The 72,089-nt window shown below is 40.0% G+C and overlaps 4 protein-coding genes across 4 annotated transcripts in view; 1 reads left to right on the top strand and 3 right to left on the bottom strand.

Annotated features, from left to right (window-relative positions):
* LOC107569100 (NACHT, LRR and PYD domains-containing protein 12-like) overlaps nt 1-16,475 on the bottom strand; it is a 319,086-nt gene extending 302,611 nt beyond the window's left edge. Inside the window, exons 1-5 of the mRNA XM_016255095.1 lie at nt 16,217-16,475; nt 13,777-15,544; nt 13,429-13,602; nt 5,524-5,697; nt 5,253-5,426 (exon numbers count right to left, since the gene is read on the bottom strand). Of these exons, the coding sequence (XP_016110581.1) occupies nt 5,253-5,426; nt 5,524-5,697; nt 13,429-13,602; nt 13,777-15,544; nt 16,217-16,475 (2,549 nt within the window). The remainder of the gene's footprint in view (nt 1-5,252; nt 5,427-5,523; nt 5,698-13,428; nt 13,603-13,776; nt 15,545-16,216) is intronic.
* Nucleotides 16,476-30,053: 13,578 nt separating this feature from the next.
* On the bottom strand, nt 30,054-43,853 carry LOC107569101 (gastrula zinc finger protein XlCGF57.1). The gene is made up of 3 exons (XM_016255097.1): nt 43,815-43,853; nt 38,931-39,150; nt 30,054-32,223 (listed from the first exon to the last, which is right to left on the bottom strand). The coding sequence occupies exons 2-3, from the start codon at nt 39,091-39,093 to the stop codon at nt 30,971-30,973; spliced, it is 1,416 nt and encodes a 471-aa protein (XP_016110583.1). The 5' UTR covers nt 39,094-39,150; nt 43,815-43,853; the 3' UTR covers nt 30,054-30,970.
* A 3,805-nt stretch (nt 43,854-47,658) lies between these two features.
* On the bottom strand, nt 47,659-50,708 carry LOC107569104 (gastrula zinc finger protein XlCGF8.2DB-like). Its single transcript, XM_016255101.1, has 4 exons — nt 50,655-50,708; nt 49,410-49,598; nt 49,147-49,175; nt 47,659-48,873 (listed from the first exon to the last, which is right to left on the bottom strand). The coding sequence occupies exons 2-4, from the start codon at nt 49,591-49,593 to the stop codon at nt 48,118-48,120; spliced, it is 969 nt and encodes a 322-aa protein (XP_016110587.1). The 5' UTR covers nt 49,594-49,598; nt 50,655-50,708; the 3' UTR covers nt 47,659-48,117.
* A 5,089-nt stretch (nt 50,709-55,797) lies between these two features.
* Nucleotides 55,798-64,226, top strand: LOC107569097 (gastrula zinc finger protein XlCGF8.2DB-like). Its single transcript, XM_016255091.1, has 2 exons — nt 55,798-55,954; nt 63,130-64,226. Exons 1-2 carry the CDS (start codon nt 55,798-55,800, stop codon nt 63,867-63,869), a joined length of 897 nt encoding a protein of 298 aa, XP_016110577.1. The 3' UTR covers nt 63,870-64,226.
* The last annotated feature ends 7,863 nt before the right edge of the window (nt 64,227-72,089 follow it).

Genomic DNA, 72,089 nt, shown 5'->3' with positions numbered 1-72,089 from the left:
GTTAATACAAACAATACTTTAAGATATCTGAAAAAGCAATTATACGAAATTACAGAAATTACTTTTATTTAGCAAGGATGCTTTAAACTGATGATAAAGACATTTATAATGTTACAAAAGATTCTATTTCAGATGAATGCTGTTCTTCTGAACTTTCTATTCATCCAAGAAACCTGAAAAAACCTACTCAGCTGTTTTCAACATCATAATAATAATACATGTTTTTTGAGCAGCAAATCAATATATTACAATGATTTCTGAAGGAAATGTGACTGGAGTAATGATGCTAAAATGCTCAAAAAAATTCAGCTTTGAAATCTCAGGAATAAATTAAATTTTAAAATATATTTAGTTTTTGCTGTACTTTGAATCAAATAAATGCAGGCTTGGTGAGCAGAAGAGACTTCTTTATAAAAACATTAAAAATCTTACTGTTCAACTTTTGACTAGCCGTGTATATGATTCAGATGATGGGATTAAGAGTTATATTTGTATGGGTACTAGCTCATGTGAGAGTAAAACGAGATAGGAGTGCAAATAAATATACATAGTAAAGAGATGTAGAAAAAATGTGAAATATAGGAAGACTGAATCACAGAGTATAATTAAACAACAAATGAGGAGCAGAACCAATAGGAGGAGGATAGAACTAGTAGGTGGATTTATGGCATTCAAAGAAACATATAGTTAAGGTAGAGGGACAAGAATAAATAGAAGAGAAGAGACCTTAATCTTTAGATTTAGTCATTGATTGTGATGCTGCTGCTCTTGATTCAGAATAACCTCTAGACTTTAATGAATTGTTAATTTAGGGGGTTGTGGAGGGAGACCTCGTTCTACTGCAAAGGTTGTGGCGTCCCCTTACATCCTGAGAAATGTTACTCTGTGTACCACTCAAAAGCTAATTACAGTGCCTAAATTTAATTTATTTTACATTTATTTTTTATTATTCTTGAAGGTTGTATATATGAAGGAAACGACATCTGAATGTATTCTGCTTGAAAATGCACTCCTTTAATAAAAAAGTTTTTTTTTTCTCTCAGCCTTTTGTCTAGAATGTTGGTGATAAAATAAGAACAAATGAAGATAAAATAAAATGTTTGTTTGTTTTTAAAACAGAGGCCCAGTTCTTTATTTTGATATATAGTGTTTTCATATAATTACAGAAAATATTCTGTGGGTCATCAAATTTTAGCGAAAATCGTCAAAAACCCTGGGGGGGGGGGATGGCAATTTAAAAAAAAAAAACGTTGGTGGGGAAAGAGTTAATAGTACACTGCACAGAATAAGTGTGACAACTATTCAGTGAAATAGCAATAACTGAAAGTTAACAGTAAAGGAATAACTGTTTCAGGCCATTTTACCGTTATAATCTTGATGCAATCCACTTAAAAAAAATAATAATAATAACATCCCTGCAATGTTGTTTTTTTTGTCATCTGCTCCGGCATTCCACTTAGAACAGATTATACATTTTTTGACAATTTGTAACGGTCATTTATTGTAATAGATTTTGTTAGTTGTTTTATGGAAAACCATTTACCTCAGTGTCTCCAGCTGACAGTTTGGGCTCTTCAGTCCATCAGAAAGCAGCTTCACTCCTGAATCCTGCAGGTCATTGTTACTCAGGTCCAGCTCTCTCAGGACAGAGTTTGAGGATTGTAAAACTGATGACAAACTGTCACAAGAGTGAGCAGTGAGATTACATAAGGACAATCTGAACAAGAAAAAACACAAAGTAAATGGATACAGATTAAATCTTAGTATAATTTTTAGCAACAAATAAAAACCCAGTGAAGTATCTGAACTCAAACCTCAGTGTCTCCAGCTGACAGTTTGGACTCCTCAGTCCATCAGAAAGCAGCTTCACTCCTGAATCCTGCAGGTCATTGTTACTCAGATCCAGCTCTCTCAGGACAGAGTTTGATGACTGAAGAGCTGAAGACAAACTCTCACAAGACTGAGCAGTGAGATTACACCCACATAGCCTGTGTATAGAATAAAATAAACAGCAAAATTTATGTGTTTATCAGGTTTACTCTTCAGTGCACCACAGCAAAATTGCTGTTGTTAAATTAACACTGTGTTCATGTGTCCACACTACAGAGTGCTAAAAGTAACACGGCAGCCGTGTTGCAGTTAATGAAATTCTGTCATGACAACTCTCGTAGTGTTTAGCATGCTAATATACATGACAATATTAATGTGTTTGGACTTGCTGGAATAGATCTGCTATGCTGCTACTGCCAATACATCCACAAACATGCTGCTGTGAGCATGAAAAAAATACTGCTACTGCACATTTAGATTACCAGTGTGGTCTGCAATTTTCTTCCAGTACAACTGAATTTTGTGACAAGACCAGATACAATGAATATAATTACCAAGTGATGTTTTGCATTAAGCGCAATAAGGGGAAAGTTTTGGGTTCATCTTATTATGGTTTATTAATAAGGGTGAATGGTATATTAATAAACCATATAATTCATAATAATGAGCCTTTAATTGTTTATAGCCTATTATCACATTCGTTGGCAGGATACAAAGCACACAACGAAGGTTTATTCCAAATACACAGTTTTTAATAATAATACTCAGGAGAACAAACAGAAAATCCAAACAGGTAAGGCTAGGCAATCCAACGAAGTGTAAATCAATGCAACAGAGACAAAAGTAATAACATTAATAACCAGCAACTCAGAGAACTAAAGGAATGGAATTTATACAAACGGAAGAGAGGAACTAATGACTAAATTAACTAGACACAGGTGAACTAACTAAGGCAATTAAGGGGAAACAGAAACTAGGTCAATGAACACAACAGGCAACCAAAGTAAAAACAGGTTGATGATGTGTGCAAAAATGAAAAGGGTAAGGAGACTGCGGTGAGATGGTGACAAGGGATGGCAAATGGGCTGGCAGATAATTCTGTTGGAGGTTCAGGAGGAGGACGGACCACCAGGAGGTGGACGACAGACAGAGCCCAGGGTGGAGATGAAGGAGGGAGGAGCCCATAATGGAATCAGGAGGAACCACGGCGGATCGGATGGAGGGAGGAGCCAGGGTGGCGAAGATCGAGGGAAGAGCCAGGGAGAAGACAAGAGGGAATTGGAGCAGGAGGAGCCAGGCAGGACTCAGGCCGCAGCCATGAAGGCAACCCACAGTGAAGCCGACGGAGGGAGGAACCATTGTGGAGGAAGGGCTGACAACTCCAGGGGGTCGACCGACGGCGGCGGAGCAGGTGGTGGTGGATCCCGAGGTGGAGAGCCAATGAGCCAGGGAGGATCTGGAGGGCCAAGGCGGAGCCGGAGCGACAGAGGACCAAGGTGGAGCCGGAGGGAAGGAGGAGCCTGACAGAGCCGGGCACACCCGGAGGAGTGGAGTACTGAGGCGGCGAATAGTCGAATACTGACCAAGGTGGAGCCGGAAGGACGAGGGAGCTGGTGAACTGTCATGCCACGGTGGAGATGAGGGAGCTAGGAGCCATGCTGGAGCCACTGGGTCGATGGGCCGAGGCGGACTCCAGGACTCAGAGGCTGGAGGCGGAGACAAGGAATCCACCGCACAGATGGTGGGCTGAGGGTGAGCTGAGGGGCTGACAGGAGACAGCAGTGGCGGAGCTGTAGCAGCAGGGAAGACAGGAGGAGGCAGGAGAGTGAGGGTAGGTGGGAATTTGTGAGCATCAGGGCTTTCTGGGATGGTGTGTGCTGCCCACCCACACCAGATCGCAACTCCCAACACCAGGAGTGCAGCAGACAGGGGAATGACCTCCATGGTCAAGATGGGACAGACAGACAGTTCGATATGGGCAGACAGTTCAAGACAGGCTGACAGTTCAGGACAGACAGGGAGTTCATAAATGGTCTCCATGGCCGTAACAGGACAGGCAGATGATGACAGAAGACTGGGTACATTAGAATAAAAGTCTATCAAGTCCTCAAGAGTCCTGCCTCAGCTCACCCTCAGTGCCACGGTGGAGATGAGGGAGCTAGGAGCCATGCTGGAGCCACTGGGTCGATGGGCCGAGGCGGACTCCAGGACTCAGAGGCTGGAGGCGGAGACAAGGAATCCACCGCACAGATGGTGGGCTGAGGGTGAGCTGAGGGGCTGACAGGAGACAGCAGTGGCGGAGCTGTAGCAGCAGGGAAGACAGGAGGAGGCAGGAGAGTGAGGGTAGGTGGGAATTTGTGAGCATCAGGGCTTTCTGGGATGGTGTGTGCTGCCCACCCACACCAGATCGCAACTCCCAACACCAGGAGTGCAGCAGACAGGGGAATGACCTCCATGGTCAAGATGGGACAGACAGACAGTTCGATATGGGCAGACAGTTCAAGACAGGCTGACAGATCAGGACAGACAGGGAGTTCATAAATGGTCTCCATGGCCGTAACAGGACAGGCAGATGATGACAGAAGACTGGGTACATTAGAATAAAAGTCTATCAAGTCCTCAAGAGTCCTGCCTCAGCTCACCCTCAGCGGTAGTACAGTTTTATAAAACATTAAATGGCATCGTGCGACATTTAGATGCAATGAAATGAAACCTACTTCATAATGTTTCACTTGATTATACATGTAGTCAGGAATGGAAAAAATCAAAGTAAAATGTGTAGGGGAGCGCGGGGCACAACCTAACACTTTTTGAATTTTTCAGTTTGTGTAAATCCACGTGATGTTCAGAGTATCATTTTTTATCCACATTAATTTCACACTTGTCTAGTACAATGTGACAACAAGCCCCATAGGTGGGGTACATTGTAACATCTGTGTAATATTCAGTGACATCTTCAAAAGGCTTTTGAATTTTGACGCACTTTTTTATAGTGTTGATATGGCAACTAGTAAATACAGTAAATTTGGTTATGCTAGCATGTGTGAAAATATTTAAACCAACAATCTGTGTGACATCGCCAATGTGGATTTTTTTTTTCTGCGACTAAGGGACTAATAAAATTTTGGTTGACCAAGCCTATCGACTAGTCAACTATTAGGGGGCAGCCCTATACAATACAATAGTGGATTTAACATAAAATTTAAAGTCTAACCTTAAAATGCATGCCTTTTATGTACCATTCTCACTTTAAATACTTTGGTGAGTTAATAAGAATATTGGTAACACTTTAGTCTCCAATTCTCACTATTAACTAGTTGGTTATTAGCATGAATATTACTGGGATATTGGCTGTTTATAAGGCCTATAACGGTCATTTATTGTAATAGATTTTGTTAGTTGTTTTATGGAAAACCATTTACCTCAGTGTCTCCAGCTGACAGTTTGGGCTCTTCAGTCCATCAGAAAGCAGCTTCACTCCTGAATCCTGCAGGTCATTGTTACTCAGGTCCAGCTCTCTCAGGACAGAGTTTGAGGATTGTAAAACTGATGACAAACTGTCACAAGAGTGAGCAGTGAGATTACATAAGGACAATCTGAACAAGAAAAAACACAAAGTAAATGGATACAGATTAAATCTTAGTATAATTTTTAGCAACAAATAAAAACCCAGTGAAGTATCTGAACTCAAACCTCAGTGTCTCCAGCTGACAGTTTGGACTCCTCAGTCCATCAGAAAGCAGCTTCACTCCTGAATCCTGCAGGTCATTGTTACTCAGATCCAGCTCTCTCAGGACAGAGTTTGATGACTGAAGAGCTGAAGACAAACTCTCACAAGACTGAGCAGTGAGATTACACCCACATAGCCTGTGTATAGAATAAAATAAACAGCAAAATTTATGTGTTTATCAGGTTTACTCTTCAGTGCACCACAGCAAAATTGCTGTTGTTAAATTAACACTGTGTTCATGTGTCCACACTACAGAGTGCTAAAAGTAACACGGCAGCCGTGTTGCAGTTAATGAAATTCTGTCATGACAACTCTCGTAGTGTTTAGCATGCTAATATACATGACAATATTAATGTGTTTGGACTTGCTGGAATAGATCTGCTATGCTGCTACTGCCAATACATCCACAAACATGCTGCTGTGAGCATGAAAAAAATACTGCTACTGCACATTTAGATTACCAGTGTGGTCTGCAATTTTCTTCCAGTACAACTGAATTTTGTGACAAGACCAGATACAATGAATATAATTACCAAGTGATGTTTTGCATTAAGCGCAATAAGGGGAAAGTTTTGGGTTCATCTTATTATGGTTTATTAATAAGGGTGAATGGTATATTAATAAACCATATAATTCATAATAATGAGCCTTTAATTGTTTATAGCCTATTATCACATTCGTTGGCAGGATACAAAGCACACAACGAAGGTTTATTCCAAATACACAGTTTTTAATAATAATACTCAGGAGAACAAACAGAAAATCCAAACAGGTAAGGCTAGGCAATCCAACGAAGTGTAAATCAATGCAACAGAGACAAAAGTAATAACATTAATAACCAGCAACTCAGAGAACTAAAGGAATGGAATTTATACAAACGGAAGAGAGGAACTAATGACTAAATTAACTAGACACAGGTGAACTAACTAAGGCAATTAAGGGGAAACAGAAACTAGGTCAATGAACACAACAGGCAACCAAAGTAAAAACAGGTTGATGATGTGTGCAAAAATGAAAAGGGTAAGGAGACTGCGGTGAGATGGTGACAAGGGATGGCAAATGGGCTGGCAGATAATTCTGTTGGAGGTTCAGGAGGAGGACGGACCACCAGGAGGTGGACGACAGACAGAGCCCAGGGTGGAGATGAAGGAGGGAGGAGCCCATAATGGAATCAGGAGGAACCACGGCGGATCGGATGGAGGGAGGAGCCAGGGTGGCGAAGATCGAGGGAAGAGCCAGGGAGAAGACAAGAGGGAATTGGAGCAGGAGGAGCCAGGCAGGACTCAGGCCGCAGCCATGAAGGCAACCCACAGTGAAGCCGACGGAGGGAGGAACCATTGTGGAGGAAGGGCTGACAACTCCAGGGGGTCGACCGACGGCGGCGGAGCAGGTGGTGGTGGATCCCGAGGTGGAGAGCCAATGAGCCAGGGAGGATCTGGAGGGCCAAGGCGGAGCCGGAGCGACAGAGGACCAAGGTGGAGCCGGAGGGAAGGAGGAGCCTGACAGAGCCGCCCGGAGGAGTGGAGTACTGAGGCGGCGAATAGTCGAATACTGACCAAGGTGGAGCCGGAAGGACGAGGGAGCTGGTGAACTGTCATGCCACGGTGGAGATGAGGGAGCTAGGAGCCATGCTGGAGCCACTGGGTCGATGGGCCGAGGCGGACTCCAGGACTCAGAGGCTGGAGGCGGAGACAAGGAATCCACCGCACAGATGGTGGGCTGAGGGTGAGCTGAGGGGCTGACAGGAGACAGCAGTGGCGGAGCTGTAGCAGCAGGGAAGACAGGAGGAGGCAGGAGAGTGAGGGTAGGTGGGAATTTGTGAGCATCAGGGCTTTCTGGGATGGTGTGTGCTGCCCACCCACACCAGATCGCAACTCCCAACACCAGGAGTGCAGCAGACAGGGGAATGACCTCCATGGTCAAGATGGGACAGACAGACAGTTCGATATGGGCAGACAGTTCAAGACAGGCTGACAGTTCAGGACAGACAGGGAGTTCATAAATGGTCTCCATGGCCGTAACAGGACAGGCAGATGATGACAGAAGACTGGGTACATTAGAATAAAAGTCTATCAAGTCCTCAAGAGTCCTGCCTCAGCTCACCCTCAGTGGTAGTACAGTTTTATAAAACATTAAATGGCATCGTGCGACATTTAGATGCAATGAAATGAAACCTACTTCATAATGTTTCACTTGATTAGTCAGGAAGTCAGGAATGGAAAAAATCAAAGTAAAATGTGTAGGGGAGCGCGGGGCACAACCTAACACTTTTTGAATTTGTGTAAATCTGTAAATCCACGTGATGTTCAGAGTATCATTTTTTATCCACATTAATTTCACACTTGTCTAGTACAATGTGACAACAAGCCCCATAGGTGGGGTACATTGTAACATCTGTGTAATATTCAGTGACATCTTCAAAAGGCTTTTGAATTTTGACGCACTTTTTTATAGTGTTGATATGGCAACTAGTAAATACAGTAAATTTGGTTATGCTAGCATGTGTGAAAATATTTAAACCAACAATCTGTGTGACATCGCCAATGTGGATTTTTTTTTTCTGCGACTAAGGGACTAATAAAATTTTGGTTGACCAAGCCTATCGACTAGTCAACTATTAGGGGGCAGCCCTATACAATACAATAGTGGATTTAACATAAAATTTAAAGTCTAACCTTAAAATGCATGCCTTTTATGTACCATTCTCACTTTAAATACTTTGGTGAGTTAATAAGAATATTGGTAACACTTTAGTTTCCAATTCTCACTATTAACTAGTTGGTTATTAGCATGAATATTACTGGGATATTGGCTGTTTATAAGGCCTATTACTTAAAAAAAGCACATATTAATGTCTTATTCTGCAAGAACTTATTCTAAATCCTTAACCCTACCCAATTATTAAAGTTAACAACTACTTTACTAAGTATTAATAAGCAGTAATTAGGAGTATATTAAGGCAAAAGTCATAGCTAATAGTTAGTTATTAGTGAGAATTGAACTCTGTGACGAGTGGGGGCGGGGCCAAGAGCCGTGGGAACGGAGCGAGGCCGGTGGAGTAATTGATAATGAGCGACACCTGCACCACTCACCGGTCTCGAGTCTCACGGAGGAGCTCCGGAAGGATAAAAGGGAGGAGTGACGACCGTGTTGGACGAGAGAGGACCAGGCCTGGATTTTATTTTGTGTTTGTGTGCGGCAGTTGTCCGTGAGGGGCTTCCGCCTTACTTTCATTTTGTGTTTGTTTATTTTATTAAAGTATTTAAATGTTCGCCGGTTCCCGCCTCCTTCTTCCCGTGACTACGAACGTTGTTACATTGGTGCCGAAACCCGGGAGGAAGGAGGGACATGCTGTCAGAGAGCCCTCGCTGCTGAGGGGGATCGCAGTGCTGAGGAGATCGGGCAGCAGGAACAAGCAGAGAGACCGGAGTAATTTAGGGGTTATCAGAAAAAAATGGCACAAAATACACCAGCACGTTTGTCGACCCCAGAGGGTTAAAATATATAAACATTAAATTACTACAAGCATAAATTAATGACGACCTTGAATAGTGTTTTTCATGCCCTCACATCTCTATTTACCGCCTGTCGCAGGATTGAGCTTGCGCTCCGATCATAGCTTTCATGGACACATTTTTTAACCAGCCAATGTGTGATCTCTCCTTAGTACTCGTGGCCAGTACTGCTAGTGTAAAGTAGTTTTACTTTTCTGTAATATTTCAGTGGCTCTCGGTCATACCATTGACATAGCCTGAACAGTTGAAGGCTGCGCATTTATTGCATTGGCAGGGCCAAAACAATGTAAGTGTCTAAAAGCATATGCACAGTTCCATTGAATGTTAAATGACTTTTAACTTAATGTTGTTAAGCCGAATGTATGAAGGAAACTGTTAAAATAACCACAGCATTAACAACAACCTTGAAATAAGGTAAGCACAGCGTTTATCTGTCATTTAGATGCCTGAAAGTTGCGTTCATTATTATAGAAAAGAGTATAAATCGGGAGCAGTTTCTTTCAGAATTATCATTCGCTGATAGAAAGGAAAAGTTAAATACTGTAGCATTTTATTTTATGAAAATAAGACAAAGAAACTCATATAATGCAAAGGTGTGACATAAAATGTTACCCTATAGCCTACATTCCGAGAATGCTACACAGTTGTCACGGTCACTCAGGGAGGAAGGAACGAGGAGACGCAGGAGAACACTTCAACTAGAATTTAATTCAAATAAAAAAAGGGATACAAAACACTGAAACTTCAGGCATGACATTTAACAGCAGATGGAAAACACTGGGAAACACAGGGTTTAACTTAACTGGGGATTTTGAGCCCTCCCTGGGCATAACTGGGGTTCTGGAGCCCTTCCTGGGCTCAACAGGGGATCAGGAGCTCTCCCTGGACTCAACAGGGGATCAGGAATCCACACTGGGCTAGACTGGGGAACTGGGAAGCTCTTACGAGGAGCTGGCACTGGAGGAGCAGGCACAGCAAGGTGCTTTTGAGGAACTGGCACTGGAGCAAACTCAGGGGCTGGAGCCGACACTGGAGCGAGCTCTGGGGCTAGGATGAAGGCAGAGAACAGTCCTTTTCTCTTCATCCTCCTCCTTGGGTTACGGGGGAACTGGGCAGGCGGCCATGGTGGAGCAGGCAGACTAGGAGGCCATGGTGGAGCAGGCAGACTAGGCAATGGTGGAACAGGCAGACTCAGAGGACATGGCGGAGCAGGCAGACTAGGAGGCCATGGCGGAGCAGACAGACTAGGCAATGGTGGAGCAGGCAGACTAGGAGGCCATGGCGGAGCAGGGAACTCAGACGGCCATGGCGGATCAGGGGACTCGGGGAGCCATGGCAGATCTGGCAGCCTAGGAGGCCACGGTGGAGCAGGTACTTCAGAAGGCCATGGCAAAGCAGCCTCCGGGGCCGCTTTGTCAGAAAGAATGACGGAGGCTTGCAGCTGTGCATCAACTACTGTGCTCTCAACTCTCAAACTGTCAGGTTTTGTTATTCCCTACCTCTGCTCCCTGCTGTGCTGGAACAAATACAGAGAGCTCACATCTTCACCATGCTGGACCTGTGGAGCACTTATAACCTCACCCGGTTTCATGGAAATGATGAACGGAAGATTGCCTTCATAAAACCTGGCTGAACATCGCCACCATGTGACACAGGTTTTCCAGAAGCTCATGGAATACTATATGTACCTGAAGCTGGTAAAGTGTGAGTTTCACCGCAAGATCATTCACTTCCTCAGGTATGTCATCAGTGAGCATGGAATCCAGATGGACCAGAGAAAGGGTACAAGCCATCCGAGACTGGCCACAACCCAACTCAGTCAAGGATTTACAACATTTCTTGGGCTTTGCCAACTTCTACAGAGAATTCATTGCCAGTTGCAGTCAGATCTGTGCTCTACTCACCAAGTTACTCACAAACCGGCCCAAGTCTCTGTCCTGGAACCACAACCAAAGCTTACCAACATCTGAAGGCAGCCTTTTGCACAGCTCCTATCCTTGTCCATCCCAATTCTGAAGTTTGTGTATAGATTTAGAAGGGAGTGAATAAAACAAGGAATTGCAGTAATCAAGTTGTAATGTTACTCAAGCATGTACAAGAATAGCAGCACTCTTTGTTGAGAGCACAGGACGAAGACGATTAACATTTCGTATATGGAAAAACGCAGTACGAGTAATGTTGTTAATATGAGCTTCAAACGATAAAGTACTGTCCAAGATGACACCCAAAAACAGTAGTAGGTTTAGAAGACAGATAAAGTTGGGTGTCATCAGCATAACAATGAAATTGAACCCCATATTTCCTAAAAAATAAAACCAATTGGTAAAAGATAAATAATAAACAAGAGAGGTCCCAGAAAAGAGCCCTGCGCCTCAAAACGTGCGTAGAAGTCATTCAGCGCATCTGGGAGGGAGGCATCACTGTTACAGGAAAGTGGTGTTGGCCTGTAGTTGGTGATGGTTTGGATGCCTTGCCACATACGCTGAGTGTCGTTGCTGTCCCTGAACTGGCTGTGGATTCTCTGGGAGTGTGCATGCTTTGCTTCTCTGATGGCCCGAGACAGTTTGGCCCTTGCTGTTCTTAGTGCTGCCTTATCACCCGTTCTTAAGGCAGAGTCACGGGACTTCAGCAGTGCACGCACATCTGCAGTCATCCACGGCTTCTAGTTGGAGCGTGTAGTGATTGCCTTGGAGTCTGTGACTTCATCAATGCACTTGCTGATGTAGCTGGTCACCGATGCTGCATATTCCTCCAAGTGTATGGAGTTGCTAGTTGTTGAAGCCTCTCGGAATATGTGCCAGTCAGTCTGCTCAAAACAGTCCTGGAGTCAGAACCTGCTGGCCAGGTTCTGACCTCCTTCAGAACCGGTCTGTCGCGTCTGACGAGCGGTCTGTATGCTGGAATCAGCATAACATAGATGAATGAATGAATGAGGCATTTATATAGCGCTTTTATTGTGTATTGAAATATGAAATCTCACGCGAAATTAAACAGTCCTTCATGTTGTGTGTTTTGCAGTTCACTGATAGCCCCATACAATTCACAATTCAGTGCCTTGTTAGCTTTAGCATTAGTGCTAGGAGGAATGTACACTCCGACTACAAACACTGTGGTGAAATCCTGTGGTAAATAAAAAGGTCTGCATTTAACAGCCACAAACTCCACTAGCGATGAGCAGTATCTAGAGACCAGTATAGAGTTCATGCACCATTTTATGTTGATGTAAACACACAGTTAAATGTAGTCCAAATTATTGTCCAGGGAGCAGACATTGGAGAGCATGACAGACGGGACAGACGGCCAGCTAGGGTTTGTTTTTAGCCTAGCACGGACTCCTGCTCTCTTCCCACACTTATGCTTCCTCTAGCACCGCTTTCGGTGTCCCAGGCGATGCCGGAAACTGGGGGCCTGGTCTCTGTAGCAAACCGAGAGTGTGTAAGGATCCACCCACCAGCCCAAAAGTGAAGTCCAGCGGCCTGGTTGAAGGTTTAATGCGCATTTGGTCTTTTACTTGTGCATCTGAATTTATCAAGATTTAGTTTAAATTTTAGTCTAGCTCCGTGCTCAGTCTGACACCAATTTCAGGTGATCATTAAATTTAGACAACATTTCTAATTAAAAACTGATAACAAATATCAATTGTTTATTAATTTAGTTTTTTTTTTTTTTAAAGATTATTTTTGGCGTTTTATGCCTTTTATTTAGATAGGACAGTAGGTCTACAGGAACGGAAGTGAGTGAGAGGGGGGGTGAGATCGGGAAAGGTCCACAAGCTGGGACTCGAACTCGGGACGCCTAAAGCGCAAAGGCACAACATGTCAGCGTGCTGCCCACGAGGCCATCGGCACCGACTAGTGAAGACTCCATGACCTCAAATGTGAGTGTCAGATAAAATTGGGATTGGGAACCACTGCCTCAGGAAATCGATGTTGGAATCCCGCCGTCCAGATCGCTTCGGGCCACATTGATTTCCGGCGAACGCACACTGCAGTGTCCACCCCGAGGGCTTGCGGCCTGGCAGCGACAGCGTCCGCACATAGAAAATCGTTTTCAATCTTTTCCTGCCGGTGTTCCGATTCAGGGGATCGTAAATGATACTCGAAGGACACCCTTGTCTTGTTCCAGTGTCTTGTTCCCTTTCTCGGGGAACAAGGGTTACAGTCGTAACCCGAGATGTTTTCTCATTAGTTTTTTTATTTTTTATTTGCATAAGCATTGCCTGCCTTGATAAAACATCACTGATAGATTCATATTACAATATAGATAGGGGGAAATATCTGCTAGATATAGTTATAAAACACATGTTCATGCACATGTTTGAATATAGAGAATGAGTGAATGTGAAAGCCAAACCTCAGTATGTTCAGTTGACAGTTTGGACTCTTCACTCCAGCACAGAGCAGCTTCACTCCTGAATCTTGCAGGTGATTATTACTCAGGTTCAGCTCTCTCAAATGAGAGTTTGATGATTGGAGAGCTGAAGATATCGTTTCACAGCATGTTTCATTAAGACCACAGCTGTCAAATCTGCCAAAACACAATGTTTGCTCAGATTATTTTCTGATGTTCAGTGTTTCTGCAGTAATACATCGTACCCTCTATAAGCAGGTCAGCAAGATATTTCACACAGTGTTTTTACCTTTAATTGTTTGGTGATATAGAATAAAACATGTGATTGATACAGTGATCAGTGAAACTCACAGGGCTTTTCTGCAGCATCTCACAGCTGGAATGAGTCTCTTGTAATCTGAAGATGATGATGTAAACCTCTTTGGGTTGAACTCATCCAGGACCTTCTCTGATATCAGCAATACATAGGTCAGCACTGTGCACATTGAAGATGAAAGTCCTGGATGTTCATCTGAACTGAGGTGTCTCTGGATTTCCTCATATAATGAATGATCCTTGAGCTCTAGTAAGCAGTAGAACAGGTTGACTGAAGCTTCATCTGAGATATTCTTGTTTTGTACTTGTTTAATGTATTCGGTAGTTTGTCTGATGCTCTCTGTGGTGTCTTCAGTGTGTGTGAGCAGGCCTTGGAGCAAGTTTTGACTAGATTCTAGTGAGATGCCCATTAGAAACCGCAGGAACAGGTCCAGATGTCCTCTTTGACTCTCCATGGCTTTGTTAACAGCCTTCTGCAGTAGCTTCTGCAATGTGACATTTTCTTCTGGCTCATCAAAGAAAAAACAAAGCTCCTCTATTTTCTTCTTCAGGTAGCAGAGGAACACATGCACAGCAGCAAGAAACTCTTGAACACTTAGATGCACAAAGCAGAAGACCTTTGCTTCATGAAGTCCATGTTTCCTCTTAAAGATCTCAGCGATCATTCCTGTGAACTCAGTACTTTCACTCACATTAATTCCACATGCTTTCAGATCTTTCTCATAAAACACAACATTTTCCTGTTTCAGCTGTTCAAATGCTAGCTTGGCCAAATTCAAAATCATTTCTCTATTTGAATCTAATAGCTTTGTACATTCTCTTTCTTCTTGTTCATCATACTTCTGGTTCTTAATGTTCATCTGTATCAGCAGGAAGTGGATGTACATTTCCGTGAGTGTTGTGCTGATGCTCTCTGCATTGGTTCCAATGAGAATATCCAGAAATACTGTGGCTGTGATCCAGCAGAACACAGGAATGTGGCACATGATGTAGAGACTATGAGATGTCTTAATGTGTGAGATGATTCTGGAGGCTACAGTTTCATCTTTGATTGTCTTTCTAAAGAACTCCTCCTTTTGGTGTTCAGTGAATCCTCGCACTTCTGTGAACAAACCTACATAGCGAGGAGGGATCTGATTGGCTGCTGCTGGTCGTGAGGTCACCCAGACCAGAGCTAATGGAAGCAGATTCCCTTTGACCAGATTCGTGAACAGCACATCTACAGATGATCTTTTCTCAGCAATGTTTATTGATCTACTTTTAAAATTCAAAGGCAGGCGACTCTCATCAAGTCCATCAAAAATAAATGCTAGACTACATTTCGTATATAATTTTGATTTCTCCAGGTCCTTCAGTTCAGGATAAAATTCCAGCAGAAACTCGTGGAGACTGAAATCTTCATTTGTCATTAAGTTAATCTCTCGGAATGGAAGCAGGAACACACAGTCTATATCCTGATTGGCTTTTCCTTCTGCCCAATCCAGGATGAATTTGTGCACAGAGACAGTTTTTCCAATGCCAGCGATGCCCTTAGTCAGAACAGTCTTTTTAAAATGTTTTTTCCTCAGTTCAGTAAATATATCATTGCATTTTATTTGTATGTACTGTGTTTTTTTGTTCTTGAAAGCATCATCAATCTTCAGAATCTCATGTTCCTGATTGACATCTTTCATATCTCCCTCTGTGATGAACAGTTCTGTGTAAACAGCCTTGAGATGTGCTTCATTTTCTTTGTTGCCCTCAAAAATATGTTCTGCTTTCTCCTTCATGTTGGTTTTGTGAGTTTCCAAGAACTTTTGAAGCTCTGTAATAATAATAATAATAATAATAATAGCAACTTAAATTAGATTAGGAGAAAAGCATTAAACAAATTTGACAAATGTATTTTAAACATACTAGTCAGAACAGTCTTTTTAAAATGTTTTTTCCTCAGTTCAGTAAATATATCATTGCATTTTATTTGTATGTACTGTGTTTTTTTGTTCTTGAAAGCATCATCAATCTTCAGAATCTCATGTTCCTGATTGACATCTTTCATATCTCCCTCTGTGATGAACAGTTCTGTGTAAACAGCCTTGAGATGTGCTTCATTTTCTTTGTTGCCCTCAAAAATATGTTCTGCTTTCTCCTTCATGTTGGTTTTGTGAGTTTCCTCCAAGAACTTTTGAAGCTCTGTAATAATAATAATAATAATAATAGCAACTTAAATTAGATTAGGAGAAAAGCATTAAACAAATTTGACAAATGTATTTTAAACATAGTGAATATTATTTACCCCAGCTCTGTTTTAAATCAGCTCCAACAGGGGCAGATGTCTTCATATTGCCCTCAGCCTGAGCTTTGAGAGTGAGAGAAAGAGGATCACTCACTGAGAAACACAAATCACACAAACATCAGCAAAGAAAAGGGGAAAGTTTATGTCAAAACATCACACTTGTGAACAATTACGTCACAATTACAGGGAATTAAATGTTACCTTGGTTGTGTTTGTTCTCCAGCTGCTCAGCAAGTTCATTCTGCTTAATCTTTCTCAGGATTTCCACCATGATCTTCACAGCCTCTTCTGATCCAAAACATGTCACCATCTTATCCACTGTTTTTAACCTATCTGCATTTTCCATTTCAGAATTTGATATATCCTTACGATCATTCTTCAAGCGCCACTGAAACTCCTTCAGATCAGCTTCTACCAGTTCCTTCAGTGAGTCCACAAGCAGCTCTTTAACAGACAACATCGTTGTTCACTGATTCACAGCTGCTGGACAAGAAAAAGATCTGAATAAGGCTGTGATAAATTACATTTTATTTTCAATTTCAATTTTGGCTTTCAACAATTATGAAAATGTGATAATCGAGACAAAGCAATTATAATCCTGCATTTCTTTCCTTTAAAGTGGGGACATGTGTTAAGTACAAATGCTTCACTTTATGCAATTATCAAGCGAAAAACATGAATGGTAGCCAGTGGCTATGGGGTGTAGGTAGTGACATCTAAGCATTTAAAAAATATGCAGACTGTGTTTTTAAGCAGTTTCTGCTGGATTTCACATGAGGAAAATGTTGGAGACAGGAATTCAGGAGTAACACTGGAGGTACGACAGGAACTCTGGATAATACAGTCTTAATTCAAAATGAGACCAGACAACCAGGGTATCCGAGCTGTGTGTCTAAGTAATGAGGTGAATGGTGTCAGGTGTGGTTCAAGGCTGACTAAGTGCAGGTGTGGATCAAGGATCATGATTGGAACTGTAGTGCAGATGTGACTGAGCAACAGACCAGAGCTCAGGACAGCACTCCTACCTCCCGGAAGGTGTGTCCTCGCACTAAGAAGAGTACCACTGAGGAGGGTGGGTGCCTTGGACACATGGCTGGTACTGGGAAGTTAAGCAAGTCAGTGTCGGCAGACTAGGGCGTCTCCAGTGCAGCACCTGTAACTCAGGGAGCCAGGGTGGTGGCATGACCACTGAGTAAGTAGCACAGGATATCATTGCGGTTGTGTAGAGGGAACTTGGAACACAGGAGATACTGATGGCCTCCTTGGCTGAGATGCATAAGTCAGAAGGACAGGGAATCAGGATGGCCTCTTCGGCCACGCGGGTATATGGAGTGGACTCGGGGGCTGGAGCAGACCCAGGAACTGGAGCCAACACTGGAGCAGACTCAGGGGCTAGAGGGAATGGATGTGGCATGGATGGTCACTGCAGTCATCCAGATCCAGTCCAGATGGTGGATCAGCACCTAGAGACAACCTCTACAGCCCTGAATGTCAGTGAGACCATGTCAACTAGATGAGCCCCAGAGACAGATCCTCTGCGAAGACCTCGTCACCTCAACGACCATTGGCACAAGACCATGGGAACCAGATGAGACCTCTGTTTAATCTGACCTGTGTTGCAGCCTGGAATTAAACCATGTCATGCTGGTTTCGTCTGGCCAGAGGAGAACTGGCCCCCCGACTGAGCTTTTTTTTCTTCTCAAGTTCTATCACGGATGGTGTTTTGGTTCCTTGCAACTGTTGCCTTTCAATTCAATTCAATGCAAGTTTATTTGTATAGCGCTTTTCATAATACAAATCGTTGCAAAGCAGCTTTAAAGGAAATTTTAAGTTTCTACATTTTATTTAGGAGTAGGTTATTAGTGGTGACTATGGCAGAAATGTACAGTAAGAATCATGCAGTTAGTTACAAATTACATGTAATCAAACAGACGGTGAACACTATTAACTGCAATGATTATATGTTGCGATTAAACTTTGCGATTGTGATTAAACGTTGTGATTAAGCAACATTTGGTAGTTTTATATGTTGTTCCAGGGTTAGCATCATCTGAGGCCTTCTGGGGGGTTGGCATCATCTCTTCTCAGGTGTTCGGTCATCTCAGATCTTCGTAAGGGTTAGGGTTAGGATCCAGACTGAAGCTTGTGTAATTCCTTGTGTCGACGCACAATGAGTCTATCAGCTTTAGACAGGTCTGGGTCGGTTCAGTGTAGCACATTTACAAATTTTTGGACCCGTGTAGACCTCTAGTGTCAAGACATATGACAACATTTATAGAATGCATTGAGGAGGAGCCCAAACTACACTCATTCGTCCCAGTGATGCTGACATAGAATCTGTGCCAATATCATGGACCATAACTGTGTAATAACTCTTTGTGACTGTATAAAGGTCTCAAGTAGGAAATAACATTAGTTCCCACTTTAAATAAACCATAGTTTCCAGGATTTAAAATGATAATAAAGACAAGAAAAATGAGACATCAACACGACTATGACTGAAATGTAAAAGCGTTAAAACTAATTAATTAAAAATAATTTGGCACCTAATATCATTTCTTATAGGAGCCAATGGCTCCTTTATTTATTTGTTTGTCTGGAGCCCTGCTTAGTAAGGTAGTTGTTAAGTTTAAGAATTGGGTAGGATTAGGGATGTAGAATATGGCCATGCAGAATATGTGCTTTACATATACTAATAAGCAGCCAATATGTTAATAATAGGCATGTTCATAATCAACTACTTAATAGTGAGAATTGGTCCCTATACTTAGGTGTAACCAATAGTGCACTAAGACATAACAATAATGTTATTCCACCTCATTTATATGCATATTTATATATTTAAAGATTTGGTAAAATTACAATAAAGTTGACTGACTTTAAAACACAGTAAAATGAGAATAACATCTATGACAACAATATCTGAATGTGCAGCATTCCGTGATTAACTTAAAAAGAAAAATTGTATCTGTTTAACCCTGTTGCTGTCATGCATGACATAATGACATACCCAAAATAAAAAGGTTGCTGCTCATCAGTCTTTCTGACTAGATACATAATCAACATATGTTCACAAAGCTGACACTTCAAAGTTTACTGTTCAAGAATCAGAATTACTCAGACTGTTATGATAATAGAGATATATAAGCTCAAACATAAAAACAAAAATAAAAATATTAAAAACATATTATTTAAATGTATAAAAAAATATGTTGCTGTGGTAAATGCTTTTAGAAACACAATGCAGCTAAAGCCACAAGTCTACTAATGCTTCATTTCAAATTTCAGGACATAATCTCTAAAACTGTGAATTTTATGAAACATTTTGTAAGACCATGTCATGTGTGTTTTTAGAGAAGGCTAATAAAATTGATTTATGGCCCCTGTAAGCTCTCCTGCGTGCTGTTGCCTCATGTCTGGCTTGGCAAACTGCCCCATTCATGATATTGTTCTCACTCGACGAACCTTTCACACCTCCACCAGGTATGATACATAATCCTCATTATTCTTTTGTTTTATTCAGCCATTAGTAGCCTTTATTCTAGCATTACAAGGTTTACCAAGCCACATCGCTTCAATCCCAGTATACTATACATTTACCTAACTATTATCAAAAGTATTTCTAAAAGAATACAAAACATTTTATTACGACCTTACGTTAATTATGACAAAATACATTATGAAGAAGAACTGCACCTGTTCTGCAGCTGCATTAGAGCTAACATTATGAGATTATTAGTACACTTTTACTCAAAACTCACTTTAAACCACCATTGAGTGTTTTTAATAACTTCCTTTTACAATCACATGTGGAATTGGGTCGTTTACTTTTGTTAAAATATTCTATTTATAGCCTTTTGTATCGTGGCACAAATTAGCATTTCAGATGTACACATTCTTTATTGTTATGAAAAAACCCTAAATCTCAAGAAAATCACATACAAACCATATACTATCGTAATCATGTGTTTATTATCTTTATTCTTTGTGTGTAAAAGTAGGGTTGGGTATCGTTTGGGTTTTTTACGATACCGGTGAATCGATCGCTCTAGCATTTAAGTGGCACCGAAATGAGGCAGCGAAATCTGCGTTATGAATGGGTTCTAGTACATACCGGTTACTAGGTACACTGGGTTTCGTGTACCCAACCCTATGTAAAAGTGTTTATCTGGGTTTGTTACGGTCAGAAATGAACGCGGAAGAGCACGGGAAGTGCATCACAGGATGAGACGGGGCGGGATGTGATGCGCAATATGATTGACATTTCACCAGCAAATCGGCTTTCTCTGACTCATACTACGCCACGGAAGAGTATAACAAGTGCTAATGCTAATGAAATCGCCTAAATCAGTGTGATAATTCTGTCTGAAGAAATATGAAGTAAACATGCACCTGTTCTGCAGCTGCATTAGAGCTAACATTATGAGATTATTAGTACACTTTTACTCAAAACTCACTTTAAACCACCATTGAGTGTTTTTAATAACTTCCTTTTACAATCACATGTGGAATTGGGTCGTTTACTTTTGTTAAAATATTCTATTTATAGCCTTTTGTATCGTGGCACAAATTAGCATTTCAGATGTACACATTCTTTATTGTTATGAAAAAACCCTAAATCTCAAGAAAATCACATACAAACCATATACTATCGTAATCATGTGTTTATTATCTTTATTCTTTGTGTGTAAAAGTAGGGTTGGGTATCGTTTGGGTTTTTTACGATACCGGTGCCAAATCAATACTTTTAAAATGGTACCGGTGCCTGAACTGATACTTTAAAAAAAATTATCCAAAATAGGATGGAATGGCCATTATTGAGCGCTATAAACACATGTAATGTCTGTTTCATTCATACTGAACGCCAGAGGGCGCCCTCGCGCAGAAACTCCACATGTGCATCACAGAAGGAATAGGACTCAGGAAATCCCTAATATGGACAAAGGCATTGCTATCGCTGTAACTGAGTAAACAGAAGATATAAACTGTTACGGGGCTGACAAGACGTGAGACGTGCGGATCCATATGCAAGCTTTATTAACATCAGAGGAAGTCAGAAACACAGGCAGGGTCGAACGGTGGCAAACAGGTATATGGCGGGCAAGACACAAGAATAGTCCTAGGGCTAGCGTAGGTCAACGATTGGCGAACAGGATCACAAGGGCGAGACTAAAGGGATAAATCCAGGAAAACAGGCACAGATCAAAAACCGAGAAAACAGACAAGGCAAGAGTAGGCTGGGCTGGGCTGGACTAGGCTAGGCCAGGCTAGGCTAGGCTACTAAAGAGGGCTCTGTAGAGTAGCTAGCACTGTGGGCGATAAGCGCATACAATACTCGGCTGCCAGAACAGAGTGAGATTGGGTGTTAAATAGTGAATGAGTGATATGAAACAGCTGTGTGCAATCAGTGCTGTGTGTAATCAGGGCTGTGTGCAATCAGTGCAATGAATGATGGGATATGTAGTCCGGGGTGATGTGCAACAGTGTGTAGTGCGAGAGTCAATGAAAATGGAAAGGGTGACCTCTGACAGCTAGCAGACGGAAGTTCATGGACCGGATACGTAACATAAACGTTCTGAATGATAAAACAAAGACAATAAACACTCGACTGCGACAATGTATAGTTTATCTGTGTTATTCAAGCTATCTTTGGTATTTTCATCATAATTAAGTATATTTATAATCCATTGCTAATTGACATAGCCTTTTTAACATATGCTTTTTACAGTATAGAAGATATTTTCTGCCTCATTCTGTGACAAGAAGCCACATCAGATCACAAAAGGAAGCAGTTGTGGAGTAAAAACGTTATAGTGTTCTCTTTTGTTGGACAACAGGTTTAGAAACGCTTCTCATTGCAAGTCATTAAAAGGGAAGTTTAGCTTTAGGCATTTTAATTTAAGAATGTTTAGCTTAGCTAGCTAATGGTGTCTACCTGCTGCCATCAGAGCAAGTGTAATTACTGCATTCACGTGCTCCTCGGATGCTCTCATTTCCTAAGTTGTTCCTTTAAGTCAAAATGTGAAAACAACACGGACACTCGCGTTACTACAAAGATGTGTTGGATTTGTATTATTAGAGCTTTCCCACTTGCGTTTGTGAATTTTCTCAGTAGGGAAATTATTTTTCACGTGCGGTGCTGGTGATCCTTTACGTCCGTTTCGGAGAACCAGAGAATAAGTATTTCAATCGATCGCTCTAGCATTTAAGTGGCACCGAAATGAGGCAGCGAAATCTGCGTTATGAATGGGTTCTAGTACATACCGGTTACTAGGTACACTGGGTTTCGTGTACCCAACCCTATGTAAAAGTGTTTATCTGGGTTTGTTACGGTCAGAAATGAACACGGAAGAGCACGGGAAGTGCATCACAGGATGAGACGGGGCGGGATGTGATGCACAATATGATTGACATTTCACCAGCAAATTGGCTTTCTCTGACTCATACTACGCCACGGAAGAGTATAACAAGTGCTAATGCTAATGAAATCCCCTAAATCAGTGTGATAATTCTGTCTGAAGAAATATGAAGTAAACATGAGTAAATATATCTATATATCTCCATGCATATGCATCTTTGGACTATAAGCCCTTATTGACGCTGTTCAGTGAAGCTATGGGAACACAAATAAACCGCTGCAGACGTGACTGAATATGAATGCGTGATGAATTTCTATTCCAAAATATGACACATACGGATTTATTATTTTGCACTCCTGACATAAAGCATTGTTGCAGTGACAGTAGTTTAGTAATTTATCAAAACAGTGGTCAAATATCGTAGCTAGAGTCTTTAATCTTTCTACTGGTGCAGTTTGTCCAGAGTGTGATGTCGAAGTGAAACAACAGTAATCGGAGGCCGTCGCCGATCTTTGACAGTTAAGAGGTTAAATAAAATAATCAAAATGACTTCAGCACAGCATTAAAGTCTCAGAAAAACAAAGTGACCAATGACACATCATTAAATGACACTCGTGCATGAAAACAACTAAAGAAAAATTAAACACTCACTAAAAGTCTTGTAGCTGAACTTTAAAGCGGACTCAACCCTCTTTTTATTTGTGATCATCTGTCTCAGTCTAAATTACACTCACACTGCTGATTGAGAAGCCAAACAAATTAGAATATAATAACAACAATGACAGTAATAGCCTGATATTGTAAAATAAATGCACTGTAAAATAAATGAAAATGAATATTTAATAGGTTTATTATTTTTGCTTTACACTACAGTAGGAAAAATACAATACTTCTTTCCTAATTTCTACACTTGAAAGAGATATTTTGAATTTGGACAGCATTTAAACCACTAGCGGTCAGAGATTCTTACTGCACTTTAACGCAGTTAAACTGACAGAAACTCCAGCTTCAGTGAAAACAGGATTACAAAAACACGTCTCACTACAAATCTAGTGAAACGCTGTCATCATCTGCCGTGAAAATAAAGCCTAACTGGTGTCCGCTGCGTTCCCAAACGTGCGCTAAACTCTCAGCAGGTGAAATAAAGGAGTTGACTGCATTCATTCAGTGTGAACGAGTCGTTCTGAGACGTGGAAAACACCGGATCACGAGCCGATCGCATGAACGACGCTTTGAGACGCGCAGTGCAAACATGCGTGCTTTTAGTTTGAGTTTGTTTGACAGATACTGTGCCAAAGCATAATGGCCTAAAACACAATGCTGGCAGTGTGACACTTTCATTTGAGCAGAATATCTCAATGGAGACCACTGTACTCCGACTTTCAGTGTTTTCAGATAATCAGTGCTTCTCCCGCAGTGTAGAGACAGCATTTCACACAAAATCTTTCAGTGATTCAAACTCTTGGTATAGCAAACACAAGCATGAATGCTTGTGGAGGTCTTGTTAAACTTTGAGTCTTTTAAAGTTATATTTCAGTCATGTGGATGTAGTCCATTATTGTTGAATGACATTGGTGTGGCCTGTTCGTTGTTAAGTACAAAAGGCAGTCATTATTTTTTTATTCAAAGTAACACTAATAGGAATGGGGACACACAATTACACTGACCCCTCTCCAATTATATCAGAAGGACTGAAAATGTGAAAAGGTCTTGGGTCACAAAAGAACATAAAATAAAAACAGGATTATGGTGGGATATATAGCCAGGTCCCCTTTCGACCCTTCAAACTGTAATTGGCCCAAAGGGCATTGGTTCCTATTTATCTTTAACTGGACATTGTAACGTTCTCACAACCAAAACAGAATGTTTGGAAAACCTTCTTAGAACAAAACAATGTTAGCTGGGAATACACAGCAATGCCACTTTGTTTCTGTGAGCCGAGTCCTTTAGCTTGTCAGAAGCTTCTTGGTTCTTGGCCGGAGTCTGTAATGGCCTGCAGAGCTCTTCCATTTCAGGGTCACCAGACATTAACAGACTTTCAGCTGTAATATTTTTGGAACATCATGCACTAATAATCCTATAAAGACCCCCACACACCCAAAAAAGACCCAAAAAAGTTGTGCCGGAGTCTGTAATGGCCTGCAGAGCTCTTCCATTTCAGGGTCACCAGACATCATGTCTTTGGTTAAAATGGACTGAGAGTTCTCCAGAGACATGTCGATCTTGTCCAGTCTCATAAAGATGGCCCTCACATATGCTGGTGTGCAAGAGTCATCTGAAATATACAAAGTACATCTGAGCAATCGTCCTATGGTCCATGTTGACCACAAGAACTCACAAAGAGATGCGGGTAGGGGTGTGCGATATCACAGTTTTATATCACGGAAGATTAAAAAGTCTGAATACAAAAGCTGCTTCTGAAGAAATACTGTAGTATTGCGCTATAGTGGACATTCTATCAGTTGCACTTCTGGCACCTCCGTCATAGCATACTCTACAACATGACATTATTCACATTTAGTAGTGTGCAATGTTGAAGTTTATTATTCGCCTGCATTTTAAAGATGCACAAGTGAAGCGTTTTATTCCCACAGTGTTCTGACATGAGCTTTTAAAAGTGTGCATACCCTGTCAAACAGTAAATAGTTCTGTGTATTCACATCTTATTGCACTTAAACTGTCCTCTAGACACAGGGTTTACATACACAGTCAGCTCTTCTCTGTATTACCAATTTAAACTTTATTCTAGTACAGATGATCTGAATTATATAGATAGGGGTGTGATCGTTTCAGTAGGGTTTTTTGTGTGTGTGGTGATTTCAAATATCAAGTGTCTCTTAGAAACTGCTTACAGAACCTTTAATGACACAAAGTAGCAGCAGCCTAATGAACATGACCAGATTTACGCATGTGCAGTATAATACAAACACACATCTGATGTTTGCATACTTTATCACAGATAAGGTGAATTCAATGCAATATTTGTCAAACACACAGATGTTCCAGAGACGTTTTTATTAAACACTTTATGCACTGCCTCTGTTTGCACTAGAATAAAGTTTAACATAAGCTTATACTATTGAATTACCAAGTGGGGTCTACGGTTTGTTTATCATTTTTAAGTGAATAAACATAACATTATGGCTACAATACAGATTTGTGAGCATTAGCGAAGAAATAAACACAAAACACACGATTGTTAGTCAGCCAGCGGACTGCTCTCGGATCGCTCATGTGCTACTTTGATGCCATGACACAGTGCCACAGTCTCAATTCAGACAAAGTTTCTAACCAACATGCACTACTTCTAGTCAGCTGCCGATCAGACTAGCTGAACAAGCCCTATGCAACACAGGCAGCGTCGGCGCCACGGGAGGCCTGAGGGGGCCCGGCCCGGCCCGGCCACCTCGGTCACTGTGCCCCCTCACCTCTGGTGCCGTCTCCGTAGTGGGCGCCCTGATTTTAGTCGGTGAGGCAGGGTACTGCCCCGGGAAGGTCTCACAGGCTGTTAAATACACAGTTTAAAAGCGAAATGTTTTCATTTCGGTTCATCCTTAGCAAAAAATAATAATTTTTACGTTCAGGTCATGCAGCAAACGAAAATATGCGATTAATCTGTTAAAATGTGTTACTGTGGGTTAACAAATTTACATTAGTAGGCTATTCTTATGCTTGGCTTCACAGATAGCAACAGAGTCTGGGCCAAATCTGGTTTACATTCACTTCTGGCTTTTTTCAGTCTTGTTTTTTTTGTGTACGATGGATAATTAAAACAAAAATCAGGCGTGTGTATTTATAGCATTGATTACTAGGCCTACATTCTTTTTTTCAGAAATGGAAGTAACTTAAAATGTTATTGTGTGTTTGTAATTGTAATATTTTATCTATTGGCCTATACAGCAAAACTGCAGAGCTACCAGTAGGTTATTTTACGGAGCTGTAAACACGGGAATCTCCGACCGCATGCAATCTTTGACGAACACCCAATTCATATATCAAACTAAGCTATGTACATAGGCTATATATCAGATTATTTTATTTACAAGTTTCATGTTTGCGTTTATCCATTTTTTCCCCCTCGTTGCATCTGAAAATTACTTTCAGAAACATTTTTTTTTTTCAAAGCAGCCCCCCCCCCCAAAAAACAGGGCGGCCCCCCAATAAATTGTGCCTGCCCCCTCACTTTGTGCACCGACCCTGAGCACAGGCACCTCCTCCATCATGAGTGGATACAATCCTTACTGCTGATAAAAGTTTGCTCAATAAAACTTAGCTAAAAATGTGTTTTGGTTCAATCTGAACCTTTAATGTTCAACAAACAACAAAAGACCAAGAGAAAATTCACTTTACTGTTCCTGACGTAACTAGCTTTAATAAGAATCAGTGTATAATTTAGCATTTTACATTTATTCAATTTCTAACTTGAATGGTACTGTTAAATACACCTACTGTAGCTGAAAAAAATGTAAGCACTATTTATTTCATTTGTATTTTTTATTGTATTTGTCCTATTGTTTGCAATTTACATCTCAAAACCAAAATAATAAAGAATCGATAAACTACCGAATTGTGATCTTTAAAAATAAATAAATAAAAAAATGTTGATACTATTTTTCTGCAATATCGGCCAACTTTTGTTGCAGGTACTATTTGGTGGAATTTGGTAACACAGGGATTCTGACCGCTATCTTTCTTAGGTGTTTTGGAAGGTTGCCAAGAGCATTTTACGAAATATTAGACTATACCTCATTATATTTACTTTAACTGTTAGTGATGTCTTAACTATTAAATGTATATGGTTAAATAAATATTTTATGAAACAAGTTATGACTGTAAATTATAATATTGCAAATATATCAAATATTATATTGCAAATAGAAATCGTATAATTTAGAAGTTAATTTAAAAACAATTTAAATGTTTGCATACAAAAAAAAGAAAAGGTTTTTCCTTCTGCTTTACCAAAACCACACCAAATTGTGACGTCAAAACCTAGGTATGTACCAAACTGTCAAGTTTGTGTACTGTTACACCCCTAATATATATATAAAGAAATAGGACTGCTAGTGTAGTGTACTTGTACACTACATACTGCATCACTGTTGTATTCAGAGTGCTGGTGATGGAGGGACATACATTTGTGCAAAAACACAAAAGTAAAGACATGTAAAAGTAGATCATGTCACCATAAGCAAGTTGTCATGGCAAAAGCTTCCCAATAAAAAAAGAAACCAGTTACAGGTGTAATCATGGTTGTAAGGGTTATGTACTACAAGGATATTAGATGGCATCCTCTACAACAGTGGTTCCCAAACCTGCTCAAAATGTGTGTGTGGTTAGTGTCAAAAATACATTCAATGGAATACATCACCTAATGCTGTTTGAAACTCATAAGAAAGTAGTTTGCCTTCAAAACACAACTATTTTTAATGAAATCTGAAATATTTTTGTCCCTTCATGGAAAGTCTGTTCACTCAAAATACAAATGCATCATAACATGCAAAAAGAGATGGTAAAATACATCCATATGAATGGAGCAGATTAATCCAAGGCTTGTATAGACACACAGTAGCATTCTATGATTAACTTATGCTTTTATTCAATCTGTTCATCATATAAAGCCATTGTGTCTCTCCACAAGACTTGGATTTAAGCACTCCATTCATATGGATTTATTTGATCATCTCTAAATGAAAGTTTTGAGCCATCAGAGAACAGACTTTTAATGGAGGCACAGAAACCTCTCAGATTTCATCAAAAACATCTTCAATTACGTTCAGATGCTCCTAAAGGAATTCATACCTCGATAAGCCACACGCAGCCGTAGCCTATAGCCTACATTAAATGAATAGGAACTTTACAAATGATTAATTAATACAAAATTAATTACAAATAAACACAACCTCTTGTGCGCATAACGTATCACCGATTTAATTAATTCGCGTTTACTTAGTTTGCTGAAAAAATCATCTACAGCAAATGAATCAATCAATCAATTTTTAATTTCTTCCTTTCTTTTCTTTTTTTCCCCAAGCGGAATCAAAATCATCCAAAAGTGAGAGTGAGCTGAAATACTGCTCATTTGGCTGTATGACATTGTTTGGTACTTAACTACCGTATCGGCCCGAATATAAGACGACCCTGATTATAAGACGACCCCCCTTTTTCCAGATGTACCTTTTGGAAAAAGGCTTTTTAAAAAACAAATCTTGTTTTTTCTCAGTAAAACACATTTTGTCTTCAATTATTTTCATATTGCATATTTTGCCTATTTTAATTTTTGTTTTGAAAGTATGATAGAAACTGGTCAAATGTATCAACAATCACATTTAAAAAATATACACTTTTTGATAAACCATAAAAAAAACAAAAAACAGGTATCCCATCTGAATTAGGACATTTAGGCTATCCATCTAATAGTAGCCTACCAAAATCTTATTAACAGTAGAAGTTAAATCTTACTGTAGTCTTCGAATCTGGGTACTGTCTTATGTTTTAAAATCACAAAGAGAGTTTGGTCCATCAGGCTAACGTGACCGTCACGACTCATGCAGCTGTAAGCTTTTCTGCTTCTTTAGTTTTTACTCGTGATCTTTACAACACGCATTACATTACGTGTTTCATGGCACACTGGTTTTATGCGTATTTGGCGCCACCTATTGTTGTGGTTGTATTATTGACATGTCAAAGTCTAGACCCTGAATATAAGACGACCGCGTTTTTTCAGACGTATTTCCAAGAAAAAAACATTCTTATATTCGGGTCAATACGGTCCCTAATTAAAATGGTGCGCCGTTAGCATGTCATTAGAAGTCTTCATTAAGGAGCGGGTCGTTTGAAAGCTGCTATTGTGGGACATGATGTTGTGAAAGGGGAAGTCACGTTCACTTCCTTTTGCCGGCTCAATTAAAATTATTACAAAGCCTCAATGGAGACCACTATATTCATGCAAGCCAGAAGTCAGTAGATGCTTTATGATTATAATTAAGCTATGTTTAGAATGGAAGAAGCTAGTTGGTCTAATGGTTACAGAATACTATTCTGACAAAAAACATTTTAATATATATATATATATATATATATATATATATAATGTATACAATTAAAAGAATGGGAAACCATGAAGAATGAGAAAGTAGTGCACTATAGTTATTACATGACATCATGTTGCTTATTTAATCCAGTACTGTTCATAACAGGACATAACTAAAAACAAAAATGTCCGCACTTGAATGGAATGTGTGTAAAATGTTTTTTATTGTGTCTAATTCATCATATATTATGACCTAAAAGTTTTTTTTTAGGGATGCACGATATTTATCAGACAGATAAATTATCAGGCGATATGGGTGAAAATTACGTCATTTTTATTGCTCCAATAGATAAATGAAATCCGATAACTGGATCCGATAAAGTACTCTTGCTGGTAAATTAATCAATCAGTCTGTTTTATCCAAGATTCATCCGCTTTCCGAGAAGTCAGAGATGCTTCTGTTTATCAAGAATCTCCCGCTAATACCCTCACATAACAAATAGACATTAAACAGAGACAAGTGAAAATATATATACTTTGGAGGAGGGTAAGACATGTCGAGGAGTGCAAATTGGAAATCATTTTAAGTTTATTATTATTTATTTTATGTTAAACTATATAATTTCAGAGAAATCTCTATGCCCTATGTATTTTTAAGGATGCACTTTTGTTTTTCTTTTTTTCGAGGTTGACAAATGTCAATGCATTTTATTTATTATGCATTTGAAAAACATGACTTAAAGTCAATATACCATCCTCATCCTCATGCACTAAAGGGTGAATAGATGCATTTCTTTGTTATGCATGAAATACTTGAATTTTGTGAAATGAAATGAAACCATAGTTCTGTTAAACTCTTTCTGTTACTAAGTATTGTGGTGCCTTACACAAAAAATAAACACATTTGAAGAGTCAGGACTGAAGTTTGCTATTATAGTTAGGCCAGAGCTACTAAAATATCAGTTTAATCAGTGCTTCTCAGATTTTCTATTCTCCTGGGTGCACAAATTGTAGATTATATGAAGATTATAACATAAAAATATGAACTTATTGAGTATTGGTATCGACTATGAGAAAGACTATGAGAAGGACTGAAAAATTTAATATCGTGCATCCCTAATCGTGATGCTTTCGGAAAATCTCAGAATCAATGCTGAGTCATTTCTCAATTCGCGATGCATCAATTTATTTTCCCAGCCCTAGTTCTCACTGCAGTAAACATGGTCAAAAGAAAACAAAAAGACTAGAGGTTTACTAGAGGTAAAGTATAAAGAGATGTAGGATATAGCTAAAACAGTAATACAAATAAAAGAATTGGTCATGAGGTGGAAATAAGATGAAGCTCGCATTCAGCTGCTTATTTCAAATGGATATGCATTTCTATAGTCATACTCTTTATCAAAGAACAAAAACAGGCTCTCACATTTACATGACTTTGCATATGCATAAGTGTGATGATTTTATTGCATTGATCCCAATTAAACTGTCTATCTCCAGAGTGAATGCGCAGATGATTGCTGAAATGACTCCTTTTTCTAAACCTCGTCACACTGGGGAAAACAATTAATTCTTTCCAGAATGAGTTTGCAAATGATTTTTCATGCTTATGTGATATTGGAAACTCGTGTCACACTGAAGACACTTGTAAGGCTTCTCTCCAGTGTGAATTCTCATGTGCGTCTTAAGGTTTCCTTTAACTGTGAAGCTCTTTCCACACTCTTGGCAGGTGAAAGGCTTCTCTCCAGTGTGAACTCTCATGTGATCCTCCAGGTTTGCGCTGTTTGTTAAAGTCTTTCCACATTGATGGCACATGTAAGGCTTCTCCCCGATGTGAATTTTTACATGATTCTCAAGGTGACGCCTGTCTGTGAAACTCCTTTCACACTGATGACATACAAAACAGTCCTCTCCTGAGTGAATCCTCATGTGATGATTATTAAAGTGTGCTTTAAATTTGAAACTCTTTCCACACTGATCACAAACAAATGGATAATCTCCACCAGTGTGAATTCTCATGCGAGTCTTAAAATGTTCATTTTGCATGAAACTCTTCCCACTTAGTTTGCAAGAGTAAGGCTTTTCTCCAGTGTGATTTTTCATGTGGCCATTAAGATTTCTTTTCCATTTATAACTCTTGCCACAATGAGAGCAGATGAACGGCTTCTGTTCAGTGTGAATGCTCATGTGAGTCTTAAGATTTTCTTTTCGTCTGAAGCTCTTCCCACACAGTTTGCAGGAGTAGGGCTTTTCTCCAGTGTGATTTGTCATGTGGGTATTAAGATCTCTTTTCTGTCTAAAACTCTTTCCACACTGAGAGCAGATGAACGGCTTCTCTCCAGTGTGAACTCGCATGTGATTCTTAAGATTGTCTTTTCGTCTGAAGCTCTTCCCACACAGTTTGCAGGAGTAAAGCTTTTCTCCAGTGTGATTTGTCATGTGGGTATTAAGATCTTTTTTCTGTCTAAAACTCTTGCCACACTGAGAGCAGATGAACGGCTTCTCTCCAGTGTGAACGCGCATGTGAGTCTTAAGATGTCCTTTTAGTAAGAAACTCTTTCCACACAGTTTGCAGGAGTAAGGCTTCACTCCAGTGTGGATTTTCAAGTGGACTCTAAAGCTGTCTTTTAAACTAAAACTCTTTCCACATTGTTCACAGGTGTAATGCTTCTCTCCAGTCTGAATTCTCATCTGGACTTTAAGGTTTCTAGTTTCTGTTTTATCAGTCTGTGAGTAGCTAAAAGATTCATCACCAGTCATGAAGTTTTTTTCTTCCATTTCATTTAGATCTTGACTCTCCTCTTTCAGTGCCATCAGGTCTAGGGTGAAAAGAAACTAAAACAAGTTAACACCAGTTTAATGTCTCAAAGCATCATACATATAAGCATTTAACACTTCTTCTTAATACTGTTAACTCTTAACTTTCCTACGAATACAACCCAAATATTACCCCTCATAAAAACCATGGAAGAGCACTGTACACATTTAGGTTGGGATCCTGCGGGTGGTCAAAAAATATACTGCGGGTCCCCCTTGATTTAAAAAGAAGAATGGAGTCAACATGTTCAGAAAAGACTTAAAGTGGGTTCCCTTTCGATACTTCACTCGTACTGCGTCGCTAGATGCTTATGGGGAAAAACTCCTTTTTCTCAGAGGACTGAAGCCTTTACAATCACGCAGTGTAACTGCACGGCCATTGGTTCGATCTTCCCTTCAATCTTCCCTTCGCTGATCTATGGGACTTGAAGCGCTCGACGTTGACACGCCTCGCTGCGGAGAGATTCTGCATTTTCCTCTGCGCCTCTCTGCTGTTCCCGCCCGCTCTACGATCCGCGTTCGGCGCAGATGTCAGCTCGTCCCCTGCCACCATCCGGCGAGTCTAAAAAAGTCATTGCGGGATTGTACTGCACGCTGACGACAGCCACTCAGAGTGCGTTTAACTGTTTGGGCAAGCCCCATGCAGAAGCCGCTCTGACCGAGATGGAGTGTTCACACTGCATGAACATGTAGTCACATGATCGCTTTCTTTTCAGAGAGCTACTCTCTCGCGCCCACCCGTTTTCTTCCTCCCAGGGACCTGTGAGGAAAAAACAACGGGGCAAGGGGACTGAGCGCTCGGCTACGAGTGAGCTCATGCCGGGCCAGATCCCGCTTGCCTCGCCAAGCAGAGAGGGTTCACCCGTACTCTCTGAACACTGAGACTAGCATCCCTTAGCTGATGCAAGCGACTCGGTCTCGTTCGGTGTGATGGAGGACGAGCTATTAGATGACAGCATGTCTCTAATAGCGTCAGATGCGGAGGAGATGTCGAGCTCTACTATCAACCCCGCCCCTTTGCCATCTGCCGATCCCAGCGACGCCAAGCAAGGGATGGACACCGAACTTTTCCATGTCCTCTCTAAAATGGTCGAAGAGCTGGGACTGGAGTGGTCTACACCGGAGGAGCCCACTCGTAGCTGTCTGGACGAATGGTTCCTGCCGGGGCACCGCCAGGCCCCTCGTCAACGAGCCTTCCCGTTTTTCCCGGAAGTCCACGACAAGCTCACGAAATCGTGGCTCGCTCCCTACTCAGCTCGCCTTCGCACATCCTCTTCTTCTGCACTCTCCTCAGTGGATGGCGCTGAGGAAAAAGGCTATGAAAAACTGCATCCTCTCAATGAGTCAGTGGCTGCACACCTCTGCCCAACCACTGCAATTGGATGGAAAGCGAAGGTCGTTCACCTCTCCAAGCCCTGCAGAACAACTTCTGCCCTCACTGGACAAGCGTACTCAGGACAAACTCCTCCAAGTCATGGATGAGTACGGACCCGACCCCGCAGCCTTCAAGGAGCTGTGCAGTGTAACAGACCTGGCTTTGCGAGCTATGAAGGCTACAGCACAGGCCATCGGAAGGTCAATGGCCAGCTTAGTGGTTTTGGAATGCCACTTATGTCTAAACCTCACTGAGATTAAGGAGGCTGACAAGGTCCCCTTCATCGACTCTCCGGTCTCCCCTACAGGGCTGTTTGGACCCGGCGTCGAGGGATTTGCAGTGAGTTTTACAGCAGTACAGAAGTCATACCAGGCAATGCGGCACTTCCTGCCTAAGTGCTCCAGCTCTGCAACGGCCCCCAGTCGCCCCAGACCTACACCAGCACAGCAGCCAGCAAAACCTGCGCCGCTGCCCGCTCAGACTACTCAAAAGGCTGAGCCCCAACAGCGCTCCCGCTCGGCCAGAAACTACCCTTTTCCAAAGCGACAAGGACTACGGCCCAAGCTGACGTTGGATCCTGCGCCTCAGGTGTCATCCTGATCTGCTGGACAGAAGAGGAGGGGGCAAAGTCTCACCAGCACCAGACCACCCCCAAAACACTTTGTTTCTGGGAGCAGTTATCGACTCAGTGCACATGAGGGCGGTAGTCACGCCAAAACGTGCACTGGCCATACAACAGCTCACGGAGTCTTTCAAAATCGGAGCCTCTCGACCTCTCAAATCATTTCAAAACATGCTGAGCCTCATGGCCTCTGCATCTCCGGTACTACAGCTGGGCCTGCTCCACATGAGAGACTTTCAGTACTGGCTGAAACCTCAAATTCCTCCCCGTGTGTGGCATCACGGACGCATTTGTGTGAGGGTAAGCCAGGCCTGTGTAACAGCTCTGGCCCCTTGGAAAGACCCACAGTGGTTCAAGCACAGCGTGACTATAGGCTTGATTCACAGAAGGAAGGTTGTCTCAACAGATGCATCCAACACAGGTTGGGGAGCTCTGTGCGAAGGCAGATCGACCTTCGGCTCCTGGTCAGATGCAGAAGGCTGGCTACACATCAACTGCCTTGAGACAATGGCAGTATGTGGAGCCCTTCAGACCTTCTTACCGGACCTGAAGGGACACCACGTGCTAGTCTGCTCAGACAGCATGACAGTGTTGTCCTATATAAATCGCCTGGGCAGGCTCACCTCAAAACGCCTTTTCAAGATGGTAAAACGCCTCTTGGAGTGGGCGCATCTCAACCTGCGTTCACTGAGGGCAGCACATGTGCCCGGCATATTGAACCGAGGAGCAGATCTCCCTGAGAGTGTCCTGAATACTATCTCACAGGCTAGAGCCCCATCTACGAGACACCTCTATGCCCTTAAGTGGTCGGTCTTTTCCGCCTGGTGCACAACCCATGGCAAAGACCCAGTTTCATGTGACATATCGGTGATATTGTCCTACTTTCAAGACCTGTTGGACAAGGGCCACTCCCCCTTCACCGCTCAAGGTCTATGTGGCAGCTATAGCAGCTTCCCATGCTCCTATAGCTGGACAGTCGGTGGGCCGGAACTTAGTTGTCCATATCCTGAGAGGATCCAGGAGACTCAATCTGCCCCGGTCCCCCACGGCCCCTGAGTGGGACCTGCCCACGGTCCTGAGAGCCCTCAAGGGCCCCCCCTTTGAGCCACTACAGTCTGCAGACTTGAAAACCCTGTCATTGAAAACCACTCTGCTACTGGCTTTAACATCGGTTAAAGGAGTAGGTGACTTGCAGTCTCTCTGGATAAGTCCTGCCTGTCTTGAGTTTGGGCCTAACGACTCCAAAGTTGCCCTAAAACCAAGACATGGGTACGTTCCTAAGGTGCTCTACACCCTGTTTAGAGACCAGGTTATGAGGAGGAGCCTTCTGAGGAGGACCAGGAGTTTAACTTTCTCTGCCCAGTTAGGGCGCTGAAAATTTACATCGAGTCGGTCGGAACAACTTTTTGTATGCTTTGGTGGCCACACCAAAGGGTCCCCGGTCACAAAGCAAAGGATATTTGTGCGGCGGCCGGCTAGGCCTTGCCGTCCACTTTCACCAGGTTCTATAACTTGGAAGTTTCGGCCTTGCAGGCTCGGATTCTATCTGCTTAAATGGATACGCGCCTGCTTAAGGTGGTCTATTTCTTCAGGCATTGCCTGTTTTTTCAGGTATGCTCTTGGCCATTTCAGTAGTGCTGAGGCTGTACAAAACCGTTGGAACGATTATCCAAGGCCGGGCTGACCTCAGGGAGTTCAGCATCTTGCCACCCACAGGGCTCACCCTGTGTATAATTGGTCCCTCTGAGCCTTTTATGCTCAAGGCCAGTTAATGTTAGTCGTTCCTCTTACATGACACGGCGGGATTGTATTGGTTTCCCATAAGCATCTAGTGACGCAGTACGAGTGAAGTATCGAAAGGGAATGTACTCGGTTATTTACGGGAACGAGTACTGTGTCGCTAGATGCTTATGGGAAGAACCTCTTTTTTCGCCGAGGACTGAAGCCTTTACAGTCACGCAGTGTTACTGCACGGCCATTGATTCGCACCCATTCTGGCAGGGCTTTGTCGCCATAAGCTTGTACAGCTCCGTTGCTGAGCCATTGGTTCGTTTTTTTATTTACTGCATGAATCAATGGCCGTGCAGTAACACTGCGTGACTGTAAAGGCTTCAGTCCTCGGCGAAAAAAGAGGTTCTTCCCATAAGCATCTAGCGACACAGTACTCGTTCCCGTATCTCAGGGAACCGAGGTTACATAAGTAACAGAGTACGTTTTATTATAAAAAACAAAAACAAGGGGGAAGTCTGATATTCTGACAAATTTCCAAATTAAACTGCACTTTCACAAAAATGGTTAATGATTACAAACTGTTTCCAAAACTGCTACATTTTCTACATTTTATGATGTCCAAACTGCACTGAATACATGGTATGCTGGCCCATATTGCAAAAAGTTACTTCGCTACATCTGCCACAACAGTGCCATGTAAAAGACTTCTATTTGGCAGGCTACATTGTGCAGTAGAAGAGGTCATCTGAAACTGTGAACAAGCTAGTCTGCCTGAGCAACTGGTTGAAAGAAAAGTAGACTGTGTAACTGGTTTACAATGTTGCACAGATGCACACTGCTTCAAGTAATCGTCTCCAACCAATAAAGTAGAGACTGTTCACTCAGTCTCTTCATAGACATTATGGAATCCCATTCCTATTACAGACCTGCTTATTGCTGCATTCATTTGAATTGATGTTACTAATTAGAGTTGATATTACTATTTTACTTACTAATGTTACTAACAAGCAGTTTGCAGTTAAGTTACTTATGACTTTATAGCAGACATTACTTTGCATCATTTGTTGGTATCTGCTAGATATGTCTGCAGTTCATATGTTCCCTGTCAATGTAAAATGCTCCCTAGTACTTTTGCACTCAATGATTTCAGAGATTGTTCTTGAATACTTGTTAAATAAATGCTAATGATTTAGATAAACCTGAACAATCTGTTTCCTTAAACCAGTTTGTATGCATTTCTTTATTTTAACACTTTACGTTTACAACTAAGTCCTAGCATTCAAAACAAGATAAATGGTGTATGCTTAATTTCACAATAAGGGTGCGATTAATCAAAATTGCAAATTTTAATCAATTGACAACATTAATATTTACATAGTTTAATGCAGCTCAAAATTATATGATGCTATAAGATTAATGTTTTAAATATAGAAATTTGAATAAACAGTCAGGTCCGGAAGTATTCGGGCTCCTGATGACAGGCAGTCACTGACTGCAAATGATTTTCATCCTAGTATTAAAAATGTGCTTATATTTACAATTACATCACTTTGTCCAAATACTATTGTGCTCCTGAAAATGGAGGTATTTTGCTTAAAGGCACAATATGTAATTTTCGTCACTAGAGGGCGCGTATTCAAAATAAACAAATAGACAAAGGCGTAGTTAGATGACGCCGTGACTGAGTGTGGAATCATGGGAGTTGTGGTCTTCATCCGCACAGCCGATGCAATCCGACGGGACTCGGGCAGAAATCATGTTCATGGATGAGCTAATGATTTAGTAACGTAGTAGAATGAAGCAGGGTGAGGCTGAAAGCTGTCGAAGCGAAACGAGGCGCTGAACGAGCGCGACACACGGCTCGATTGCTATCATTTAAAACATATTACAAAAATTCTAACTGTTTTTGTTTTTTAATGTGTAAATGTGCCTTACAAATAAACTGAATGAATCACACAAAAAGGTGACAAACTGCATTTCTTTCTCAAAATGAGAACAATTTTGTCAGTCTTATTTCCTTTTAAATGTCATTATTTCAAGGAGCAAAGACGTTTTGATTAGTATGCCTGGAAAGAAAGTAATGCTTACATAGGACTGGGTGACATAGCTAAAAAATTTATTAAAGATATAATGTTTCATATCATTCGGTATCGACCTTTTTTAAAACAAAGAGCAATAGATTTTTTTTTTTATTTAACCACTGCGTTTTTAAATTAACCCAATTTATTGAGACAAACAACAAATATTTTTTGTTATAACAGTCAAACACACAATAAAAATTAAACAAATATCTAATTTCTGATGTTTTATATGCAGATTAAATAGGTCTGAAGGAAACTTTTGGCTTGTCTCCCGAGGCCACAGGAGGGCGCAATGAGCAAAATAATGCAGCACACTTAAATTGTCAATGCAAGGAAATAAATGTCTATTAAAAAACCTGCATTATGTCTAAATTAACTCATATGAATCAAATATAATTTCGTAAATTGCATAAACAATTATGAACAAAACAGCATCATGTATTTATGCATTGCTTAATACAAAGAGCCGAAGCGCCATTCACACAGACTGCATATAAAAACATACGAGACACAGTGAAAAGGAATAAACCTCCACAAATTCGTGACGTGTTTTCTAAAAGTTTAAACTGTTTTAACTTTGCATGGCTTTCTATACATCTCTTGCATGAGACGCGAGTGCAGCAGTCATATTTGTCTGTCTAGAAAATGTGCTGAATATGCGTTCTGTGTGAATGGCTTGGTTTTGGTTTGAACCTAATCAAGATCTTCTCCGCATTGAGCTTCTATATTTCTCTAATATTTTTAATGAATAATGAATTATTTTTCCCAATTTATGTGCTGATGTCATTGAAAGAAAATGCACTGACTTATAATTTTTCCTCCCATCTAATATTTTTCCACCACTATGTTCCTTTAATGGCTCAGTAAAACAGAGATAAAGAAATGAAGGACTAATGAAACCTGTTTGTTCCTCAGGATCTTCATGCTTGACTTCATTCTCCACGTCTTCACTCTCCTCTGTAATAAACGCCATCTTTGTTTGTTGTTCTTCAGGATCTTCATGTTTGACAGTAAAAGCTTCTTCAATCCTCATGTCTTCACTCTCCTCTTTAATAAACTCCATCTTTATAACAGTGTGTTGCTTCACCAGGAGTTTTTCTGCGTGTTTGAACACTTTGTCCTGTTTAAGATGAGAAAAATTAACAGACACGTCTCAGTCAGCGCACTAGTTCAGTAGTCAGCGCACTAGTTCAGTAGACAGCGCACTAGTTCAGTAGTCAGTTCGGTAGTCAGCGCACTAGTGCGGTAGTCAGCTCACTAGTGCGGTAGTCAGCTCACTAGTGCGGTAGTCAGAGCACTAGTTCGGCAGTCAGCGCACTAGTTCAGCAGTCAGAGCACTAGTTCAGTAGTCAGTGCACTAATTCATTAGTCAGCGCACTAGTGCAGTAGTCAGAGCACTAGTTCAGTAGTCAGTGCACTAGTTCGGTAGTCAGAGCACTAGTTCGGTAGTCAGCGCACTAGTTCGGTAGTCAGCGCACTAGTGCGGTAGTCAGCGCACTAGTTCAGTAGTCAGCGCTGCAGTAGTCAGCGCACTAATGCAGTAGTCAGCGCACTAGTTCAGTAGTCAGCGCACTAGTGAGGGAGTCAGCGCACTAGTGCGGTAGTCAGCGCACTACTTCAGTAGTCAGCGCACTACTTCAGTAGTCTAGTTCAGTAGTCAGCGCACTAGTGCAGTAGTCAGCACACTACTTCAGTAGTCAGCGCACTACTTCAGTAGTCTAGTTCAGTAGTCAGCTCAATAATTCAGGAGTCTAGTTCAGTAGTCAGCTCAATAATTCAGGAGTCTAGTTCAGTAGTCAGCTCAATAATTCAGGAGTCTAGTTCAGTAGTCAGCTCAATAATTCAGGAGTCTAGTTCAGTAGTCAGCTCAATAATTCAGGAGTCTAGTTCAGTAGTCAGCTCAATAATTCAGGAGTCTAGTTCAGTAGTCAGCTCAATAATTCAGGAGTCTAGTTCAGTAGTCAGCTCAATAATTCAGGAGTCTAGTTCAGTAGTCAGCTCAATAATTCAGGAGTCTAGTTCAGTAGTCAGCTCAATAATTCAGGAGTCTAGTTCAGTAGTCAGCTCAATAATTCAGGAGTCTAGTTCAGTAGTCAGCTCAATAATTCAGGAGTCTAGTTCAGTAGTCAGCTCAATAATTCAGGAGTCTAGTTCAGTAGTCAGCTCAATAATTCAGGAGTCTAGTTCAGTAGTCAGCTCAATAATTCAGGAGTCTAGTTCAGTAGTCAGCTCAATAATTCAGGAGTCTAGTTCAGTAGTCAGCTCAATAATTCAGGAGTCTAGTTCAGTAGTCAGCTCAATAATTCAGGAGTCTAGTTCAGTAGTCAGCTCAATAATTCAGGAGTCTAGTTCAGTAGTCAGCTCAATAATTCAGGAGTCTAGTTCAGTAGTCAGCTCAATAATTCAGGAGTCTAGTTCAGTAGTCAGCTCAATAATTCAGGAGTCTAGTTCAGTAGTCAGCTCAATAATTCAGGAGTCTAGTTCAGTAGTCAGCTCAATAATTCAGGAGTCTAGTTCAGTAGTCAGCTCAATAATTCAGGAGTCTAGTTCAGTAGTCAGCTCAATAATTCAGGAGTCTAGTTCAGTAGTCAGCTCAATAATTCAGGAGTCTAGTTCAGTAGTCAGCTCAATAATTCAGGAGTCTAGTTCAGTAGTCAGCTCAATAATTCAGGAGTCTAGTTCAGTAGTCAGCTCAATAATTCAGGAGTCTAGTTCAGTAGTCAGCTCAATAATTCAGGAGTCTAGTTCAGTAGTCAGCTCAATAATTCAGGAGTCTAGTTCAGTAGTCAGCTCAATAATTCAGGAGTCTAGTTCAGTAGTCAGCTCAATAATTCAGGAGTCTAGTTCAGTAGTCAGCTCAATAATTCAGGAGTCTAGTTCAGTAGTCAGCTCAATAATTCAGGAGTCTAGTTCAGTAGTCAGCTCAATAATTCAGGAGTCTAGTTCAGTAGTCAGCTCAATAATTCAGGAGTCTAGTTCAGTAGTCAGCTCAATAATTCAGGAGTCTAGTTCAGTAGTCAGCTCAATAATTCAGGAGTCTAGTTCAGTAGTCAGCTCAATAATTCAGGAGTCTAGTTCAGTAGTCAGCTCAATAATTCAGGAGTCTAGTTCAGTAGTCAGCTCAATAATTCAGGAGTCTAGTTCAGTAGTCAGCTCAATAATTCAGGAGTCTAGTTCAGTAGTCAGCTCAATAATTCAGGAGTCTAGTTCAGTAGTCAGCTCAATAATTCAGGAGTCTAGTTCAGTAGTCAGCTCAATAATTCAGGAGTCTAGTTCAGTAGTCAGCTCAATAATTCAGGAGTCTAGTTCAGTAGTCAGCTCAATAATTCAGGAGTCTAGTTCAGTAGTCAGCTCAATAATTCAGGAGTCTAGTTCAGTAGTCAGCTCAATAATTCAGGAGTCTAGTTCAGTAGTCAGCTCAATAATTCAGGAGTCTAGTTCAGTAGTCAGCTCAATAATTCAGGAGTCTAGTTCAGTAGTCAGCTCAATAATTCAGGAGTCTAGTTCAGTAGTCAGCTCAATAATTCAGGAGTCTAGTTCAGTAGTCAGCTCAATAATTCAGGAGTCTAGTTCAGTAGTCAGCTCAATAATTCAGGAGTCTAGTTCAGTAGTCAGCTCAATAATTCAGGAGTCTAGTTCAGTAGTCAGCTCAATAATTCAGGAGTCTAGTTCAGTAGTCAGCTCAATAATTCAGGAGTCTAGTTCAGTAGTCAGCTCAATAATTCAGGAGTCTAGTTCAGTAGTCAGCTCAATAATTCAGGAGTCTAGTTCAGTAGTCAGCTCAATAATTCAGGAGTCTAGTTCAGTAGTCAGCTCAATAATTCAGGAGTCTAGTTCAGTAGTCAGCTCAATAATTCAGGAGTCTAGTTCAGTAGTCAGCTCAATAATTCAGGAGTCTAGTTCAGTAGTCAGCTCAATAATTCAGGAGTCTAGTTCAGTAGTCAGCTCAATAATTCAGGAGTCTAGTTCAGTAGTCAGCTCAATAATTCAGGAGTCTAGTTCAGTAGTCAGCTCAATAATTCAGGAGTCTAGTTCAGTAGTCAGCTCAATAATTCAGGAGTCTAGTTCAGTAGTCAGCTCAATAATTCAGGAGTCTAGTTCAGTAGTCAGCTCAATAATTCAGGAGTCTAGTTCAGTAGTCAGCTCAATAATTCAGGAGTCTAGTTCAGTAGTCAGCTCAATAATTCAGGAGTCTAGTTCAGTAGTCAGCTCAATAATTCAGGAGTCTAGTTCAGTAGTCAGCTCAATAATTCAGGAGTCTAGTTCAGTAGTCAGCTCAATAATTCAGGAGTCTAGTTCAGTAGTCAGCTCAATAATTCAGGAGTCTAGTTCAGTAGTCAGCTCAATAATTCAGGAGTCTAGTTCAGTAGTCAGCTCAATAATTCAGGAGTCTAGTTCAGTAGTCAGCTCAATAATTCAGGAGTCTAGTTCAGTAGTCAGCTCAATAATTCAGGAGTCTAGTTCAGTAGTCAGCTCAATAATTCAGGAGTCTAGTTCAGTAGTCAGCTCAATAATTCAGGAGTCTAGTTCAGTAGTCAGCTCAATAATTCAGGAGTCTAGTTCAGTAGTCAGCTCAATAATTCAGGAGTCTAGTTCAGTAGTCAGCTCAATAATTCAGGAGTCTAGTTCAGTAGTCAGCTCAATAATTCAGGAGTCTAGTTCAGTAGTCAGCTCAATAATTCAGGAGTCTAGTTCAGTAGTCAGCTCAATAATTCAGGAGTCTAGTTCAGTAGTCAGCTCAATAATTCAGGAGTCTAGTTCAGTAGTCAGCTCAATAATTCAGGAGTCTAGTTCAGTAGTCAGCTCAATAATTCAGGAGTCTAGTTCAGTAGTCAGCTCAATAATTCAGGAGTCTAGTTCAGTAGTCAGCTCAATAATTCAGGAGTCTAGTTCAGTAGTCAGCTCAATAATTCAGGAGTCTAGTTCAGTAGTCAGCTCAATAATTCAGGAGTCTAGTTCAGTAGTCAGCTCAATAATTCAGGAGTCTAGTTCAGTAGTCAGCTCAATAATTCAGGAGTCTAGTTCAGTAGTCAGCTCAATAATTCAGGAGTCTAGTTCAGTAGTCAGCTCAATAATTCAGGAGTCTAGTTCAGTAGTCAGTGCACTACTTCAGTAGTCTAGTTCAGTAGTCAGTGCACTAGTTCAGTAGTCTAGTTCAGTAGTCAGCACACTACTTCAGTAGTCTAGTTCAGTAGTAAGCGCACTAGTTCAGTAGTCTAGATCAGTAGTCAGCGCACTACTTCAGTAGTCTAGATCAGTAGTCAGCGCACTACTTCAGTAGTCTAGATCAGTAGTCAGCGCACTACTTCAGTAGTCTAGATCAGTAGTCAGCGCACTACTTCAGTAGTCTAGATCAGTAGTCAGTGCACTACTTCAGTAGTCTAGTTCAGTAGTCAGCGCACTAGTAAGGGAGTTAAGAGTCAGAGTTAATGAGCTGATTAGACAAAAACACTCAAAACTAGCACTACAAATAATAAAAGAACACAGATCATGCAGACAATTAATATTTAGGCATTTATGATTTACATTTGGCATGTATTGATTTGTGGATTATATTTAATTGATGATATTTTGATGTAAACTTTTGTCAGTTGATTTGTAGAAGTAGTCATAGCATGTGTGTGTTGTTATTCTTGTTGCCTTTAGATGCTGTAATTCGAGTTCTTATCAACAATTAATCGTTTGATTTGGTTTTTAAAAGCTCAGTTTCTCTATCATTTCTCTGTCAAACTGTAAGAATGGGTTGTATTGGTTTATACACTTTAAACGATTAAAAAACCAAACCTTTTTCCCAACAGAATCGCGCAGCGCAGCCTTATGACGTCATACTGCCACGCCAAAATAAAAGTCCCGTTCAGACGAAATAGAAACGCACATGCAGAAAACACATTCAAATGATCAGATAAAGGATTGCTACAGAGGGCAAATAACAGATTCCCAAAGTTATTAACACCACTGTACTGTTTTCAAAATGTTAGCTTATTTAAAAATATAATTATACCAACTACTGAGCATTTGTGATATTCTCAATCATAAATAAAAGTCCAGTATCTCGATCTTTATATTGCAAATGATTGGAAAGAGCTGTTGAATATTTCAAACTCAATAAGAATTTGTTGTTAAACTTTAAATTTCTGGCTGCAGAAACTAAAATTGAATACTTACCATGATTTATAAATCTTATTTCATCTCAGTTTTTCCACAGAATATATAATAATTAAAATCAAAACTTTGTTTTGTTAAAGAGCATTATATTAAAGGGCCACGATGACCGTGCATTACAGTAAGTCTTACTATAATCTGTCTCCTTCATTTTAATCTAACAATACGAGGAAGGAATCACTTGCTGCTCTTGACTGAACTGCTCTTGAAGCTTTAACGATCAGTTTGTTCGTAATGAACACACTACTTTTTACATTTGATTATTTTTCTTACTTGAATGTTTCTTTTTAGATGTACATTTAAGTAATGCAATCTTTGTTCTTATTTTTAACTTTTATGTGCGAGGGAGTGACAATATCGAGAGATTCACAGCTGAGAGCCAAAGGATGACTCCACTCTCGCGGTTGATGTTCTTCATGTTCTTGTTGTTTTGGGATGTATACAGCATGCAAGGGTTTCTTCTCCAGTTTCAGTGTATCTGTGTGGCAGAATTACAGCGCCACATACTGGTCTGGCATGTATACTACACCGGTTTGAGTCGGTTTCAGTGGTTTCGTGTGTACGTAGATATTTCTCGAGATGACGCCGTGTTTACAGAATTATTTTTTAAAAGTCGGATAGGGAAAGCTCTGGCTTCGTGTGGATGAGCCCTTATATACAGCTAACTGGTCAAAGGATCTGGTCTGTACATTCATCCAAATAAGCTTAACTGATGAGCAAGAAGTTTTTATTTTCTTACAACTGGGATGTTAAAGAGGAAGCTGTGTATCTTGTTGTTTTGGGATGTATACAGCATGCAAGGGTTTCTTCTCCAGTTTCAGTGTATCTGTGTGGCAGAATTACAGCGCCACATACTGGTCTGGCATGTATACTACACCGGTTTGAGTCGGTTTCAGTGGTTTCGTGTGTACGTAGATATTTCTCGAGACGACGCCGTGTTTACAGAATTATTTTTTAAAAGTCGGATAGGGAAAGCTCTGGCTTCGTGTGGATGAGCCCTTATATACAGCTAACTGGTCAAAGGAGCTGGTCTGTACATTCATCCAAATAAGCTTAACTGATGAGCAAGAAAGTTTTTATTTTCTTACAACTGGGATGTTAAAGAGGAAGCTGTGTGTCTTGAGATATCTGTAGAAGTCTTAGGGAGTGAGAATTCAGTTATGAGATATTCAAAGGTTTTGAGTGTCTCTCCTTCTAATAGTTGATGGATGTATTTTGTTTGGTTTTCTTCAGGGTCCAGTTTCTAAAGCTAGAGTCTATCGTCAAGAGATGTTAACAAAGAAAGCCACTTGGCAGACTGTCAACCTTTCACACTTCTCTCTATCCCAAGTAAGTAATCTCTGACCATTTTCACAATTTGTACTTGGGTTATAATAGGGCCCAAATACTTAATCCTCTCTTATGGCGCAGATGTTATTTGTTAGCAGTGTTGGGGGTAACGCATTACAAGTAACGTGAGTTACGTTATCAGATTACTTTTTGTCAAGCAACTAGTGAAGTAACGCATTACTTTTTAATTCACAAGAGAATATCTGAGTTACTTTTTCAAATAAGTAACGCAAGTTACTTTTTGACTGACAGCTCTGGTGTCGCCATGGTGACAGAACTCAGAAGATGTTACTGTAGTTCTAAAAAAAATATGAATATGCATTAATTCATCTCACTCACAAAACAAACACACACACAGATTCAGTATTCCGCAAAATTAATAAAAATAAAAAGTTGATCACAAAAAAATTTAAATAATGCAACTCAGAATATGACGCAAACCTGCAATAATTAAATGTTAAACAACACAAATATGCTTTATGTATTTAATCCCGTTCTATTAAGCAATGTCTTTGCTTCTGACCTTCGATGATCCAGTTTTTTAAGCAAAAATTACTCTAGACAAACATTTGTGTCTTTGTTTATTGCTGAAATGTGTTGAAATGTCTTCTTCTGCATTCTACTGTACTTTCCCTTCAGCCTGAGGCTTATTCATTTCACTTTTGGTGTGTAAAGGCTTTTATATTTGCCAAAAATATAACTTTTTTATTTTAAAAACAAACAAGCAAGCCCTGTCCAGATTTAAAAAGTAACACAACGCATTACTTTCCATAAAAAGTAACTAAGTAACATAATTAGTTACTTTTTTATGGAGTAATTCAATATTGTAATGCATTACTTTTAAAAGTAACTTTCCCTAACACTGTTTGTTACTTGTAGTCAGTGAGTTGTACAGCAAGTTGTACCTACAAAAAGAGACCGCAGTACCAACAGCTACTAAGAGAAGATGGAGTGGTCATGTTAAAAGTACGTTAAACGTTAAATACGTTTTATAAGAACTGCATCATTAAAACAAACGTAATCATCCAGGTTCCACCAGTTGTAAGACCACCAACACCCAGAGAGGCACATCTTCTCAGCGAACATGGCTTTAATGTTCACCAGTGTGCATTTTATGCATTAATGGAAACAGATTTCACTCAGAAACAAGCACAACACTATCTAGAAGAATAAATCATGCAGTATTTACAGAAAACGAGGCAGTGGCACTGGTTAGGTCATTTGTTGACGTGGGCTTTATCATTCCCGTTAGCACGGCCAGATTTAGCAAGGTTAAAGACAGACAAACAGGGACCGTTTACTGATTCGGAGACTGTGAACGATTGCATGCTAGCAGTCGCACAAGAGATTGTAATAAAACCAGAAACAACATAATTGCCTCTATTCAGAAAATTACAATGTCTGCCACGTCAACTAGACGAAGAGTTGAAATACTGAAATGTAACAATGTAGCAAAGTTAAACAGTTACAAACAAAAGAAGTTTCAGAGCTCTGCATTACAGTTACAGTGCTGTGCAAATATGTTGATTATTGACACTTGCTTTGAATTTTGTGCACAATGTTCATAGCTCTTGCAACGTTAAACTGCAACCGTTTTTTTTTATGACTTAAAAAAAGAAAAGAGTTTTAAGTAAATATCATTAAAAGGCTAAATACTGGATACAACGTGTGTGCATGTTTTTTTAATATATGACCTGTAACAAAAACAACATAGAAGTTATAACACAATAATATATAATAGGTTTTAAGAGTATGGTAAAAGTTTGGCCTGCATCATATTTACATTTTATATATCTGGCCCTCAAAGAAGAGTAGTTGAAGACCCCTGCTCTATGCATAAAGTATGTATTCTACAACAATACAGTACATCACATCTATTCTATAAATGAACGTGCTATTGAATCTACAGCTTTGCTAAAAGAACTCAGTTGTGCAGTCAATGAAATACACTATTATTTTTGGAAACACTTTAGATTAGGGAACACAATCACTATTAACAAAGTTTTCCCTCAATAAACTCCTAATTGGCTGTGTATTAATAGTAAGTACGGTAGTAGTTGTTTAGATGGGTTTAGAATATGGTCATGCAGAATAAGGTATAAGTACTAATAAACAGCCAATATGCTAGAAATATGCATGCTAATAAGCAACTAGTTAGTAGTGAATAATGTTCCCTAATCTAAAGTGGTATAATTTGATTAGTAAATTATATAAGGAGTTACAGATGTTTTAAAGAACACTGTTTACAATTGTTCAGTGTGTGAATTTCTATTATTTATTTTTTAACGCGTTAACCAGACTTTTATGTTGGTCTGGTAATGTAACATGTCTTAACACGAGTAATACGATGCTCATTTTCAGACCACTCATTTGCGTACTAACATGGTGGACAGCTGTTAATCACCCTTTTAGATCTACTAACTGTAATACTGTACAAGGCCAACACTGACTCCATATTGAATTGGTCAAGTGTTTAACAAATAGTAGAGCGTTCTTGAGTAAACTTCCAATGCCACGTTAAGAATAGCCCCCTGGAAACCAGACATTGCTGAGACTGCAACGCGTACCGAATCCATGAACGGTTTCACAGCAGGTTTCAGGAGTGTTTCCTCATGTGGCAGTTAAAGTTAGCTTTACTTCTGAAACTGCTGCCACACTGAACACAAACGAAGGGCTTCTCTCCGCTGTGAACTCTCATGTGAGTGGACAGATTTCCTTTCTGTGTGAAGCTCTTTCCGCACTGAGGGCAGGTGTGAGGCTTCTCTCCGCTGTGCACTCTCGTGTGGCTCTTCAGGTCTTCTCTGCGAATGAAGCGTCTCCCACACACTCTGCAGGAGTACGGCTTCTCTCCGCTGTGAATTCTCAAGTGGATTTCAAGGCTTCTTTTCTCAGTGAAGCGATGTCCACACTGTTGGCAGGAGTACGGGGTCTCTCCGGTGTGGACTTTCATATGAAGAGTAAGGCTTACTTTCTGAGTGAAGCTCTTTCCACACTGCTGGCAGGTGAAAGGTTTCTCTCCGGTGTGGATTCTCGTGTGGACTTTAAGGTTTTCTTTTTGTTTGAAGCTCTTTCCACACTGCTGGCAGGTGAAAGGTTTCTCTCCGGTGTGGATTCTCGTGTGGACTTTAAGGTTTTCTTTTTGTTTGAAGCTCTTTCCACACTGCTGGCAGGTGAAAGGTTTCTCTCCGGTGTGGATTCTCGTGTGGACTTTAAGGTTTTCTTTTTGTTTGAAGCTCTTTCCACACTGCTGGCAGGTGAAAGGTTTCTCTCCGGTGTGGATTCTCGTGTGGACTTTAAGGTTTTCTTTTTGTTTGAAGCTCTTTCCACACTGCTGGCAGGTGAAGCTGGTCTTCTGGGCTCTCTTCTGAGAAGACACCTCATTTTGGGACATTTCAGTCTGTGAGCAAATAAAAGGTTTTTCTCCAGTTATGAAATCAGGATGTTCCTCATACTGAGTTTTCTCTTCCATTTCATGCAGCATCAGGTCTAAGATGAAAACACAAATAAAAGTTAACCTGAGTTTAAAGGCGCAAAGCCAGTGACATCAAAAAAATATCTTTTTGTCCTGCACAGCTTAGTTAAATATTATTATTAATTTTATTTTTTCCCACCGAATGTCCATGGCCCCAGAATAATCTGTTGTGTGAATGTACACTACCGCTCAAACGTTTGGGATCTGACAGATTTTTTATGTTTTTTAAAGAAGTTTCTTATGCTCATCAAAGTTGCATTTTTTATTGCAATATTATAGCAATTTAAAATAACAGTTTCTATTTGAATACACTTCAAACTGTGATGTATTTCTGTGATGCGCAGCTGTATTTTCAGCATCTTCAGTGTCACATGATCTTCAGAAATCATAATAATCTGCTGATTTATTATCAGAGCTGGAAACGGTTGCCGTGAAGCTCTTTCCACACTGCTGGCAGGTGAAGCTGGTCTTCTGGGCTCTCTTCTGAGAAGACACCTCATTTTGGGACATTTCAGTCTGTGAGCAAATAAAAGGTTTTTCTCCAGTTATGAAATCAGGATGTTCCTCATACTGAGTTTTCTCTTCCATTTCATGCAGCATCAGGTCTAAGATGAAAACACAAATAAAAGTTAACCTGAGTTTAAAGGCGCAAAGCCAGTGACATCAAAAAAATATCTTTTTGTCCTGCACAGCTTAGTTAAATATTATTATTAATTTTATTTTTTCCCACCGAATGTCCATGGCCCCAGAATAATCTGTTGTGTGAATGTACACTACCGCTCAAACGTTTGGGATCTGACAGATTTTTTATGTTTTTTAAAGAAGTTTCTTATGCTCATCAAAGTTGCATTTTTTATTGCAATATTATAGCAATTTAAAATAACAGTTTCTATTTGAATACACTTCAAACTGTGATGTATTTCTGTGATGCGCAGCTGTATTTTCAGCATCTTCAGTGTCACATGATCTTCAGAAATCATAATAATCTGCTGATTTATTATCAGAGCTGGAAACGGTTACTGCTTCATATTTTTTTGGAAGCTGTGATACTTTTTTTCATGATTCTTTGATGAATAAAACGTAAAAAGAACAGCAAGAAATCTTTCGTAATATACACTACCGTTCAAATGTTTGGGGTCAATACATTTTTTCTTTCTTTTCTTTAAGGAATTAATAATAGTTTTTCAGCAAGGATGTGTTAAATTGATAAAAAGTGATAGCAAATACTTCTATTGTTCGAAAAGATTTCTATTTTGTATAAATGCTGATCTTTTTAATTCGTCAAAGAATCCATTAAACATATCTGTGTTCTCGTTGCATTTACGTTGTTTTGACCAATATAGGTTTCGTCAGTGATTAGAGAGCTTCCAATCAATGGATCGTTTTTACAAAATGTTTCTGCATCATAGCGTTGCTCGCAGTGAATTCGTGTTCACGATGAAGTGAGCGGCGATATAAATATAGAGGGAGCGGAATGAGAGGCTTCTTCTCTTTCACTCATCTGAGGATAAACTGACTCACAGACAATAGCGTTCCTCGTGGTTACATACAGCATTACACTGTTACGTCCAATAATAATTTAGCATTTCACATAGCTTGGAAACGTTAGAAAACTGAATTTAGCACTTATGTAAACACCTGCAATGTTTTGAAACACAAACCTTTCTTCAGCAGAGCCACAACAGATGCACGAGCGCGGCGCAGACTTATGATGTCACATCACCAGACCAAAATAAAAGTCCTGTTCTTCTACTTAAGTTTTGTCTCTTAATCTGCTTCTTTCCTCTTCGTTCCTAATACAGTTCTGTATTATACGCTCAGCATGTTCTTTAATGCCTCCTATCACTGTTCCTTTTCCCCAGGACGAGCATATAGTGTTTAATCCTGTATGCTTTAGCCTGAGTCTTGATATGATAGTTCCTTCTATTTTATTTTTTTATATTTTTTCATGACTGACTTTTGTATTTTGCGATAGCGTCTTATTTAGCATCTTCCTCCACATTTTCTGCCTTATTTCTATTCCTTTCTTCTTAATTAGAGTTGTTCCTTCTCAAAGTAAAATAACCAAGGAGGAATGTTACTGAGGTTGTTTTGATGAACTTTAACTTTAATGCTTTCATATTAAATATAGGCTAATTCTAAAGGGTGTCATTTAATTATTTTAAATAGATAACGTTTATTTCTTCAAAACAAAATCACATAGTTCAAGGTTATAAATATAAATTATAAGTTGTATGTTCTGAATTTTCTGAGGGTAAAGTGGACCCTTTTTTGGGTGGTTTCAAGCCCTGTTTTGCACCCCGTCTATGAAATGTCACACTAAAACTGTTGCCATCTGTGTAAAAAATGTGGAGTTTTTTGTTTTGTTTGTTTGTTTGTTTGATTTTTTTGAAGAAACCAAGTTTTCACCATCTTGGAATAAACTGATTATAGAAGGTAGCTTAATATGAAAAGTGTGATTTCTGCATAAGTCATGTGAATTAATGCATCTTTAAACTCAGACATTTCTATAATGAATACACATTTTTATAATCAGCCCTAAAACATTTGATCGTGTATATAACACACACACACACACACACACACACACACACACACACACAAAAACACATAGAGAGAATAGAATTTTTTTTTTTTTTTTTTAATAAAAAAAAAGAAGATGAATGTAGATAAAGTAGAATTAAATTAGAATAGAAAGTGTTAGAGTTAGAGGGTCAAATAAAGGTGGAACAGATGTGTTTTTAGTCGTTTCTTAGGACTCCACATGTTGTGGAAAGAAGGTTTACTACTAAAATTGGGAAAAATTGGAATTGAAGGAAGAATTTATAACTGGGTTTTAAGTTTTTTATTAGATATAACAATTCAGGTTCGGGTGGGAAATGAATTGTCACAGATAGTGAGTGTGGAGAATGGGACACCTCAAGGGAGTGTGATAAGCCCTTTATTATTTAACATTATGATCAATGATGTATTTGAAGAAGTGCCTCCAGGGATTAACACGGCTTTATATGCTGATGATGGAATAATGTGGAAAAGAGGAAGAAATGTATCTTTTAATTTGGATAGAATTCAAGAAGCAATAGAGATGGTAGAAAGGTGGTCTTTAGAGTGGGGGGTTCAAATTTTCATTATCCAAAACATATTACCAGATATTTACCAGGAGGAAAATTAAAGACAATAAGCAGCTTAAACGTTATGGGTCTGCATTAGAAAAAGTAACTAATTTAAAATATTTGGGAATGTGGTTTGATGATAAATTAACTTGGAAAGTCCACATAGATTATATTATAAAGAAATGTAGTAAAGTATTAAATTTAATGAGAGGGGTTGCAGGACAAGATTGGGGTGCAGATAAGCAATCATTGAAGTGTATATATATTGGACTCATGAGATCAGTTCTCGATTATGGATGTATTGTGTATGAATCTGCATCTGCAACGTTATTAAAGAAACTAGATATTATGCAAGCTAAAGCACTAAGATTGGTTCAAGGAGAAGTTAAGACGACACCAATTGCAGCAATACAGGTGGAGTCCTCAGAAAGGCCTCTACATTTAAGAAGAGAAAAACTAGCCATGGCATATTGGATTAATCTTCAGGGCCAAAGAGAGGATCATCCTGTAAGAGAAGTACTTAATGAGAGTTGGGGAACAGTAAATAAACCAGGTAAAGGATTTGCATGGAGAATTAAGAAATTGATCAATGAAACTGGAATAGAATCAAATAAATTTGCATCGGTAATAGAAACTCCTCCAATAGCACCTTGGTTATTAGAACAACCAGAAGTCGACTTAAACGTACATAAAGATATGACGGGAATGTGGGAGGGGTTTAATTTAGAAGCGTATGATAAAGAATATATAAAAAGTATGCATTATTAATTTTTTTAATTCAAGGTAATGAAGAGGTAGATAAAATGGCTAAAGAATCCTTAAATATGGATGATCCAAGTATAACTATTGCACTCAGCAGAATAGAAGGGAAACGGTTCATATTAAATGCATGCAATATTGTATGGCGGATATACTGGGACTCGTGTCTAACAGGTAGGCATTATCACAAAGTACAAAGGAGCATAAAGAGAAGAAAAATTATTCATAACATAAGTAGAAGTCATTTTAACACATATACGAACAGGACATTCAAATCTGAACCAAACACTATACATTACAGGGAAGCATGACACTGGTCTATGTGATGTTTGCTTTGATGATATGTGCAGCATATGAAAGAGAAATCAATGGACTTAAAGATGAATTACAAGTATTTTCATTAAGTAGTATTCTAAATGATGGTCCAAATGCAGGAAAACAAATAAGTGCAATCATGAGATTTCTTAAGAACTGTGGATTAATGAACAGAATATAGGATTTAGGTGAGAAGTGGTACGTTCTCTTCACACTCCATCACAGTAGGTGGCGGTATGCACCTGTGAAGTTGGTTCACAACACGCCATAAAACCAGAAGAAGAAGAACTGACTGAGACGCACCCAGAGATCTGTCTGTTAATTATTCTGATCTCAAACACACAGAGAAACTCCTGCTGAAGCTGAGATCCTCGAGACACTGTTATAGAGATGGAGCTTATTAAAGAGGAGAGTGAAGACGTGAGGATTGAAGAAGCTTTCAAACATGAAGATCCTGAGCAACAACAAACAAAGATGGCGTTTATTAGAGAGGAGAGTGAAGACGTGGAGAATGAAGTCAAGCATGAAGATCCTGAGGAGATATACTGGGACTCGTGTCTAACAGGTAGGCATTATCACAAAGTACAAAGGAGCATAAAGAGAAGAAAAATTATTCATAACATAAGTAGAAGTCATTTTAACACATATACGAACAGGACATTCAAATCTGAACCAAACACTATACATTACAGGGAAGCATGACACTGGTCTATGTGATGTTTGCTTTGATGATATGTGCAGCATATGAAAGAGAAATCAATGGACTTAAAGATGAATTACAAGTATTTTCATTAAGTAGTATTCTAAATGATGGTCCAAATGCAGGAAAACAAATAAGTGCAATCATGAGATTTCTTAAGAACTGTGGATTAATGAACAGAATATAGGATTTAGGTGAGAAGTGGTACAGTCTCTTCACACTCCATCACAGTAGGTGGCGGTATGCACCTGTGAAGTTGGTTCACAACCCGCCATAAAACCAGAAGAAGAAGAACTGACTGAGACGCACCCAGAGATCTGTCTTTGAATTATTCTGATCTCAAACACACAGAGAAACTCCTGCTGAAGCTGAGATCCTCGAGACACTGTTATAGCGATGGAGCTTATTAAAGAGGAGAGTGAAGACGTGAGGATTGAAGAAGCTTTCAAACATGAAGATCCTGAGCAACAACAAACAAAGATGGAGGTTATTAGAGAGGAGACTGAAGACGTGGAGAATGAAGTCAAGCATGAAGATCCTGAGGAACAAACGGGTCGGTTTCATCCGTCTTTCTGTGTCAGCAATCTCTTTATCTCACATATCAAATGAGGATCAACTGTTAATAGCCCAAACAAAACAAGTATTTTGTGTAACATTAAGCCCAATATCTACTTCTGAATTACAAATAATGAAAACAATTCATTTCTATCACTTAGTTTTGCACCTGTATCTACAAACTTGCAAAAGTGTGAATGTGAGAGATTTGTTGTCTATTAAAGCAAGAAGCCGTGGTTTGTTGTCATCCTCACAATCACTTTATTAATTCAGGGTCTTGTAAACATTACTTTCTCTCCAGACGTGAATAACTCTTACAAAGAAAATAACTTTTACAAAGAAATGAGACTGAAGAACTATTTCTCCTTTAGAGAAGGAAATGTAATTCATGCTGTTTTTGTTTGTCACATTGTCCTGTGATGCACAATATTCAAGACCTCCATGTGATAGTCACTTTGTTTCATCAACACAATACCTCCAGCTTTATCTGAGGGTTTAACTGTCACGTCTGTTTCCTTAGTCACTGATTTCAGTGCTTCACGGTCTGTTTTCGTGATGCTTGATCTATGCTTAATATTATGCTCAAAGTTGATCTGCATCTCTCTCTACCAAACGACCGAACGTATTACTAGATGCATTCGCCACAGTTGGACAAAATGTACTCTTAGGTTTACATCTACTCTTATATCTGGATACATCGTTTACTTTTACTTCAAGAGGCAATGCGGTTCTCTCCTTATGATAGAAATATTTCAACTTGATCTGATGAAAAAATGTAAACCGTTCTTTCTTTGTTTGGAATAGAGATATACTGGGACTCGTGTCTAACAGGTAGGCATTATCACAAAGTACAAAGGAGCATAAAGAGAAGAAAAATTATTCATAACATAAGTAGAAGTCATTTTAACACATATACGAACAGGACATTCAAATCTGAACCAAACACTATACATTACAGGGAAGCATGACACTGGTCTATGTGATGTTTGCTTTGATGATATGTGCAGCATATGAAAGAGAAATCAATGGACTTAAAGATGAATTACAAGTATTTTCATTAAGTAGTATTCTAAATGATGGTCCAAATGCAGGAAAACAAATAAGTGCAATCATGAGATTTCTTAAGAACTGTGGATTAATGAACAGAATATAGGATTTAGGTGAGAAGTGGTACAGTCTCTTCACACTCCATCACAGTAGGTGGCGGTATGCACCTGTGAAGTTGGTTCACAACACGCCATAAAACCAGAAGAAGAAGAACTGACTGAGACGCACCCAGAGATCTGTCTTTGAATTATTCTGATCTCAAACACACAGAGAAACTCCTGCTGAAGCTGAGATCCTCGAGACACTGTTATAGAGATGGAGCTTATTAAAGAGGAGAGTGAAGACGTGAGGATTGAAGAAGCTTTCAAACATGAAGATCCTGAGCAACAACAAACAAAGATGGAGGTTATTAGAGAGGAGACTGAAGACGTGGAGAATGAAGTCAAGCATGAAGATCCTGAGGAACAAACGGGTCGGTTTCATCCGTCTTTCTGTGTCAGCAATCTCTTTATCTCACATATCAAATGAGGATCAACTGTTAATAGCCCAAACAAAACAAGTATTTTGTGTAACATTAAGCCCAATATCTACTTCTGAATTACAAATAATGAAAATAATAAACACTTAGTTTTGCACCTGTATCTACAAACTTGCAAAAGTGTGAATGTGAGAGATTTGTTTTCTATTAAAGCAAGAAGCCGTGGTTTGTTGTCATCCTCACAATCACTTTATTAATTCAGGGTCTTGTAAACATTACTTTCTCTCCAGACGTGAATAACTCTTACAAAGAAAATAACTTTTACAAAGAAATGAGACTGAAGAACTATTTCTCCTTTAGAGAAGGAAATGTAATTCATGCTGTTTTTGTTTGTCACATTGTCCTGTGATGCACAATATTCAAGACCTCCATGTGATAGTCACTTTGTTTCATCAACACAATACCTCCAGCTTTATCTGAGGGTTTAACTGTCACGTCTGTTTCCTTAGTCACTGATTTCAGTGCTTCACGGTCTGTTTTCGTGATGCTTGATCTATGCTTAATATTATGCTCAAAAAGCTGATCTGCATCTCTCTCTACCAAACGACCGAACGTATTACTAGATGCATTCGCCACAGTTGGACAAAATGTACTCTTAGGTTTACATCTACTCTTATATCTGGATACATCGTTTACTTTTACTTCAAGAGGCAATGCGGTTCTCTCCTTATGATAGAAATATTTCAACTTGATCTGATGAAAAAATGTAAACCGTTCTTTCTTTGTTTGGAATAGATCCGGAGTTGGTGTGGGAACGAAAGAAAGACCGGTATAAATTTTTACATGATAAAAAAAAGTGTCATATCGCGATATCAATTTCCAACAACAACACCACAAACCCAATAGGTGTGTTCGACTTGAAGCAGCGCTGCGCAGACTGATCGGTGTATGACATCAAAGTATCGCGAGAGCGGCTCTAGAGCATATTCGAGCGCACGCTCTTACAGTCGAAAATAGGCGAGACGCCTATCTTTAGCGAAGTGCCTGGTGTAAACGCAAGCATTGACTAACGTTAGCTCTGGTGTCTGCGTCGGAGCCGCAGACGTGTGCAGTGTAAATAAAGGGTAAGACACGATGTCGTACACCGATCGGTCTGCTTCAAGTCGAACACACAGCTGCTGCTGCCATCTTATGACAATAGACGTACACGTCGAATTAGGAAGTCTGTCATCGATGACAGTAGCTCATTGGAAAAGGATGGAAAATGCCCTTCATTTTGTTTGCACTAATAAATGTTGCTGCCTGCCAGCTGCTATCACCAATAAAACGTTGTTCCATGTTTTTTCTATATCGTCATCGCAAATATTCTTGAAATATCGTGATGTAATTTTGAGGCTATATCGCCTACCCTTACATTGGATGTTGACTTCCGGAATCCATAGATGTTCCCTGGCCTAAAAAAATCTGAATCCGAGTCTGATGGAAAGTCAGATGTTTTTGAACGTTTCGTTTTGTTGCCATGTTGAAAACAAACTTGCTTCTGATGTGTTCAACCGCTGGATTCAAGCCATGGATAAACGGTCTCTTTCTTGTAATCCAACAGTGTTCAATTTTGAATTTGAGTTTGATCTTTTGCAATTCTTGTTGGTATTTATTTAAGCTGGATTTCAGTTTTTCTTCCATGTCCTTCAAATCAAAGATCCACGCTACATGAACCTTGTCATATAAACTGGAATAAATACGAAACTAGAGTCAAACTGAAACTGAAATGAGACGTTAGTAATAAATAGTATAATGAGTAAATGAAATAATCATAACAAGGTGCATTAAAAGTCATTAAATCTTTGATTAATATGAATATTTTAATTAAACGTGTCTCCACGTACTATTCAATAAAATTCTAGTGCATTTCATCTATTAAATAACAGCGGAGTGAGCAATTTTTTGGATATGGTAAGATTAAACTTATTTTAGTGAGTAAAGTACCACATTTCAGCTATCATTTTGTTATGGGGGCTACACAAAATGATATTTTATCCTTGCTTCTAGAAAATCCTCGAACTATATGCTTTCTAACAGCTTCATGTGGCCGTAAACATTTAAATTGAACGTGGCTTTAAAGGGTTACTCCACCCCAAAATGAAACCTCGTAAAGACCGCCGTTCGTCTTCGAAAAGACAAATTAAGATATTTTTGATGTAATCTGAGGGTGCTTTCACACCTGTAGATCAATTGCTTTGTTCCAAAACAGGGATTAAAATTATTACAATGTTGCTTTTTATTCTTGGTGCGGTTCGCTTTCACACGGCAAAGTTCCTAAACGGACCAAAATTGTTAATACAAGTCACGTCCTCTCATTGGTCAAAGTTCCACGGTTTATTTTCAGGAATTCCGCTCATAGCGTTCATCGGTCACGATGGAAAACAACAGCTTCAAGGGCATATTGTTGGGTTTTTTGTAGCCGTCATTATATTAATTTATTAATTTATCGTTTAGAGCAGGAGTCCAGGATTCGTCTGTAAATTTTTCTTAAAATGCACCTACTACGAAGAGCAATAAAATGGCATTATAAAAATGAAAAGACGTGCTCACACACAGACATATCGTCTACTGTTTTTTACGGAATTTACGTAATTACCCATTATATATTGTGATATAGCCTGGTCCGTTGGATCGGATTGCTTTCTCACTACAACCGAACCGCTCCAGAGTTTGTTTTGGATCGAGCCGAGACCACCTCGTTCAGGTGATCTCGGACAGATTGTTTTGGCACGGATCCGAGCGCGATTGCCGTGTTCACATATGCCCAAACGAACCGAGCTAAGGAGGGAAACGTGCCAGGTGTGAAAGCACCCTGAGAGCTCTCTGACCCTCCCATAGACAGCAATGGAATTACCACGATCAACGTCCAGAAGCGTAGCAAGGAGATCTGTAAAATAATCCATGTGACAAAATGGCGCTAATTGAAGAAAAGTTTGTTTTTAAGGCACTTTGTGACTTTTCTTACTTCATACACAAAAAAGTGTAAAATTCGGACAAAATTTGATTTATAATTTGATATTTTATAATAGTGATTTTATAATTTCAAAATCTAGAGAAAAAGTAGAAATGAATGACTAAGGCAATAAGTGCTCCTCTGCTGCCGTCTACTGGTTATAATTGTGATTTGACGTATTTTTTAAATTTTACATAAGTGTTTGTTTACCACAAAGTATATTTTGGACATCCCATTAAAAATAACATTCAAACTTGGATCATTTTAGAGATTTAAAGTGCTGGAAATAGTTGTGTGAAATGCTTGAAAGTCATTGAAAAAGTGCTTGAATTTCTCTCTCAAAAGATTGTACAAACTCTGAAATGAATGATGTAATGCATTCGACTATTTCTACCACAACACCATGGTTACAGTTAGCGTTACCGCTTCTGGTTTCCTGATGTATGTCAGCGCTGTTTATAACAGAGATTTCTGTGCAGAATTTGAATGATTCTCAATAGATCTTGCAGCGACCTTATCATTGTGCGGCGAATTCAAACGCTTCTCACCGGATCTCGCAGAACCACTGACCTTATTTGAGGGATTTAACCAAAATCCCATTCAAAAAATCCATTGACTCTGGGACGATGGAACCGGAAGTGCTAAAATGCTAACTCGCTTCTGGGTTTTTGCCTATAAAGTAGGGATGCACGATATATCGGCCACCATATCGGTATCGGCCGATAAATGCTCATTTTTTCTGTTATCGGTATCGGCCTGATAAGAAAATTTGGCCGATATCTTAAAGCCGATAAATAATGCATTATTTCCTTCAGAGACACTTCAGATGCGCGCTGTTCGTTTGCAGCCTTTTGTGCAATTGTACATTGTAATATTGTGTTTATTTGATGTATATCTGATTTATCTCATATAGAATGCGTTTGGTTAAGTTAAAAAGAGCGCTTCAGTTTACCGGTGATCATCTTTAGCTCAGCACACGCAGCCCAAACAGCAGTGCACAACATTAATAACTATGATTGGGAATGTCATGTATATAACATTCTAATGAGAACATTATTATAATAAAACATTGTGAATTCTTTGGGTTTAGTTGCCGTGTTTCAGCGCGTTGTTATGGGAAGAGCGCATCCACAACAGGATCACACATTCTGACTATAGCACGCAAGAACTGCATCATTTTGTACATATATAAGTTGTAATATTATGTTTATGTTGTATTAATATTAATCTCAGGATGCATTTCCTTGAGTTAAATAAGCTGCCAGCAAAACGCTTCAGTTTACCATGTTCATTCAGCTCTTCAGCTTCAGCACGCGCAGCTCAACGGCTGCTATTTAAAACAGTGGTATTAATTTGTTACTTTTTCAAAATCATCGATACATTATAAATAACAACAACCACTTGTATTTTTCTCTTATTATTTTCATCAACAATATGGTTTAGTAATTAAAATCATTTAATTATTGTCCGTGCAGAGGCTATTCCGTTTTATTGATCTATGGCGCATTCATTTTGATTCTTTACACGTGTAATGATGTCCAGTGACTTGTTTGCATTATTTATGCATAATTTTATTTATTTGTAAGACTTTATGACTAAATTTGGTAATGGGAGAGTAAAAATATTTTTAAAACGTACACCGTTCAAACTAGGCTGCTTATGTTGAAGTGTTTGGGATGTGGCTTTTAATGATGAGACCTTTTTTGTAATCAGGCTCTCAAAAAGTATATAACAATTTGGATATAGATTTATCGGCCAACATATCAGTTATCGGCTTTCAAAAATAAAGAATAATCGGTTATCGTATCGGCCAAAATTTTCATATCGGTGCATCCCTACTATAAAGTGACATCATACTTCCACCACTCTATAAGAGCTCGCTCAAGTACTGAGGAGCTAAACCATTCAGGGCTTTTTAAGTTATTAGCGAGGTTTTAAAATGTATACAGTGTGTAATAGGGAGTCAGTGCAGTGATAAGCCTCGGGTCCTCCTGTCTCCAGCTTCACCCAGTCAAGATGATCCCATGACTCTGCCTCCAGCTTCTGCACCCATTAGGAGTGTAGAATTAGGGGGACGCTACGGACATGTCCCTACCCATATCCAGCGACTACCAAATTGTCCCAAGCAATAATTTTTATCAAACAATTTAATATATGTAAATGTTTTTGTAATTTAGGAAGCATCTGAAATATGTCATAGCATTAATATTGCCTAAGAAGCTAAAGTAAATGCGTTACAAAACTGCTCGCTTTCAAGGACCCACATTTAATACATGGTATGGAGTAAGAACGTACGGTAGTCGCACACCGAACGAGAAGCGTAGCACCAACTCACAGGTATTGCACCGAGTTCAAGACAGCAGTCCAAAACGGTTAACATAAAAGTTCACTTCTGGAATTATCTATGGATATTAAAGGGGTCCTATTATGGTTTTTCACTTTTTCAACTTTAGTTAGTCTGCAGATCTTTTTTATGCTCAAACAGCAACATTACAAAGTTACAAAGCTCAAAGTCCACTTCAAAAGGAGATATTTTATTTTACAGAAATTTTCAAAAACTCATTTGGACTACAATGCATATTTTCCGGGATTTGTGATATCACAAATATCGACGAATGAGATGAGACCTGGTTCAGCTGCACTAGAGAAGGCAACAAGTGTTAAAACTATGTCGGAGACACGCTAGCTTTCCCAAGGCAGACAAACTTTGAGTGGTTACAATTATCTGGGTTTAAATCGCGCTCGAATTGATTTGATGCAATATTTACACTGAAGCTCGCAAGCGGCTATGGTAAGGGAAGTGACATTTTCCGACCAGGCGCCGAGTGCTGCTAATCACAGCACACACTGACCCAGCTGACCGATCACGGCACACACTGGCCCAGCTAACCGATCACAGCACACACTGGCCCAGCTGACCGATCACAGCACACACTGGCCCAGCTGGGGAGAGAGTTGTTGTAATAATGTAAACTATGTGAAAAATAATGTTTTTCGAACAACCTAGTATGAGAGCCTGTTCTAGTACACCCCCAAAACAAAATCAGGACTTTGTAAAAAAAAAAAAAAAAAAGCATAATAGGACCCGTTTAATAGCTCTGTGTATAACTATCTATATAAAACATACAGACTGAAAGACAAACGCTGTGCTGAAAGATGCAAAATGCACAGTCTTCCATCATATGAGTGATGCTCTGTGGCGTGGCAGGATTTGGAACCGTCTTTAAATTTAATTTAATAGCCTATGTTGTTAAACTGAATGTACAAAGCAAACTAGCTGGAAATATCCACAAATTAAAAAACAACACTGAAATAAGAGCGTGCGGTTTATTTGTCAATCAGATGCGCGTTAAAGTTGTGTTTGTTACTACAGCAACAGTGGAGTTCTCTTTCAGAATCATCCTGGGTCCAATTTGACTAATATTAAAATAAAGTGCTGCGTGATTAAGACAACCAGTTTATGGATTATGAATATGTTGGCTACCATAAGCTATACATAAAGACTTTAGATGACATGAAACTGCGGTTTAAGGTCTATCATGTGGGGGGCTCTGCTGTTATGTCCCCAATAATGTCAAAAGCAAACCTACACCCTTGGCCTGTCTGCTCCGTTTTGGCTCCCTCATCCCTCTGCTCCACCTTGGTCAGACATCACCCTGCTTGTGTCATGGAGTTATGGGTATCTCCACCCTCCCTCTGGCTCTCTCTTGGTCCTCCGTCACAACAACTCTGCCTCAGTCCTCTGGCACTCTGTCTCCACCTCAGATGCTTGTTGCGGTGACGCTGCCTTGTTTGCCAAAGCAACTGGTGTTGTTCAATTCCATCAGATCTGTCTGCCCCCTAGTCCCATCTGCCGTCAGCCAAGTCTCCACCATGGCTCCTTCCTTTTTCACCTCCCCTGTGGGCTGTCTTCCTGGCTGCTCTCTGAGTCACCACCTGGCTCCTCTTGATCCTGGATCCTCCCACTTTCATCACCACCTTGGCTTCTCCTGCCATCAGTGTCACTAGTCTCTAGCACTTTGCTGAGCCCTTGTCCTCCTCCAGAGCCACTGCCTTTCCTCCCCAGTTGAATGTGCCTTCCTGGAGGGAGGTGTAACATCATATCAGTGTTAGTTTAATTTTCTTAGTTTTCTTGTCTTCAGTTACCTGCTTCTTTGTTCTAATTTCCCACCAGTCCACATGAGAACTCACACTGGGGAGAAAGGTTTAGATGTCACTGATAGGAATCACCTTAAGAATCATGTACAACATCACATTGTAGAGAAGCCTCACACATGCCCTCACTGTGAAAAGAGTTTCACACAAAGAGTAAAGCTGGAGGAGCATATAATAATTCACACTGGAGAGAGACCTTTCACCTGCCCTCAGTGTGGAAAGAGTTTCAAACAGAAAAAAAACCTTAATGTCCACATGAAAACTCACACTGGAGAGAAGCGTTTCGGCTGCAAACTGTGTGAGAAGAGCTTCACACGAAAAGAAACCTTTAAGGGTCACATGGCAATTCACAAGGGAGAGAATCCTTTTGATTGTGATCAGTGTGGAAAGAGTTTCAGATATAAAAGAAACCTTAAGCATCACATGAGGATTCACGCTGGAGAGAAAAGTTTCACTGACGGAAATCACCTTCAGAATCCTGTACAACATCACACATGCCCTCACTGTGAAAAGAGTTTCAAACAAAGAGTAAAGATGGAGGAGCACATAAGAATTCATACTGGAGAGAAACCTTTCACCTGCCCTCAGTGTGGAAAGAGCTTCACAAGTAAAGGATACCTTAGGATTCACATTAGAGCTCACACTGGAGAGAAGCCTTACAAGTGTCCCCAGTGTGAAAAGAGTTTCACGTATCACACAGACCTGAAACGGCATTTGCAAACTCACTCTGTAAAGATAATTCTGATTTCCACAGTGTGACGAGAGGTTTAGAAAAAGGAGGCAATAGGAAATGTTTCTTTTAGAAAACAATGTTACTTTCACACACCACAGCTGAAAGGGAGCTTCATCTGATTTAACTTTTTGACTTTTTTTTATTAAATTTGTTTCAATGTTATACTTTACCTTTTTATTCTTCACCTGACCATCTTCTTTGCTATAGTTTCAAATATTAAGCAGACACCCTTTAATTTAGACCAGGGGACGGCAACAAATAGAGAAAACTGCATACCAATGTTCATTTTGAGGTCCTCTGCACAATATGATTTTGCTGCAGTTGGAATTGAACTGCTGGTTCGTCTGGCCAGAGGAGAACTGGCCCCCGACTGAGACTTGGTTTCTCCCCAGGTTTTTTCTTCATTCTGTCACCGATGGAGTTTTGGTTCTTTGCCGCTGTCGCCTCTGGCTTGCTTAGTTGGGGACACTTCATTTCCAGCGATATCGACGACTTAGTTGCACAGATACTGTTTAAACTGAACTGAGCTGGATGAAGACCTCACTGAATTAAATAATGAAATGCCTTTAACTGAAAATTGAGTGTTTACTTTTGTCCTTTTGCATTGCTACACACTATTTTACCCATTTAATACTGTAAAGATGTTTTGACACAATCTGTATTGTAGCATTTGGACCAATCCAACACACAATTGTTCATTAAATTTAACAAATCAATTATTCATTAGATTAACAAATAATCACAGACCCCTCACCCAATAAACGTACTGAGTGCCAGGATGTCAGTGAAGGACCCCAGGCCCCTGGTTACCATGGCAACCAGGACACCTCAGCCAGATCAGATCAACTTTACGACCTGCAAGTATAGAGAGAATCTTCCCCTCTACTAAATTCTCTCTTAAACAGACACATACTGATATAGGAAACGACTTCTTTCATTCATTCATAGACACATTTTTCTATGACCTTCCTATCATGCATATCCCCAGGTCATTGTGTATGATTACTACCTTCTTGTATATGGTCTTGTGTATTGTATACTGTTTTATGCATGCTTATGATAGAACCACTCGTTCATGTAATCTTACCTATACCATGTTTGGTCTCTATGAATTTGCCTTCTAATGATCTAAATGAGAGTGTATATTGTATGTTGGTACATATGCAACATAATAGTGTTCTAAGAATCTTTAATAGTTTGTGTATCAACATCCAATCCAGTTACATATGTAAATTACCATGTTCGGAGACAAAGAGTCATAAACTTTCCCTCCAGAAGTGCAAGTCTCCATTGGTTCTTTGACCCCCGAGAGGTGTGACCTCAACAGAACTTAAAAGGCCTCACTTCAGTGGCCCGCCTAGCTTTTAATCTCTTCACTCGTCTCTCATCACCTTCTCGTCTTCTTAGGTCTAAGTCCCAGAGCTGGCACAACCGTGCCTGGCAGGCCTTGACAAACAGAGTTTTAGATTCTGAGAAGATGAGGATGTGAGCTAGAACTCCTGGAACCCTTAAGTGTGCCAGGCTTCGGCCTTGACTTTGCATTCACCAAAGATCCTCGGATATCAGCAGATGTCTCTTAGCTCTTCTTCACTTCCTACCTGGGAAGAAACTCCCAATCACCATCGAGTCAGAACATCTTTGGAATTCATCACTCTTCAAACCCAGAAGAACGTGATCGCAAGTCCAAAACCTTGAAACCATCAAGACTTTCATCCGAGACTGCATCCGGACATTCGCCAATGACCAAAGCAATGCATGTATTGTACATTTAATTAAACGAGGTTTAGTATAAGCTGAGCATTTGGACCAATCCAACACACAATTGTTCATTAAATTTAACAAATCAATTATTCATTAGATTAACAAATAATCACAGACCCCTAACCCAATAAACGTACTGAGTGCCAGGATGTCAGTGAAGGACCCCAGGCCCCTGGTTACCATGGCAACCAGGACACCTCAGCCAGATCAGATCAACTTTACAACCTGAAAGTATAGAGAGAATCTTCCCCTGTACTCAATTCTCTCTTAAACAGACACATACTGCTATAGGAAACGACTTCTTTCATTAATTCATTGACTAAATTTCCTATCATGCATATCCCCAGGTCATTGTGTATGATTACTACCTTCTTGTATATGGTCTTGTGTATTGTATACTGTTTTATGCATGCTTATGATAGAACCACTCGTTCATGTAATCTTACCTATACCATGTTTGGTCTCTATGAATTTGCCTTCTAATGATCTAAATGAGAGTGTATATTGTATGTTGGTACATATGCAACATAATAGTGTTCTAAGAATCTTTAATAGTTTGTGTATCAACATCCAATCCAGTTACATATGTAAATTACCATGTTCGGAGACAAAGAGTCATAAACTTTCCCTCCAGAAGTGCAAGTCTCCATTGGTTCTTTGACCCCCGAGAGGTGTGACCTCAACAGAACTTAAAAGGCCTCACTTCAGTGGCCCGCCTAGCTTTTAATCTCTTCACTCGTCTCTCATCACCTTCTCGTCTTCTTAGGTCTAAGTCCCAGAGCTGGCACAACCGTGCCTGGCAGGCCTTGACAAACAGAGTTTTAGATTCTGAGAAGATGAGGATGTGAGCTAGAACTCCTGGAACCCTTAAGTGTGCCAGGCTTCGGCCTTGACTTTGCATTCACCAAAGATCCTCGGATATCAGCAGATGTCTCTTAGCTCTTCTTCACTTCCTACCTGGGAAGAAACTCCCAATCACCATCGAGTCAGAACATCTTTGGAATTCATCACTCTTCAAACCCAGAAGAACGTGATCGCAAGTCCAAAACCTTGAAACCATCAAGACTTTCATCCGAGACTGCATCCGGACATTCGCCAATGACCAAAGCAATGCATGTATTGTACATTTAATTAAACGAAACAGAGGTTTAGTATAAGCTGTAGACCCCGTTATCAACGGCTCTTTTCATAACTTCATTCTCTGGTTTTCCTGATGGTTTCATCCATCAAGCCCCATTTGCCCTTTCCCCTGTATGAGTGATTGTATGTTTGTTTTAGATTAGTTATGTGTGTTAGCGTTTAGTTAATAAAATGTTTGTGCACAAATTACACGAGTCTCTGGTCCTGCTTGTGAATAATGTCCCTTTATGATTTTGATTCTAGCTGCATGCTCGAATGCATTAATACTGTAGGAAGGTATTTTCTGTGGCCACGAAAATATCCTTAGAGTAGATATGAACTTACACTGAATATTCGCTGGACGAGCAGATTAGTTGATGGCCATTTAATTCTGCTACAGTTACTATGCAGCTGATGTAAATAATTGTAATTAATCAATATAATAATTTCTCTATAGAGCTAATTTGCTACAGTATTGTTAAAAGTGCTATATAAATAAAGGTGACTTGACTTAATAATTTTTCATAGTCACACAGCCTGTTAGGAGTTATAAATACTATTAAAAGTGTGAGAATTAACCTGCGCTAGTCTACAGATGTGTGTCGCTACCAACACTCGTCAATGTCAAAAATAATTCAGATGGCCAATCAAATTAAAGTAGCCAATGTTTTCTGTTCACAGAAGCAGAGCACAAAGTGTAAGTTTAACCTTGAAAAAGAGTGATGTAAAATGGAAATTTCCAAAATGCAAACCATTTAATATTAGTTAAAAATGAAAATTCTGTCATTAATTACTCACCCTCATATTGTTCCAAACCCACAAGTTCATCTTTAGAACACAAATTAAGATATTTTTGATGAAATCTGAGAGCTCTCTGACCCGCCATAGACACAGCAACACAACTGTTCCCAGGTCCAGAAACGTAGCAAGGAGATCGGTAAAATAGTCCATGTGACATCAGGGGTTCAACCGTGATTTTACGAAGCTACGAGAATACTTTTTGTGCGGAAAGAAAACTAAAAAAATAATGGTAACATTTTTTTATTGTCTTTCAATAAGCACATATAGGGTAAGTAAATGAAGTAAACATCTGGTATGGCAATAAAGGTTCAGATAGAGATTTTTTTTTAAAAAACAGCTTTATTCAACAATTCTTCTCCTCATCCCGTCTCCACAAGATACACATCCTCTTTCAACACAATTTCTGCAAAATTTCCAAGATACAGTGTGGTAAAATCTCTTGGTATTCCATATCCTAAAATCTTTTTAAACTCTAGCAAGACCATGTTCCAAAAAGGTAGTATTTTTTGCGCAACACAAAAATATATGAAGCTGGTCAACATCGATCTGACCACACATCCTCCAGCATAGTTGTGATTTGGATAATTGTTTTCTTTTACCACCAGATTTTTCCATGCAAACTCTTTCCACCTCTGTGAACATGTAATTGAATGTTGTGCCTTACAAGCAGAATACCATTTTTCATTGCTCGACTAATTTAAACTACACCTCAAGTGTGGAAAATGTTATTTGATCTAGGTTATTTTTTAGGGCCAATGATTTTTCTTTGTCACCTAAAAGACACTGTATAGGCAAACCCTGGTTTGCATGTTCTACATTTTTCCATTTTGTATAACATGCAGCAAACACAAGACCTAATTTGTGCTGTGTAAAAATATTCCAGTAGATTTGGCAAGGCTAGTCCTCCTTTGTCTTTTGTTAGCTGCAATGTTGTATATTTTATTTGAGTTTTTTCCCTTCCCAGACAAATCTTAAAATTGTCCAGTCCCAAGCCCTGAACTGAATTCCATAGGTAGAGTTGACCATCTCTCAATATGTCTTTAAATGTTTTTATTAATGATATTATAATTTTTACAGTAGAGTTTTGATTGTTTTTTTAGTCAGAATTACCCCAAGATATTTAATATTTTTAGCATTCTATTTTAGGTTATAGGTTTGCCTGATTGATTGTGAAGGGGAAAAAAATTCAATGTTAGAAAAAGCACATTTTTGAAACGTTTATTTTATATCTAGATAACTTCCAATACTCTAACAGTAGGTTCACAAATACAGGGAGAGAAGCCCTAGGCTCCTGAAGATAGATAATTACATCATCAGCAAACAACCCAATTACATGATGTTCTTCTCCGATTCTCAACACTGACTGTATTTAATGCCTGTTGTTTCTTTGATAGCTGAGCTAATATCTTTGTACTTTTGGGGCCAGACTCATAATAAGACTGCTTCATTTTTAGACAGGCCCCAAAAATGAAGTTTTATACATGTTATAATAAATTATCTGTGGGGTATTTTGAGCTGAAACTTCACAAACACATTCTGGGGACACCCAAGACCATGAAGTTTTGATGACCTTGTAGGTTCCTTTCAGAGTCTTTGTTGCCAGCACTTTGCCAAGTCATGCAGCTTTGTAGCCGTTCATCCTGAGGAATCCGTTGTGGGATCCGCTGTGCTTACACGTCTTTCTCCGCTTCGTCAGGGGTATTATAAGTCAGTGTCCCATCACTCCAATGGATACGTATTTTCGTGAAGGGGGTCTGAAACCGTAACTTCTCTTCTTTCAGTACTTTCTTTATGCCATTGTATCCTTTACGTTTTTTGCATTGTTTCTATCGTGTAGTCATGGTCGAACGAAATGGGTCGGCTCTGCATCTGTATCCGCTTTTGCCAAGCCAGATTCTGAACAGTCTCTTTAACAGCGAACAGAAGGAAATTAACAAAGATAGATCGTGGAGGCGAATTAGGATTCGGCTTTGGGAGCAAGGCTATGTGTGCGCGTTGGATTTGAAGATCAATGTCAAGTCCTACTTCATTCTTGAGGAGCGAATCCACGAACTGAGCGACTGAACTTCTTCCTCCACGCCCTCCTGTATTCCGTAGATTCAAAAGTTTCTGCGTGATCTCAATTCAGTGTTGGTCAGTTTCTCTTGCACTTCTCGGTTCTTTCAGAGTGTTTTCATCAGAGCAGCGTTCGTCTCGATAGACCATGTCTCCAGCTGTTCGATGCGTTTTTCTGCCTCGGTAAGCCTGCCTTGTTGTTTTTGAATTTCGCTAGTATTATTATTAAAGTATTATTAAAGTACTAGTTTGTACTGCAATTTCTAAAACGTCCATTTTCCGCTAACATTTGAGTGCTGTTGAGCGGATTCTCAAACACCGCTGATTGGCCATAGTGTTCACCCGCTCAACAGATACGACTGATTGGCTTCAATGATCATCGCTTCACGCTCTTCACCGAGCACTCACACAGAAGCACACAGGAGCATTTGAAAGCCGCGTCTATCAGCGCAGATCCGTCTATGTGCAGATATATTAGGGATCTGTTGATAGATGCGGTTTTCAAATGCTCCCATGTGCTTCTATGGCCAATCAGCTGTGTTTAAGAATCCGCTCAACAGCGCTCAAATGTTAGCGGGAATTGGACGTTTTTAAAATTGAAGTACCAACTGGTACCGAAGTCGGCACTTTTGACAACACTACTGTTTACATGATGCGGAAGCAGACGCATACACATACTTTCTCCACAATGGCGGCGCACCGCTGCAGACGGTATGAGGAGAAGAATTGGTGAATAAAGTCATTATTTTTGTTTTCTTTGCGCACAAAATGTATTCTCATAGTGAACCCCTGATGTCACATGGACTAGATTGGTTATGGGAAACTAGAACTAAGAAAGTAGATAACTGAAGACAAACTAACCTCATGAAAATGAAACTAACACTGACAGAACATATTACACCCCCCTCCAGGAAGGCACATTCAACTGAGGAGGGAGGGCAGGGGCTCTAGAGGTGGACGAGGGCTTGGCCAAGGGCTGGAGACTAGTGACGTTGGTGGGAGGAACCAAGTTGGTGATGATAGTGGGAGGAGCCAGAAGCAAGAGGAGCCAGGTGGTGACTCAGAGATCAGCCAGAAAGTCCACGGGGGAGATGAAAGAGGAAGGAGCCATGATGGAGACTTGGCTGATGACACCCGGTGGATGACTGACAGAGATGGAGCCATCGGCAGATGGGACTAGGGTGCAGACAGAGCTGGCGGAACTGAATGACACTAACTGCTTTGGCAAACAAGGCGAAGCCACCGCAACAAGCATCTGAGGTGGAGACAGAGTTGCAGAGCTGTTATGACTGAGGACCAAGAGAGAGCCAGAGGGAGGGTGGAGATACGAAGCTTAGCTGAAGGCCCATAACTCCATGACATAGGCAGGGTGATGTTTGACCAAGGTGGATCCAGAGGAGCAGAGGGTCTCTGGTAGAGCAGAGAAAGGGAGGAGCCAAGATGGAGCAGACAGGTCAAGGTGGAATTATGGGTGCAGAAGCTGGAGGCAGAGTCATGGGATCATCCTGACTGGGTGAAGCTGGAAACTGGAAGCCCCAAGGCTTATCACTCCCTATTACACATTGTATACATTTATACATGTATACATAAAATCTTGCTAATTACTTATAAAGCCCTGAATGGTTTAGCTCCTCTGTACTTGAGCGAGCTCTTATTGCATTATAGTCTTTCACGTCTGCTACGATCTCAAAACTCTGGCCATTTGATAATATCTAGAATATCAAAATCAACTGCGGGCAGCAGATCCTTTTCCTATTTAGCGCCCAAACTCTGGAACAATCTACCTAGTGATGTTCGGGAGGCAGACACACTCTGTCAGTTTAAATCTAGACATTCCTGGCATACACATAACACACTAACACATTTCTAATATTCAAATCCATTAAAGGATTGTTAGGCTGCATTAATTAGGTCAACCAGAACCGGGAACACTTCCCATAACACCTGATGTCTTTGTTACATCTTTAAAAGAATGGCATCTATGCTAATATTAGTCTGTTTCTTTCTTATTCCAAGGTCACTGTAGCCACCAGATCCAGTCTGTATCCAGATCAGATGGTCACTGCAGTCACCCGGATCCAGTCTGTATCCAGCCCAGAAGGTGGATCAGCACCTAGAGATGACCTCTACAGCCCTGAATGTCAGTGAAGACCACGTCAACTAGATGAGCCCCAGAGACAGATCCCCTGCGAAGACCTCGTCACCTCGGCGGCCATCGGCACAGACCATGGAAACCAGATGAGTCCTCCCAATTTTTTATTGGAATTCTGTTTGGATTACTTCGTTTCTCACTGCTGATCTCTGAACTGGACTGCTGTCACTAACAAACTTTGCTGTCTGTATGTTTGCCATTGGGATGCTGTGAGCTCTCTACCCTGTTACGTCTCCACCATATTTGGCTCTTCAGATGGGTGTTACCGCTCTGTCAGTCAGTTGCGCTGTTCGTTTACTGCTTGCTATCTGGGTGCGTTGTCTGTTATATAGTATGCTGTTTTTGGTGAAGTGACGTT

This window comes from Sinocyclocheilus grahami, unplaced genomic scaffold, assembly GCF_001515645.1.
Source record: "Sinocyclocheilus grahami isolate Dianchi unplaced genomic scaffold, SAMN03320097.WGS_v1.1 scaffold1312.1, whole genome shotgun sequence".
NCBI lineage: Eukaryota > Metazoa > Chordata > Actinopteri > Cypriniformes > Cyprinidae > Sinocyclocheilus > Sinocyclocheilus grahami.
The sequence above is the reverse complement of the archived record's forward strand: the minus strand, read 5'-3'. Positions and strand labels throughout refer to the sequence as shown.

Bases quoted from the DNA above. Each gene is read 5' to 3' on its own strand.
- LOC107569101 (XM_016255097.1), bottom strand. From the start codon at position 39,093: ATGGAGTTTATTAAAGAGGAGAGTGAAGACATGAGGATTGAAGAAGCT. The intron at 32,224-38,930 runs GTTTCATTAGTC...TTTTCACCCTAG, and splicing joins AGATCCTGAGGAACAAACAG to ACCTGATGGCACTGAAAGAG.
- LOC107569104 (XM_016255101.1), bottom strand. From the start codon at position 49,593: ATGCTGCATGAAATGGAAGAGAAAACTCAGTATGAGGAACATCCTGAT. The intron at 49,176-49,409 runs GCTCTGATAATA...TTTGAGCGGTAG, and splicing joins CTTCACGGCAACCGTTTCCA to TGTACATTCACACAACAGAT. The intron at 48,874-49,146 runs GCCATGGACATT...AAGAGAGCCCAG, and splicing joins ACACAACAGATTATTCTGGG to AAGACCAGCTTCACCTGCCA.
- LOC107569097 (XM_016255091.1), top strand. From the start codon at position 55,798: ATGGAGCTTATTAAAGAGGAGAGTGAAGACGTGAGGATTGAAGAAGCT. The intron at 55,955-63,129 runs GTCGGTTTCATC...ATTTCCCACCAG, and splicing joins AGATCCTGAGGAACAAACGG to TCCACATGAGAACTCACACT.